The sequence below is a fragment of the Anolis sagrei genome, chromosome 9, assembly GCF_037176765.1.
Source record: "Anolis sagrei isolate rAnoSag1 chromosome 9, rAnoSag1.mat, whole genome shotgun sequence".
Classification (NCBI taxonomy): domain Eukaryota; kingdom Metazoa; phylum Chordata; class Lepidosauria; order Squamata; family Dactyloidae; genus Anolis; species Anolis sagrei.
The window spans coordinates 33,498,037-33,570,125 of NC_090029.1; the positions used below are offsets into that span (position 1 = coordinate 33,498,037).

At 41.9% G+C, this 72,089-nt stretch overlaps 3 protein-coding genes across 6 annotated transcripts in view; 1 reads left to right on the forward strand and 2 right to left on the reverse strand.

The window, feature by feature from the left end:
* Positions 1 to 13,322: 13,322 nt before the first annotated feature.
* TLNRD1 (talin rod domain containing 1) lies at positions 13,323 to 25,211 on the reverse strand. Of its 2 annotated transcripts, none has more exons than XM_060755203.2 (2): positions 24,837 to 25,211; positions 13,323 to 18,851 (listed from the first exon to the last, which is right to left on the reverse strand). In XM_060755203.2, exon 2 carries the CDS (start codon positions 18,455 to 18,457, stop codon positions 17,399 to 17,401), a length of 1,059 nt encoding a protein of 352 aa, XP_060611186.2. In that variant the 5' UTR covers positions 18,458 to 18,851; positions 24,837 to 25,211; the 3' UTR covers positions 13,323 to 17,398. The 2 variants fall into 2 exon arrangements, with proteins under 2 accessions (XP_060611186.2, XP_060611185.2); XM_060755202.2 differs by having other exon boundaries at positions 13,323 to 18,856.
* Positions 25,212 to 32,653: 7,442 nt separating this feature from the next.
* MESD (mesoderm development LRP chaperone) lies at positions 32,654 to 41,368 on the forward strand. The gene is made up of 3 exons (XM_060755201.2): positions 32,654 to 32,865; positions 37,830 to 38,062; positions 40,076 to 41,368. The coding sequence occupies exons 1-3, from the start codon at positions 32,701 to 32,703 to the stop codon at positions 40,338 to 40,340; spliced, it is 663 nt and encodes a 220-aa protein (XP_060611184.2). The 5' UTR covers positions 32,654 to 32,700; the 3' UTR covers positions 40,341 to 41,368.
* Positions 41,369 to 44,163: 2,795 nt separating this feature from the next.
* The window catches only part of CEMIP (cell migration inducing hyaluronidase 1), a 186,321-nt gene continuing 158,395 nt past the window's right edge, over positions 44,164 to 72,089 (reverse strand). For all 3 annotated transcript variants that reach the window (XM_067471438.1, XM_067471440.1, XM_067471439.1), the window contains exons 19-29: positions 67,489 to 67,524; positions 67,241 to 67,396; positions 65,349 to 65,529; positions 63,065 to 63,280; positions 60,236 to 60,447; positions 58,346 to 58,531; positions 54,581 to 54,785; positions 52,912 to 52,995; positions 50,787 to 50,944; positions 49,501 to 49,601; positions 44,164 to 47,597 (exon numbers count right to left, since the gene is read on the reverse strand). In XM_067471438.1, coding sequence (XP_067327539.1) covers positions 47,470 to 47,597; positions 49,501 to 49,601; positions 50,787 to 50,944; positions 52,912 to 52,995; positions 54,581 to 54,785; positions 58,346 to 58,531; positions 60,236 to 60,447; positions 63,065 to 63,280; positions 65,349 to 65,529; positions 67,241 to 67,396; positions 67,489 to 67,524 — 1,663 coding nt within the window. In that variant the 3' untranslated portion in view covers positions 44,164 to 47,469. The remainder of the gene's footprint in view (positions 47,598 to 49,500; positions 49,602 to 50,786; positions 50,945 to 52,911; positions 52,996 to 54,580; positions 54,786 to 58,345; positions 58,532 to 60,235; positions 60,448 to 63,064; positions 63,281 to 65,348; positions 65,530 to 67,240; positions 67,397 to 67,488; positions 67,525 to 72,089) is intronic.

Genomic DNA, 72,089 nt, shown 5'->3' on the forward strand with positions numbered 1-72,089 from the left:
GTTTAACCCAGAGCGCCATTACCTTCCCGACTTATTGATCTACTCACATTTGCATGTTTTCGAACTGCTAGGTTGGCAGAAGCTAGGGCCGACTCTGGGGATTGGTGCTCATCTCCATTTCTAAGCCTAAGAGTCGGCATTGTCCGTAGACACCTCCAAAGTCATGTGGCCAGAATGACTTCATTGAGCACCATTACCTTCCTGCCGGAGTGGTACCTATTGATCTACTCACGTTTGCATGTTTTTGAACTGCTAGGTTGGCAGAAGCTGGGGCTAACAGTGAGAGCTCGCGCCTCTCCCTGTATTCGAACCTGAGCCCTTTCGACCTGCAAGTATATATATCTCTGTATATATACATACATACACAGAGAGAGAGGGATTGTTATGGATTTAAACTCACATGTTTTCGAACTGCTAGGTTGGCAGAAGCTGGGGCTAACAGCAGGAGCTCATGCCGCTCCCCACATTCGAACCTGCATCTTTTCGATCAGCAAGTATATCTATATATACATACAGAGAGAGAGAGATTGGTTTGGACTTAAAGTAATACAAGTTGAGTATTACACAATGCCATAATTAGCAATTTGCAAACTACACATAAACAGCCGTGAAAATGAAAAGAAAGGGAGTAAACAAAAAATTAAAAGAAAAACGAAACGTCAATATCCTTGGAGCTATTGTATGCCTTCATATTTAAATTTTGGAGTTACCTGCCGATGCAGATGACCCAGTGCCTGCTGAATTCTCCAGTCTGGGTTCACAGCCACTGTTTTCTCTTTGCTCCACACCCACTCTCTGTTTTCATTTAATAGTGGAGTTATTTATAGAATGCTTCTTCATGGCAATGTCACGTGAATGGGCTGTCATTACATCAGAGTGAAAGGCGAAGGGAAAATATAGAAATCGTCCACCTTTTAAACATTTGAACTTGACAACAACAAGCTGGGTGTGGAGCCTCTCGAAAATTGCAACTTGTCCAAAGAGAAGAAGGGAAGGGTGGGAAAATATTTTTATCCCTTAACTCCCATCATCTGCTTGATTAGTAACATATCTGATATTGTATTGTCGAAGGCTTTCATGGCTGGAATCACTCAGTTCTTGTGGGGTTTTTTCGGGCTATATGGCCATGTTTTAGAGGCATTTCTCCTGACATTTCGCCTGCATCTATGGCAAGCATCCTCACCTCTGAGGATGCTTGCCATAGATGCAGGCGAAACGTCAGGAGAAATGCCTCTAGAACATGGCCATATAGCCCGAAAAAACCCACAAGAACTGAATATCTGATATTGTTTTGGCTTGCAACAAAATGAAGGTTATCTGATGTTTTGAAATATATGTTTTATTATTATTGTTTTAAAAACCATTTTATTATCCCTGGCTTAGATTTATTCATAGAATCATAGAATCAAAGAGTTGGAAGAGACCTCATGGGCCATCCAGTCCAACCCCATTCTGCCAAGAAGCAGGAATATTGCATTCAAATCACCCCTGACAGATGGCCATCCAGCCTCTGTTTAAAAGCTTCCAAAGAAGGAGCCTCCACCACACTCCGGGGCAGAGAGTTCCACTGCTGAACGGCTCTCACAGTCAGGAAGTTCTTCCTCATGTTCAGATGGAATCTCCTCTCTTGTAGTTTATTTATTTATGTATTTATTTACAGCTTTTATATTCCGCCCTTCTCACCCCCGCAGGGGACTCAGGGCGGATTACAGTGTACACATATATGGCAAACATTCAATGCCAATTGTGACATACAAACATATACAGACATAGACAGAGGCTATTTAACTTTTTCTGGCCGCCAGGGGAGCTGCCACTTTCATCGTCCATCTGCGACGCTGATGAAGCACTTCCACATTCCCCGCATGCTTCCCCGCTGGAATGCTTTGTTGGAGTCTTCTTTATGGCCTCATAAATCAGTTAATTTAGCCTCCCCACACTTTAAGGTGGTACCTAATTTTCCTACTTGACAGATGCAACTGTCTTTCGGGTTGCAAAGGTCGACAACAAGCTACACACAATTGGTTGGAAACCCACTCCAACCTGGGCTGGCTTTGAACTCATGACCTTTTTGGTCAGAGTGATCTTAATGCAGCTGACATTCAGCCAGATGCGCCACAATCCCGGTAGTTTGAAGCAATTGTTTCATGTCCTAGTCTCCAGGGAAGCAGAAAACAAGCTTGCTCCCTCCTTCCTGTGGTTTCCTTTCACATCTTTATACATGGCTATCATATCTCCTCTCAGCCTTCTCTTCTTCAGGTTAAACATGCCCAGCTCCTTAAGCCGCTCCTCATAGGGCTTGTTCTCCATACCCTTCAGTTCTTGAGGGACAGTGAGTGAATTCTGCAGAATGTGTGAAAAGATAATGCTTTCTGATATCTTCAAGAAAAGTTACTGAGATGACTATGATATGGTCGAATAATAATAATAATAATGATAACAACAACAACAACAAAGACTCTGGCACAAGGCAATCAAGGTGGTCCCAGTGGTGATTGGCACACTGGGTGCAGTGCCTAAAGACCTTGGCCTGCACTTAAACACAATCGGCGCTGACAAGATTACCGTCTGCTAGCTGCAGAAGGCCACCTTACTGGGATCTGCACACATTCTTCGCTGATACATCACACAGTCCTGGACACTTGGGAAGTGTCCGACGTGTGATCCAATACAACAGCCAGCAGAGTGTCTGCTGTGGACTCATCTTGTGTTTCAAATAATAATAATAATAATAATAATAATAATAATAATAATAATACACTTTATTTATATTCTGCTCTTCTAGGAAACTCAGAGCAGACTACAGCATTTACATACATAGGCAAACATTCAATGCCTTTGCAATCATATACAAACACAAACACAAACAAAGGCAAAGGCTTCTCCTTTCATTTCCGGCTTCTGGAGGTGGTGCATATCTCTGGCTCTGGGGAGGTGCTTTTCTCCATTTTCAAGCCAAGGAGCCTGGTTTGTCAGCTCCTGGTTGTGTGGCCGGCAAGATCGCTTGGAGTGTCTCTTTGCCTTTCCCGCTGAAGCGGTACCTATTTATCTATTCACATTTGCATGTTTTCAAGCTGCTTGGTTGTCAGGAGCTGGAGCTGACAGACGGGAACTCACCCCATCTCACGGATTTGAACTGCCAACCTTCAGGTCAGCATTTCAGCAGCTCAAGGGTTTAACCCATTGCACCACCATGGCTCCTTGATATCATTATGCTATGTATTCATTGTTTTGAAGTGCAATGTCCTATCAGTCTTTATGAATGAGTCATGCAAGCTGTTGATTACCGTTCCTTTGATCCTATTTAGCAGGGTTTGGTGAATGAAATTCTCTCACGCTAGGACATAGAAGAAGTTGGAAAAAAAAATACTACATCAACATTTTTTGAGTCTCCCAGCCATCCTGTTTCAGGGAGTCATACCTCTGTGTCCAACATTTGAGAAAATAGACTTTATTATTTCATAGAATCAGAGTTTTATGAGAGTCCAAAGGGAAACCAGTCCAACCTCATTCTGCCATGCAGGAAAAGCACAATCAGTCTAGACCAGGTATGGGCAGACTTCGGCCCTCCAGGGGTTTTGGACTGCAACTTCTACAATTCCTAACAGCCGGTAGGCTATTAGGAATTGTGGGAGTTGAAGTCCAAAACACCTGGAGGGCCAAAGTTTGCCCATGCCTGAGCTAGACACTGTACTCCTCTTGATGCAGCCTAAAATCACATAGTCTCTCCCCTCGCCCCCCCCCCCCCCCTGGGGTTGGTGCTCATCTCCATTTCTAAGCTGAAGCGCTAGCATTGTCCGTAGACACCTCCAAGGTCATGTGGCCGGCATCACTGCATGGAGATCCGTTTCCTTCTCGCTGGAGCAGAACCTGTTTATCTACTCACATTTGCATGTTTTTGATAGAAGCTGAGGCTAACAGCAGGAGCTCACATTGCTCCCCGAATTCGAACCTGCGACCTTTCGGTCAGCAAGTTCAGCAGCGCAGCACTTTAACCCACTGCACAATTATAATATATCATAATATAATAATAATAAAATATAGGTAAAGGTAAAGATTTTCCCCTGACACTAAGTCCAGTTGTGTCTGACTCTGGGAGTTGGTGCTCATCTCAATTTCTAAGCTGAAGAGCCGGCGTTGTCCATAGACACCTCCAAGGCCATGTGGCTGGCATGACTGCATGGAGAGCCGTTACCTTCCCACCAGAGCGGTACCTATTGATCTACTCACATTTGCATGTTTTCAAACTGCTAGGGTGGCAGAATCTGGAGCTGGAGCTGAGAGCGAAACCTCATGCCATTCCCCGGATTTGAACCTGAGACCTTTTGGTCAATAAGTTTAGCAGCTCAGTGGTTTAACCCACTGCACCACCAGGGGCTCCAATAATAATAATAATAATAATAATAATAATAATAATAATAATAATAATAAATGTTTTAATATGTGTTTTGTGTCAGTATAATAATATTATATTATGATAATATAATAATAATAATAATAATAATAATAATATATTATTATTATTCTGACACAAAAACACCGTATGACACAGCAAACGAGATATATTGTTTTTATTGTCTCTATTGTTTTTATATGGTTTATATTATATGTTGATGCTTTAATGATATTTTATGTTGTTGGGGGCATTGAATTTTCCTGATTGTAAACCGCCTTGAGTCACCTCCGGGCTGAGAAAGGTGGTATAGAAATATGGTAAATAAATGAATGGTAAATAAATATATATGCTGGATTTCATATCACAAAATCACAAGTCGAACATTTCCCAAGAGTTTAAGACTGTGTGATGTATTTTCGAATGATGCGCACAAGTAAGGTGGCCTTTTGCAGTTGACAGATTGTGATTTTGTCAATATTTATTTTTTTCAAACGCCGACTGAGATTTTTTGCATGACATCCAGTGTGCCGATTACCACTGGGACCACTTGTACTGGTTTATGCTATAGCTTAAGCAGCTGAGGTGGAAAAGGAAAGGGCCTGGAGCTGTTAGGAATGGTGGGATTTGAAGTTCAAAACACCTGGAGGGCCCAAGTTTGCCCATACCTGCTCTAAATGCTGTACTGATGAAAGAAGGATAGGGAAATGAGAATGGCAAATACACTTCCCGGATAATTTTTTTTCATTTAGTAAGTACTAGCTGTCCCCTGCCATGCATTGCTGTGGCCCAGTCTGTTGATCTGGAAAATAAAATAGTGAGAAAGTGTTGGTTTCTAATCTATGTCATGTCTTTCTGCTTGTGGGTAAACATTATTTCTTGCTGTTTCTTTGTGAGTGTTGATGTGGAGAGTGTCTGGTTTGCCTACTCTGGAACATGCAACATATCATTGTCCTTCTTTAAGGGTCCCTTTCAAATCTATGACACTATATCTGTGTATGTGTGAATCATATCTACCTACCTACCTACCTATCTACCTATATACCTATCTATATCTATGGCTGGATAGCTCTGTGTCAGGAGGACTTTGATTACGTTTTCTTGCCCTGGTGAAGGGAGTTGGACAGGATGGAATTAAGTATTTTCTGTTGGTCATGGGGGTTCTGGGTGGGAAGTTTGCCCCAATTCTGTCGTTCGTGGGCTTCAGAATGGTCTTTGATTGTAGGTGAACTTTGAATCCCAGTGACTACTATTCCCAAATGTCAAGGTCTATTTCCCCCAAACGCCATCTGTGTTCATATTTGGGCGTATTGAGTGCTTGTGCCAAGTTTGGTCCAGATCCATCATTGTTTGAGTCCAACAGTGTTCTCTGGATGTAGGTGAACTACAACTCCCAAACTCAAGGTCAATGCCCACCAAACCCTTCCAGTATTTTCTGTTGGTCATGGGAGTCCTGTGTGCCAAGTTTGGTTCAATTCCATCATTAGTAGAATTCAGAATGCTCTTTGATTGTAGGTGAACTATAAATCCCAACAACTACAACTCCCAAATGACAAAATCATAATTTTTTGAGTGATGGTCACTCCTTGTGTTGTGAGACGTTTTGTTGCCAAATTATATGTGATTTCGTTCATTGGTTCTTTTGTTTTGAAGGCACTCATTATGCACAGAGCATTTCTATATAGATAGATTGTCTGAAGGCGGACTTGTATGCAATGGAGAGAAAAACTTGGCTCGCAGACCCTTGTTGTGAGCACGTGGGGCAAAGGGGAAGGATCAGAAACGGCTTTAGAAAACTTCAAACCATGACTTCAGCAGGAAATTAGCGGGAAGAGGAAGGGTGTGGTCTGACCAGCCCACAAAGGCTCCGACTTCTAGGAAAAAGCCCTTTCCAACTTGGAGTCAGAGGCAGTCTTTTTCAAAGGCCTCCTCTTCATTTTGCTTAGGGTCAAGCTGCGTGTTAGGCTGCAGTCGTAAGAATCATGGGATCCCAGTGGTCATTTGTCCACTGCAAAGAAATACAGGCAGTCCCCGAATTAGAAACATCCGACTTACAAACAGCTCCTAGATAAGAACAAGGGAGAAAGAGAGCGAAATCTACCCCTCGGAAGGGAAATTAACTTCTGAAAGAGTTATTATCATGGGGAAAAGGGGTCTCCATTCAAACTTTCTCACCTTGTTTCCACAAAAGTCAAATTTGTCAAAATCCAATTCTCATGGGGACAGAAAGTGTGGTGAAATATTCTGAACGGGGCACAGACAGGAAAACAAACACCTTCAGGGGTGTTAATCCTTCCTATATATATAGGGGGGGGGGGTAAACCCTTGTGCTGGCAGGACTGCTGACCAAAAGGTCGGCAGTTCAAATCTGGGGAGTAGGGTGAGCTCCTGTCTGTTAGCTCCAGCTTCCCAATGCAGGGACATGAGAATAGCCATGTATAAATATGTGAGAGGAATCCACAGGGAGGAGGAGGGAGCAAGCTTGTGTTCTGCTTCCCTAGAGACTAGGACGTGGAACAATGGGTTCAAACTACAAGAGAGGAGATTCCATCTGAACATGAGGAAGAACTTCCTGACTGTGAGAGCCGTTCAGCAGTGGAACTCTCTGCCCCGGAGTGTGGTGGAGGCTCCTTCTTTGGAAGCTTTTAAAAAGAGGCTGGATGGCCATCTGTCAGGGGTGATTTGAATGCAATATTCCTGCTTCTTGGCAGAATGGGGTTGGACTGGATGGCCCATGAGGTCTCTTCCAACTCTTTGATTCTATGATTCTATGAAAAGCCTCCCACAGGATGGTAAAACATCCAGGTATCCTCTGGGCAACATCCTTGCAGACTGCCAATTCTCTCACACCAGAAGCGACTTGCAGTTTCTCAAATTACTCCTGAAACAGGGGGAAAAAATCTATGAGTTGTCTGTAAGTCAGATGTTTGTAAGTCAGGGACTGCCTGTACAAGAACAGCAGAAGGTTAGAGAAGAAAAATCAGTTACGTAGGAGGACACCCAGGTGTTTTCTTTTTTTGGAGGGGGGGTTATATTCTACAGAGATATAAACCGAATTTTCTCAGTTTCCAACAGACCTCACAACCTCTGAGGATGCTTGCTATAGATGTAGGTGAAACGTCAGGAGAGAATGCTTCTAGAACATGACCATATAGCCCAAAAAACCTACAACAACCTAATAATTCCAGCCATGAAAGCCTTCAACAATACAATAAATAACTTGGCCCCCAATGTAGCAGTGAAGGACTTGGGAAATGCAAAAAGTGGCTGCCAACTTCTTCTACAGTATTGGGTTCCTGGTCAGTGAGGGGCTCGAAGCAAATAGACAAATTGATCAAAATGAAATTGAACTCAAACATTGCTCCCAGCTATGTGAGGACACCTTGTTGTCAACCGCAGCCTGAATGGCTTCCCAAGTGAGCATTCATGGTGTCTTTATAAAAAATCACCCTTTGTCTTTGCAATACTTGTGGCCTAGAAAAACCAAGGTGAGCCAGAACACGGCCTCTCAGATTATCTGAAGAGGGAACAGAAAACTGAGAATTGAGGGCTCAATGGCCTTATGGGAATCTCCTCATTTTAGCGCTCTATGATACAGGAAATTACAAACTTCAATAACTTTCTCAATGTCATTATTATAAGACAGATCCCTGGAGCTGGCATGACCCAATATGCAACTTGGGATGGTCAGATTATCAAGGCTCATGGAGACTTCATTCTTCGAGGAAGAACACAACTCACTTTTCCATTTCTCCGGACAACTCTCTTCCGAACTCAATTCAAAGCCCTGGTTTTGACCTATAAAGCCCTATATGGTTCTGGCCCAGCTTACTTGTCCAAACGCATCTCCCTTTATGTCCTGCCTCGCAGTTTAAGGTTATCTGGGGAGGCCTGCTCTTGCTCCCACCAGTGTCGCAAATACGTCTGGTGGGGACGAGAGACAGAGCCTTCTCGGTTGTGGCCCCCCACCCCTGGAACTCGCTTCCCACCGAGGTAAGGTCGGCTTTGTCCCTCCTGTCTTTTAGGTAGAAATTGAAGTCATTGTAGACCAGGCTTTTGGACAGCAGGCATAAATAGCACTGGATATTGAATTTGACTTGAATTGGTGATATGTCTGCTAATACTTTTTAAATTGCTTTAATTAATATTCTGTTTATTGTTTTAATTGTTGTTATATTGCTTTGTTATATGTAGTGGCATCGAACTGTTGCCCAATTTAAGCCGTCCTGAGTCTAACTTTGGAGGTTGAGAAGGAACAGGGTAGAAATACTGGAAATAAATAAATTAAAATTAATTGGGTTGTTGTTGGTTTATTCAGGCTATATGGCCATGGTCTAGAGGCATTCTCTCCTGACGTTTTGCCTGCATCTATGGCCAGCATCCTCAGAGCTACCTCTGAGGATGCTTGCCATAGATGCAGGCAAAACGTCAGGAGAGAATGCCTCTAGACCAGTGGTTCTCAACCTTCCTAATGTCACGACCCCTTAATATGCTTCCTCATGTTGTGGTGACCCCCAACCATAAAATTAGTTTCATTGCTACTTCATAACTGTCATTTTGCTGCTGTTATGAATAGTAATGTAAATATCTGATATGCAGGATGTATGTTCATACACTGGACCAAATTTGGCACAAATACCCGATACACTCAAATTTGAATACTGGTGGGATTGGGGAGGGTATTGATTTTGTCATTTGGGAGTTGTAGTTGCTGGGATTTATAGTTCACCTACAATCAAAGAGCATTCTGAACTCCACCAAACTTGGCACACAGAACTCCCATGACCAACAGAAAATACTGGAAGGGTTTGGTGGGCAGTGACCTTGAATTTTGGGAGTTGTATTTCATCTACATCCAGAGAACACTGTGGACTCAAACAATGATGGATCTGGACCAAACTTGGCATGAAATCTCAATATGCCCAAATGTAAACACTGGTGGAGTTTGGGGAAAATAGAATCTTGACATTTGGGAGTTGTAGTTTCTGGGATTTATAGTTCACTTACAATCAAAGAACATTCTGAACCCTACCAATGATTGAATTGGACCAAACTTTCCACACAGAACTCCCATGACCAACAGAAAATACTATGTTTTCTGATGGTCTTTGGTGACCCCTTTGACACTCCCTTGCGACCCCCACAGGGGTCCCGACCCCCAAGTTGAGAAACACTGGTCTAGAGGCATTCTCTCCTGATGTTTCACCTGCATCTATGGCCAGCATCCTCAGAGGTAGTTGTTATTTATTTATTTACGACATAACTACCTCTGAGGATGGTTGCCATTGATGCAGGCGAAACGTCAGGAAAGAATGCCTCTAGACCATGGCCATATAGCCCGAAAAAACCTACAACAACCCAGTGATTCCGGCCATGAAAACCTTCGGCAATACATTAAAATTAATTACTTGGATATTAAGAAATTCAGAGAAAGAGATCTGAGAAACAATATTTTAATAGATGAAATAAATACTCCAGTACATGCAAGATTAAAAACAAAACTGACACCCAAACAAATAATAATAGGAAAAAAACCCAAATCACGTTCCTGTTAATAGTGTAATATCACCCGCCCCGTTCGAAACACACTCGAAGTAGCTTTCCCCCCTCGTTCGGACATCCGATCCAACCTTCGCTCCTTTCCACACGGCACTTCTAAAGCTAAGACTTGATTCAAAAGAAACCAGACAAAACCACAAACAAAACAAAAAGAAAAGGAAGCTACATCCATCGTTAAATCATTGCTTCTTTCAGGCTATAGGAAAATTGAGGTAACTTTTTTTTTCTTCCTGCACAAGTTAAACAGTAAAATTTAGAAAGGAAATCGTGGAAGACTAAAAGAAACAAAATAGGAAAAAAAATCCTCCCTCAAATGTGTTCAACCGCAACCAGTGCATTTAAGGCATCCCTCGCCCCCAAGATTTCCATCCTCATTTATAAAGACCTTTAAACTGTTGTTTTGTTTGTAAAACTGGACTAAGTTGTTTATTTTTAGGCCACAACTATACAAGGTTGTTTTATTAAGTTTACAAATTAGTTGCTAGACTCAAAAGACATTTACTAGCTTTCCGAGCCCTGTCAGCATTGAGAAAGATAGCTACATGTCAACACAATGGGGCTTTTCTTCTCTAGGAGCCCATCAAACTCTACATACGAGGGTTGAATGAAAAGTAATGCCTCCACCTTCATTACTTGGGGTTGGATGGGAATATTTTAATAAATCAAACGCAGAAATAATCCTCAGAATGTGCTCTTTAACTACCACTATTTACTTTTCCACATTTTTTTTGTCGTGTCAGGAGAGCGACTTGAGAAACTGCAAGTCACTTCTGGTGTGAGAGAATTGGCCATCTGCAAGGACATTGCCCAGCGAACGCCCGGATGATTTGATGTTTTTATCATCCTTGGGAGGCTTTTCTCATGTCTCCGCATGAGGAGCTGATAAAGGGAGCTCATCCGCCTCTCCCTGGATTCGAACCTGCAACCTGTCAGTCTTCAGTCCTACTGGCACAGGGGTTTAACCCACTGCGCCAACTGGGGCTCACTTTTCCACATAATAACCAGAAAATTGGATGCATTTCTGTCAACGATGAACAAGTTATTTGAAGCCGTCACAGAAGAAGGTGATACTCTGTTTCCACAACCCATCATGCACAGATCTTCTGATAGCCGAGCAAAGCAATAATGTGACCCACACATCCTTGTGGAATGCCAATTATGCTTGAAATTCCTCTCAGAGTGATACGACGATCATTCTGAATCAATCTGTCAACCTTTTGCTTGTGAAACTCGGTGGTTGCTGTCACAGGACGTCCAGCTCTTTTGTTTGTCAGGCAAGTTTGTTTGTGAAGCCATCACAGAAGAAGTCAATGCTCTGTTTCTGCAACCAGCGTTCCCACCTCAACATCTTTAAACTTACTCGCCCAGTGATGTACAGTACTCACATCAACACAATCACCATAAACAGCTTGCATTCCCTAATTAATCTCCTTTGGGGTGACACCTTCTGCTGTCAGGAATTCAGTGACTGCACGTTGCTTGAGGCACACTGACTGACCATCTGTTCAGGGTTCCATACTTTGCACTTTAACAACACAACTGTTTAGTGTTAAGGCTTCCCACCAAAATGGAACTGTAGAGGAGAGTCTACTGAACAAGCCAGTCCCTGCTGCATACCAGTACTGCCATCTGTTGAGGCGTTACAAAAGTGGAGGCATTACTTTTCATTCAACCCTCGACGAATGTAAAGCAGGAGAGTCAAACTCATTCTTATTGAGGGGCACATCAGGCTTATGGTTGCTTCCAAAAGAAAAATCTTTGAAAGGAAAATCCATGGACACTATAATTTTATTACATAGTGGTTGGTGCTTTCTAGTTTTCACCCAATTTGGGTCCCTGGCTGTTATTGAAGGACAACTCCCACCACTTTTGATGATCCATCATGCAGACTGGGGATAATGGGGATTGCAAACCAACAGCACCTGTGGCTCTGAGGTTGGGGAAGCGTGAAAGGACATTTTAAAGCCAGGCATCACACCCACAAGCCTTGTCTCTCAATTCGGACCCCATTCTCCTGACTAAACAGAACAAGGATATATAAAATGACATGGCAGACTGGATTCAGCCTGTGGGGCTTAAGTTTGACACATGTGGTCCAAAGCAGTGGCTCTCAACCTGAGGGTCCCCAGGTGTTTTAGCCTACAACTGCCAGAAATCCCAGTTTACCAGCTGTTAGAATTTCTGGGGACTGAGGGCCAAAACATCTGGGGACCCACATGAGAACTACTGGTCTAAAGGAAGATCCAGAACTTTAAAAAGTTGCTTTTTGAACTCAAACTCAGAGGCCTAAATCCTATAATTTAGCCTCTATTACACATGATATCAGTGGGTTTTATCAGTGTAAGAGGTGGGAATAAGTGTGACATTTGGCCCACATACAATCCCCTAGCACAGTGGTTCACAATTTTCCCAATGCCTCGACCCCTTAATACAGTTCCTCATGTTGTGGTGACCCCCAACCATAACATTATTTCTGTTGTTACTTCATAACTGTAATTTTGCTAATGTTATGAATCGTGATGTAAATATCTGAGATGCAGGATGCATTTTCATTCACTGGACCAAATTTGGCACAAATACCTGTTACGCCCAAATTTGAATACTGGTGGGGTTGGGGGAGTTATTTTGTAATTTGGGAGTTGTAGTTGCTGGGATTTATAGTTCACTTACACCACCAATGATAGAATTGAACCAAACTTAGCACACAGAACTCCCAAGACCAACAGAAAATACTAGAAGGGTTTGGTGGGCATTGACCTTGAGTTTTAGAGTTGTAGTTCGCCAACATCCAGAGAGCACTGTGGATTCAAACAATGATGGATCTGGACCAAACTTGGCACGAAATTTCAATATGCCCAAATGTAAACACTGGTGGAGTTTGGGGAAAATAGAATCTTGACATTTGGGAGTTGTAGTTTCTGGGATTTATAGTTCACTTACAATCAAAGAACATTCTAAACCCTACCAACGATTGAATTGGGCCAAACTTCCCACATAGAACCTCCATAGCCAACAGAAAATATTGTGTTTTCTGGTGGTCGTTGGTGACCCCTCTGACACTCCCTTGCGACCCCCACAGGGGTCCCGACCCCCAGGTTGAGAAACACTGGTCTAGAGGCATTCTCTCCTGATGTTTCACCTGCATCTATGGCCAGCATCCTCAGAGGTAGTTGTTTATTTATTTATTTACGACCTCACTACCTCTGAGGATGCTTGCCATAGATGTAGGCAAAACGTCAGGAGAGAATGCCTCTAGACCATGGCCATATAGCCCGAAAAAACCTACAACAACCCAGTGATTCCGGCCATGAAAGCCTTCGACAACACATTAAAATTAATACTTGGATATTAAGAAATTCAGAGAAAGAGATCTGAGAAACAATATTTTAATAGATGAAATAAATACTCCAGTACATGCAAGATTAAAAACAAAACTGACACCCAAACAAATAATAATAGGAAAAAAACCCAAATCACGTTCCTGTTAATAGTGTAATATCACCCGCCCCGTTCGAAACACACTCGAAGTAGCTTTCCCCCCTCGTTCGGACATCCGATCCAACCTTCGCTCCTTTCCACACGGCACTTCTAAAGCTAAGACTTGATTCAAAAGAAACCAGACAAAACCACAAACAAAACAAAAAGAAAAGGAAGCTACATCCATCGTTAAATCATTGCTTCTTTCAGGCTATAGGAAAATTGAGGTAACTTTTTTTTTCTTCCTGCACAAGTTAAAGAGTAAAATTTAGAAAGGAAATCGTGGAAGACTAAAAGAAACAAAATAGGAAAAAAAATCCTCCCTCAAAAGTGTTCAACCGCAACCAGTGCATTTAAGGCATCCCCGCCCCCAAGATTTCCATCCTCATTTATAAAGACCTTTAAACTGTTGTTTTGTTTGTAAAACTGGACTAAGTTGTTTATTTTTAGGCCACAACTATACAAGGTTGTTTTATTAAGTTTACAAATTAGTTGCTAGACTCAAAAGACATTTACTAGCTTTCCGAGCCCTGTCAGCAGTGAGAAAGACAGCTACATGTCAACACGATGGGGCTTTTCTTCTCTAGGAGCCCATCAAACTCTACATATGAGGGTTGAATGAAAAGTAATGCCTCCACCATCATTACTTGGGTTTGGATGGGAATATTTTAATAAATCAAATGCAGAAATAATCCTTAGAATGTGCTCTTTAACTACCACTATTTACTTTTCCACATAATCACCAGACAATTGGATGCATTTCTGCCAACGATGAACAAGTTATTTGAAGCCGTCACAGAAGAAGGTGATACTCTGTTTCCGCAACCCATCGTGTACAGATCTTCCGATAGCCAAGCAAAGCAATAATGTGAAATGCCAATTATGCTTGAAATTTCTCTCTGAGTGATACGACGATCATTCTAAATCAATCTGTCAACCTTTTGCTTGTGAAACTCGGTGGTTGCTGTCACAGGACATCCAACTCTTTGTTTGTCAGGCAAGTTTGTTTGTGAAGCCGTCACAGAAGAAGGTGATACTCTGTTTCCGCAACCCATCATGCTCAGATCTTCCGATAGCCAAGCAAAGCAATAATGTGGAATGCCAATTATGCTTGAAATTTCTCTCTGAGTGATACGACGATCATTCAGAATCAATCTGTCAACCTTTTGCTTGTGAAACTCGGTGGTTGCTGTCACGGGACATCCAACTGTTTCTTTGTCAGGCAAGTTTGTTTGTGAAGCCATCACAGAAGAAGTCAATGCTCTGTGTCTGCAACCAGCTTTCCTGCCTCAACATCTTTAAACTTACTCGCCCAATGACGCACAGTACTCACATCAACACAATCACCATAAACAGCTTGCATTCCCTAATTAATCTCCTTTGGGGTGACACCTTCTGCTGTCAGGAATTCAGTGACTGCACGTTGCTTGAGGCACATTGACCGACCATCTGTTCAGGGTTCCATACTTTGCACTTTAACAACACAACTGTTCAATACTAAGGCTTCCCACCAAAATGGAACTGTAGAGGAGAGTCTACTGAACAAGCCAGTACCTGTTGCATACCAGTACTGCCATCTGTTGAGGCGTTACAAAAGTGGAGGCATTACTTTTCATTCAACCCTCGAAGAATGTAAAGCAGGAGAGTCAAACTCATTCTTGTTGAGGGCCACATCAGGCTTATGGTTGCTTCCAAAAGAAAAGTCTTTGAAGGGAAAATCCATGGATACTATAATTTTATTACATAGTGGTTGGTGCTTTCTAGTTTTCACCCAATTTGGGTCCCTGGCTGTTAATGAAGGAAAACTCCCATCCCTTTTGATGATCCATCATGCAGACTGGGGATAATGGGGATTGCAAACCAACAGCACTTGTGGCTCTGAGGTTGGGAAAGCGTGAAAGGACATTTTAAAGTCAGGCATCACACCCACAAGCCTTGTCTCTCAATTCGGACCCCATTCTCCTGACTAAACAGAACAAGGATATATAAAATGACATGGCAGACTCGATTTGGCCCATGGGGCTTAAGTTTCACACATGTGGTCTAAAGCAGTGGCTCTCAATCGGTGAAGTATTTTGGAAGTTATGAGGTCACTCACAAATGGACATTAACATTTTATTTATATAGACCAGTGGTTCTCAACCTGTGGGTCTCCAGGTGTTTTAGCCTACAAATCCCAGAAATCCCAGTTTACCAGCTGTTAGGATTTCTGGAAATTGAAGGCCAAAACATCTGGGGACCTACATGAGAACCACTGATCTAAAGGAAGATCCAGAACTTTAAAAAGTTGCTTTTTGAACTCAAACTCAGAGGCCTAAATCCTATAATTTAGCCCCTATTACACATTATATCAGTGGGTTTTATCTATGTAAGAGGTGGGATAAGTGTGACATTTGGCCCATATACAATCCCCTAGGACAGTGGTTCACAATTTCCCAATGCCTCTACCCCTTAATACAGTTCCTCATGTTGTGGTGACCCCCAACCATAACATTATTTCTGTTGTTACTTCATAACTGTAATTTTGCTACTGTTATGAATTGTAATGTAAATATCTGATATGCAGGATGTATTTTCATTCACTGGACCAAATTTGGCACAAATACCCAATACGCCTAAATTTGAATACTGGTGGGGTTGGAGGAGTTATTTTGTAATTTGGGAGGTATAGTTGCTGGGATTTATAGTTCACCTGCACCACCAATGATGGAATTGAACCAAACTTGGCACACAGAACTCCCAAGACCAACAGTACATAGTAGAAGGGTTTGGCGGGCATTGACCTTGAGTTTTAGAGTTGTAGTTCACCAACATCCAGAGAGCACTGTGGACTCAAACAATGATAGATCTGGACCAAACTTGGCATGAATATTTAATATGCCCAAATGTAAACACTGGTGGAATTTGGGGAAAATAGATTTTGACATTTGGGAGTTGTAGTTGCTGGGATTTATAGTTCATCTACAACCGAAGAGTATTCTGAACCCCACTAACTATGGAATTGGGCCAAACTTCCCACACAGAACCCTCATTACCAACAGAAAATACTGTGTTTTCTGATGGTCTTTGGTGACCCTTCTGAGTCTCCCTCACAACTCCCCGGTTGAGAAATGCTGCCCTAGGAGAAAAAAAATGTTCCAAAAATAGAGAATATTTCCACTACCTTTAGAGCTTCCCTTGAACCTCCAAGAGCCAAAACATTTGAAAAATATTTCAAAAACATATATTTTTGTCCTCTACAGGCCCAGGAGGCCCCAAACATATAGTGACAATCCTCCAAAGACTGCTACAGGGCTTTGGGAGATGAAACCAATGTGAGTTTGATTCCCCCAGTGCTTTCAGGGAACTAATGTGCCCCCCTAGCCTTCCACAGTTATCCACCCCAATCAATGTATTGATTCAACATTTAACAATAGATTCAATGGTACTACTCTAGCTGGGATTAAGACTCCCTCAACAGCATGGCCAATGGCTGCAGTAACTTGGTAAACTTCTGTTAATAGTCCAAAATGTGCTCTCATCTCCTCTCTCTCCAGGCTTCTCTCTTGCTATTTGGCTCTCAGGCAAGGCCTTGAATTTGCTTAATATCTCCCTGCCTTTCCCACCTCCCCAAAATCAACTACTTGATGAAAAACTGGAGTTTTGCTACCTCATCATGCCAAATAATAGTAAAGGATGATGATGACAATTAGAATAATCTTTGCATTCAAAGGAATGGGCTCATATGCACAACTTCTTTGGTATACACAAAACACAGGGTCAAGGAGGGGATCTAGTTACATTTCCGTTAAGCAGTGACCATGCTTTCTAAGGGCCCTTCTGCACTGCCATATAAAATCCAGATTATCTGCTTTGAACTGGATTATATGGCAGTGTAGACTCATATAATCCAGTTCAAGGTGGATTATCTGCTTTGATAATCTGGATTATATGGCAGTGTAGAAAGGGCCTATATGGGCAAAAAAAGAGTTAATTCACAGAATTGGAGTTTGCTGGCGGTAAAGTCCGAGGTGACGATCTTTCTCTGAGTGCCTGAGATAGCAGGTTGCAGCCATCGGAGACGGCACAAGCCGAGTTCCTCAACCGTTCCCTGCATTCGGTCACCTTAGAGCCACTGTCAGTATGTTGGGCTATATCCCTGAGGCATTGAGTGAGAAGGACGCACGCAGAGACTACGCTCATGGCACCTCCCAAAATGGCCGTCTGCACCACTTTGCCCTCTGGGTTGATGGCGGCCGCTTTGCCCAAGAACTGAGGCTCGGTAGCAAAGCCAACGAGGGCACAGACCGACTGCACCAAGGGCCCGCTGAACAGGACGCACCGACCGCGTGTCAACTCGCTGGGCGAAGTCTTGACCTCCTTGACGCAAGCCAAGAGGGCCGAAGCGCTGGTGCTCATGCACTTGACGCTGAGCTTGAACTGCTCCTTGGCGAACCTATCCTTGGATTTCTCGCTGGCTGCGACACAGGAGTCCGTCAGGAACTTCAAGTTCTTGGACATGTTCTGAGAAACCTCCAGCAGGAGCTGTGGGCTCAGGTCTGCCAAAGGGGTGGTCTTCAAGATGTTGCACCCGTGCTCCACCTCGTGCTTGCATCTAGTCACTTTGTAGCGGTCCACCAGCCCAGGCAGGGCAGGCTGAGCGCCCGGCGTCTCCACGGCCGCCAAGTAAGCCGCGTGGGCCGAGCACTCAGTCAAGGAGACCACCAAATCGGCAATCTCTGTCAGGATGTCCCCCACTTCGGTGAAGCGCCCCATGTTCAGGTGGCTCTGGACATCATGAGTCAGGATCGAGAGGCCCTTTGTCCGGGCGATGATGGTGTCCCGGCACTTCTCAAAGGACTCCCCGAACACGGACAGGCTCTCTGTGTTGACCGGCCGGCTCTCGCTGGACAAGAGGAGCAAATCGGCCACCAGTTGCATCTTGACCTTGCAGTGGTCACAGATGGATGTCAGCTTCTTCCTCTGCAACGCGCTGCCACTGGGAGTTGATACCTCGCTGGTAGACTTGCCAGAGCCACTGCTAGCCATAGTGCCTGGGGAGCAGGAGCATGCCTCGTAGGACCCCGCTTCCACCACCGCTCCCCCTCCGGTTGCCTCCCAAGGAGTCCCTGCTGAGCCCGGCAAGACCTCTCTGCCTTTTCCGCACCATCATTCCATTAATGTCCCCGAGATAAAATTAAAGGCTTGGAAGGCTACAATACTGAGAAAGAAGCCGGCGAAAGCGTGATCCCAGCCAAATCAAGCAAGGTGGCACTTCTGGCACTTCAGTTATCCACTGCCATGAGCTGGGCTTCTTCCTCCAAGATGCTGAATTCCCGAAACATCGGTGGATGTTGCTTCTGCCTCATTGAAACACCAAGTCCCCCTTGATGCCTCAACAACATGATCTAGCTCCTTTCTTCTCTGCGTTGAGTGGATAGATCTTCCCTTGGAGAAACATGAAAAAAAGAAATCACAATTATTTATTATTTATTTATGATTATTTACGGTTTAGCCCTTGCCGTAGGAGTAGGTTGCTGTGAGTTTTCTGGACTGTATGACCAGGTTCCAGAAGGATTCTTTCCTAACCTTTCACCTGCATCTACGGCAGGCATCCTCAGAGATTTAGAGGTCTCTTGGAAACTAGGACAAATGAAGTTTTTTATATATTTACTAGCTGTCCCCCGCCACGCATTGCTGTGGCCCAGTCTGTGTATATGTGTTTTGTATGTTTACGTTATGTGTATATGGGTGTGTGTGATACACATATGTGTTATGTGTATATATGTGTGTATATATCTGTGTATATGTGTATATATGTGGCTTTGCGCATGCATTGTAATGTAGTTTTTGTATTTTTGGCTTTTTAAGTCTCTTCTGCTGCTTTTTTCAGTGTTTTTATGAGTGATGGTCACTCATTGGCCTGATAGGTGTCTTGTGTCCAAATTTGGTGTCAATTCGTCCAGGAGTTTTTGAGTTAAGTTAATCCCACAAACGAACATTACATTTTTATTTACATAGATAGAATGTCCAGGATGGGAGAAATAACTCTTAGCTGCTTGAGGTAGGTGTGAATGTTGCAACTGGCCACCTTGATTAGCATTGAATAGCCTTGCAACTTCAAGGTCTGGCTTCTTACTGCCCAGGGGAATCCTTTGTTGGGAGGTATTAGCTGGTCCTAATAAATATTGCTATTGCTAAAAGTTTCTGACTCAGTTAATGGAACTTAATTCAATCAATGCACAAGCAAGAGCTACAGTGAAGCCCAAATCAAAATGGCCAATTCTATGTTTCTGAGGAAGGACTCTTCCCTTGGCCTAGAAATTATAGTTCTCATGGGGCCCCTGCACAGAAATGATAATAATGCATCTCTGCAATGACATTTCTTTCAATATTGTAGCTGCTTCACATGCATTTGAGGGATGAGACTGAATTTGAAAATGCAACCCAAAGGTCATATTACACACAGTCCTTTCATAAACTCCACAACTAATTTCAATACTAATTTGATTCATCCACAACAGAGAAACATCAAAGCAAGCTGTGGGAAAAAAACTGTACATGATGGAGAAATTCTAAGGATGCTTTTGGACTGAAAACACCAAATGCTTATACAACCAGTATGTACTTTTAAAAGGGTTTGATGACCCTTAATGTTGCAGCACTAGATTGTATCTATAGTTAAACAATACACACACAGAGAGTAGATTCTCAGTTAACCAGCACCCTTAGGGATCGGTTGATGCTGGATAAAGGTAGTTTCTGGTTGCTTGATAGTTACCACTAAAAATAGGCCTAACGAATATTATACTCCATATTATATTATACCATAAATTATCTCCCCCCACCCATACATAGTTGGACTATATACAATCTAGCACTGTATCGATAGCATCACTGTATCTGTAGTTCAATAATACATATATTGAACTATAGATACTATCTAGTGCTGCCACACTGAGTTATAAAAACTTTAAAGAAAACATATGTCTTGTCTCTCTCTACATCTTCTGTTGAGCTACAGGGACAATCTAGCTCTAGGTCAGTCTATCCATACACACTGTATCTATAGTTCAATAATATAATGTACATACACACAGAGAGACATGCAGACATGCACACATACATGAGAGCTAGAGATTCAATCTAGTCTTGCAACAGTGAGAGTTATATAGTTGAGGTTTTAAAAACATATGCCACCCTCTACATATTTCTGTCTGTCTGTCTGTCTGTCTGTCTATCTATCTATCCATAGTTGAGCTATAGATACAATCCAGCCTTGTATCTATAGCTTAGTGTTACACACAGACACACACACAACCATCAATATATATAAACTATAGATACACTCTGAAAAATTGAGGATTATAAACACTTTAAAAACATATGCTCTCTCTACATATACATACATATATAATCTGTTGAGCTATAGATACAATCTAGCTGTGTATCTACCTGTTCTATATACACCGTAACTGTAGTGTGTGTGTGTATGTATATATGTATGTGTATGTGTGTGTGTGTATATATATATGATAGAGAGAGCTATTGATGCAACCCAACCCTGCAACATTAAGAGTGAGAAAAACCTTTTCCAGAACATATATGCTCTCTCTACACACACACATCTATATCTCTTTCTATCTCTCTATCTATACTGTATCTATAGCTCGACTATAATCCATAAGAGAGCTATAGATACAATCCTGATGGTTATAGAAAGTTTTTAAAGCATATGCTTTCTGTCTCTCTGCATATACACACACACACATATATTGTGGAGTTACTGATACAATCTGGCACTATAGCAATCTATCTACCTATATATTTATACAGATAATTCAACTACAGATACGATCGAGCTCTATCAATCTACCTATATACACTCCGTTCATGACTCAACATTATATAAGAGAGCTATGGATACAATATAGTTCTATATTGATCTATGTATATATACTGTATTTATATACATACATATATACACATATAGTTGAACTACAGATGCAGTCTAGTTCTATCAATCTACCTATATACACTCTCTTCATAGCTCAACAATATATTAGAGAGCTACAGATACAATCTAATTCTATATCAATCTATATATACTTGGTATACTTGGAATACAGTGTTTATAGGTATATTGATAGAGCTGGATTGTAATTGGAGTTCAATTCAATATAGAATTGAATTCCAGTTACAGTCCAGCTCTATCAATATACCTATAAACACTGTATTCATAGCTCAACAATAAATTAGAGAGCTACAGATACAATCTAGTTCTAGACCAATGTATATATATTGACTCTATATGGATATAGTATATATCTATCTATATATATAGATATACTGTATCAATATTGAATTGAACTACAGATACAATCTACCTCTATCAATCTACCTATATACACTCCATTCATAACTCAACATTATATAAGAGAGCTATGGATACAATCTAGTTCTATATTGATCTGTGTATATATACTCTATTTATATACATACATATATGCACATATAGTTGACCTACAGATACAGTCTAGCTCTATCAATCTATCTATATACATTCTCTTCATAGCTCAACAATATATTACAGATACAATCTAATTCTATATCAATCTATATATACTGTATCTATCTGGATACAGTATATCTATCTATATAGATGGATAGATATACTGTATCTATATTGAATTGAACTACAGATACAATCTAGCTCTCTTAATCTACCTATATATACTCTCTTCATAGCTCAACAATATATTAGAGAGCTACAGATACAATCTAGTTATAGATCAATCTATATATATTGAATCCATATGGATACAGTCTATCTATATAGATATACAGTATCTATATTGAATTGAACTACAGATACAATCTAGCTCTATCAATCTACCTATATATACTCTGTTCATAGCTCAACAATATTTTAGAGAGCTACAGATGTAATCTAATTCTATATCAATCTATATATATTGAATCTATAAGGATACAATATATCTATATAGATAGATATACTGTATCTATATTGAATTGAACTACAGATACAATCTACCTCTATCTACCTATATATACCATTCATAACTCAACATTATGTAAGAGAGCTACGGATACAATCTAGTTCTATATTGATCTATATGTATGTATATATATATTGTATTTATATACATACATATATACGTCTATAGTTGAACTACAGATACAGTCTAGCTCTATCGATCTACCTATATATATATATACCCTCTTCATAGCCCAACAATATATTAGAGCTACAATCTAATTCTATATCAATCTATATATATATTGAATCTATATGGATACAATATATCTATATAGATAGACTGTATCTATATTGAATTGAGCTACAGATACAATCTACCTCTATATACCATTCATAACTCAACATTATGTAAGAGAGCTACGAATACAATCTAGTTCTATATTGATCTATGTATGTATGTATATGTGTGTGTATATATATACTGTATTTATATACATACATATATACATCTATAGTTGAACTACAGATACAGTCTAGCTCTATCAATCTACCTATATATACTCTCTTCATAGCTAAACAATATATTAGAGAGCTACAGATACAATCTAATTCTATATCAATCTATATATACTGTATGTATATTGAATTGAACTACAGATACAATCTAGCTCTATCAGTCTATCTATATATACTCTCTTCATAGCTTAACAATATATTAGAGACCTCACAACCTCTGAGGATGCTTGCCATAGATGCAGGTGAAACGTCAGGAGAAAATGCCTCTAGGACATGGCCATATAGACCAAAAAAACCTACATCTAATATATTAGAGAGCTACAGATGCAATCTAATTCTATATGAATCTATATATATATTGAATCTATATGGATACAGTATGTCTATATAGATAGATATACTGTATCTATATTGAATTGAACTACAGATACAATCTACCTCTATCTACCTATATATACCATTCATAACTCAACATTATGTAAGAGAGCTACGGATACAATCTAGTTCTATATTGATCTATATGTATGTATATATATATATTGTATTTATATACATACATATATATGTCTATAGTTGAACTACAGATACAGTCTAGCTCTATCGATCTACCTATATATATATACTCTCTTCATAGCCCAACAATATATTAGAGCTACAATCTAATTCTATATCAATCTATATATATTGAACCTATATGGATACAGTATATCTATACAGATATACTGTACCTATATTGAATTGAACTACAGATACAATCTACCTCTATCTACCTATATACACCATTCATAAGTCAACATTATATAAGAGAGCTACGGATACAATCTAGTTCTATATTGAGCTATGTATGTATGGATATGGCTATATATATATATATATATATATATACACACTGTATTTGTATACATACATATATACATCTATAGTTGAACTACAGATATAATCTACCTCTATCTACCTATATACACCATTCATAACTCAACATTATATAAGAGAGCTACTGATACAATCTAGCTCTATATTGATCTATGTATGTATGTATATGTGTGTGTGTGTATATATATATATACATATACATACTGTATTTATATACATACATATATACATAATATATAGTTGAACTACAGATACAGTCTAGCTCTATCAATCTACCTATACACACACACACACACACTATAGATACACTCTCTCTTCATAGCTCAACTATATATTAGAGCTACATATACAATCTAATTCTATATCAATCTCTATATATACTGTATATTGAACTATAGATACATTCTAACTCTATCTACCTATATACACTGTATTCATAGCTCAACAATATATGAGAGCTACAGATGCAATCTAATTCTATATAATTCTATATATACTGCATCTATATTGAACTATAGATACATTCTACCTCTACCTACCTATATACACTGTATTCATAACTCAACAATAATATATGAGAGCTATAGATACAATCTAATTCTATATCGATCTATATATACTGTATCTATATTTAATTGAACTACAGATACATTCTACCTCTACCTACCTATATACACTGTATTCATAGCTCAACAATAATATATGAGAGCTATAGATACAATCTAGCCTTGCAATACTGAGTTAAAGAAACTTTTAAGATCAAACCCAAACATACATATATACAATATGTATATGTGTATGTGTGTATATAAATAGATAGGGATGTGCATGCATTAAAATCCCTGGCCTTCGAAGCTCCAAGGGCAGCCAAGCATCCCTCTCTCTCTCTCTTTCTATTCCTTCTTTCCTTTCTTTTTCTCCTTCTCTCTCTCTTTCTCTTTGGGCCTTTCCCAAAGAGGAGGAGGAGGAGGAGGGTGTGGTCCGCCTTGTATGGCTTGGCTGTACCGGGATCGCCCCCAAAGTGTGGACGCCACTCACCTCCGGGTGGTAGGTTGGTCCCAATGCCTTCTCTTCCTTCTTCTCTTCCTTCTTTCCTTCCTCAAGGATCAGGGCCCCGGAAAAGGCGGAGGGAGAGAAAGAGAGAGGGAGGGAAGGAAGGAAGGAAGGGAAGAGGGAAGGGAAGGAGGAGGGAGGGCGGCCTCTTGCGCCCAGATTAGGCGTCTCCGGCCTCCAGCATCCTCTTCTCTCTCTCTTTCTCTCTCTTTCTTTCTTTCTCTCTCAACTTTTCCTTTCTTTCTTTGCAAAGGAAGGCTCCTCCATTGCCTTGCTTGGCCCAGGCGGCTGCTGCTTCTGCTGCATGGCCGGGAAGGGCGGGCCCCTGCCTGGCTTCCCTTCTTCCTCCCTCCCTTCTTCCCTTCTCCGCCCCGCCTTCCTTCCTCCCTCCCGCCTCCACAATCCAAGCCCTCCCGACAGATGGACATGCCGCCTCCAGAGGAGGAGGAGGCTCCACTAAACGACCAGGCTGCACATCCCACTCCTGAACAGTTCTTACCATCAAGATGTTCTTCCTAATGTTTCAGTGGAATGCTGCACAGAAAGGCACAACCAAAACCCTCCCAATAGATGGCCATGCTGCCTCTTCATGGAAAAACTCAACCAGATACTCAGGCTCCATATTCTATTGCCAAACCGTTTTCACCATCATAAAGTCCTTCCTGATGTTTCAGTGGAGTGGCATACAGAAAGACACAATCAAATCCCTTCCAACAGATGGTCATGCTGCCTCTGCATGAAAAACCCCACCAGATACTGAGGCCGCGTATTCCATTGCCAAACAGTCCTTACCATCAAGATGTCCCTCCTAATGTTTCACCAGGGTGCCATAGAGAAAGATACAATCAAAGCCCTTCCAACAGATGACCATGCCACCTCTGAATGAAAAACTCCATTAGTCTCTGAGGCCGCATATTCCACTGCCAAACAGACATCACCATCAAGAAGTCCTTCCTAATCTTTCAGTGGAGTGCCATACAGAAAGACACAATCAAATCCCTCCTGAGAGATGGCCATGCCACCAGAGAAAGAGACTCCACCAAACACTGAGGCCACATATTCTATTGCTGAACAGCTCTATCTATCAAGTAGCTCTTCCTAATGTTTCAGTGGAATGTTTTACAGAAAGACACAATCAAAGCCCTCCCTAAAGATGGCCATGCTGCCTGCATGCAAACTCTCCAGAGATGGTGACTCCACCAAACACTGAGGCCGCATATTCCATTGCTGAACAGCTTTTGCTGGAAGGGTTTGGTGGACATTGACCTTGAGTTTAGGAATTATAGTTCACCCACATCCAGAGAGCACTGTGGACTCAAACAATGATGGATCTGGACCAAGGAGTTCTTCCTGTTGTTTTGGTAGAGTGTCATACAGAAAGACACAAGCAAAGCCCTCCTGACAGATGGACATGCCACCTCTGCGCATATTCCATTGCCAAACACTTCTTACCATCAAGAAGCCCTTCCTAATGTTTCAGTGGAATGCCATCTGTCAGAAAGTCACAATCAAAGCCCTTCCGACAGATGGCCATACTGCCTTCATGGAAAAAACCTCCAGAGAAGGCAACTCCACCAAACGCTGAGGCCGCATATTCCATTGCTGCACAGCTCTTGCTATGAAAAAGCCCTTCCTAATATTTCAGTAGAATGTTTTACAGTAAGATAGAACCAAAGCCATCCCGACAGATGGCCATGCCCCCTCTGTATGAACATTTTGTTGTGAGCTGTCCTGATTTCCTTTGGGGAGATAGGGCGGGCTATAAATAAAGTTTCATTCATTCCCTCAACCTCCAGAGGAGGAGACTCTGCCAAACCCTGAGGCCACATATTCCATTGCCGAACAGTGGAATCTATTTTTTTTCTTATCTTGCAATTGGAATCCATTGCATGACATCCTTTTCAAGCATGGCTCTCATGTGGCCTACTTTCCTCCAAACCAAACATCCCCAAACTCTTTAAGCTGTTCATTCATGTGTTTCCAAACCTTTGGGTCATTCCTTTGCGTTAAAGTGTCTTTATTGTATTTTAATTTTTTTTTTACCACAGTTACTATTTGTTTTTTAACTTTTGTATTGCACTTTTTAAACTTGAAGAAGTGTGGGTTTGTTAGCTGCCTTGAGTCTCCATGGGGAGAAAGGCGGGGTATAAACACAGATAATAATGATAATGATAATGATATAATTGTCGATGTTGCAATCCCAGACGACAGTAGGATTGAAGAGAAACAACTGGAAAAGTTGACATGATATGACGATTTAAAGATTGAACTGCAAAGACTCTGGCACAAGCCAGTCAAGGTGGTCCCAGTGGTGATCGGTACACTGGGTGAAGTGCCTAAAGACCTTGGCCTGCACTTAAACACAATCGGTACTGTTAAAAAACAAAGTATGGGTTGTTGATGTCGCAACCCCAGGTGACAGCAGGATTGAAGAGAAAAAACTGGAAAAGTTGACACGATATGAGGATTTAAAGATTGAACTGCAAAGACTCTGGCACAAGCCAGTCAAGGAGGTCCCAGTGGTGATCGGTACACTGGGTGAAGTGCCTAAAGACCTTGGCCTGTACTTAAACACAATCGGTACTGTTAAAAAACAAAGTATGGGTTGTTGATGTTGCAATCCCAGGTGACAGCAGGATAGAAGGGAAACAACTGGAAAAGTTGACACGATATGAGGATTTAAAAATCGAACTGCAAAGACTCTGGCACAAGCCAGTCAAGGTGGTCCCAGTGGTGATTGGTACACTGGGTGCAGTGCCTAAAGACCTTGGCCTGTACTTAAACACAATCGGTACTGTTAAAAAACAAAGTATGGGTTGTTGATGTTGCAATCCCAGGTGACAGCAGGATTGAAGAGAAACAACTGGAAAAGCTGACACAATACGAGGATTTAAAGATCGAACTGCAAAGACTCTGGCACAAGCAAGTCAAGATGGTCCCAGTGGTGATTGGCACACTGGGTGCAGTGCCTAAAGACCTTGGCCTGCACTTAAATACAATCGGCACTGTTAAAAAACAAAGTATGGGTTGTCGATGTTGCAATCCCAGGTGACAGCAGGATTGAAGAGAAACAACTGGAAAAGTTGACATGATATGAGGATTTAAAGATTGAACTGCAAAGACTCTGGCACAAGCCAGTCAAGGTGGTCCCAGTGGTGATCGGTACACTGGGTTAAGTGCCTAAAGACCTTGGCCTGTACTTAAACACAATCAGTACTGTTAAAAAACAAAGTATGGGTTGTTGATGTTGCAATCCCAGGTGACAGCAGGATAGAAGGGAAACAACTGGAAAAGCTGACATGATATGAGGATTTAAAGATCGAACTGCAAAGACTCTGGCACAAGCCAGTCAAGGTGGTCCCAGTGGTGATCGGTACACTGGGTTAAGTGCCTAAAGACCTTGGCCTGTACTTAAACACAATCAGTACTGTTAAAAAACAAAGTATGGGTTGTTGATGTTGCAATCCCAGGTGACAGCAGGATAGAAGGGAAACAACTGGAAAAGCTGACATGATATGAGGATTTAAAGATCGAACTGCAAAGACTCTGGCACAAGCCAGTCAAGGTGGTCCCAGTGGTGATCGGTACACTGGGTTAAGTGCCTAAAGACCTTGGCCTGTACTTAAACACAATCAGTACTGTTAAAAAACAAAGTATGGGTTGTTGATGTTGCAATCCCAGGTGACAGCAGGATAGAAGGGAAACAACTGGAAAAGCTGACATGATATGAGGATTTAAAGATCGAACTGCAAAGACTCTGGCACAAGCCAGTCAAGGTGGTCCCAGTGGTGATTGGCACACTGGGTGCAGTGCCTAAAGACCTTGGCCTGCACTTAAATACAATCGGCACTGTTAAAAAACAAAGTATGGGTTGTCGATGTTGCAATCCCAGGTGACAGCAGGATTGAAGAGAAACAACTGGAAAAGCTGACATTATATGAGGATTTAAAAATCGAACTGCAAAGACTCTGGCACAAGCCAGACAAGGTGGTCCCAGTGATGATCGGCACACTGGGTGCAGTGCCTAAAGACCTTGGCCTGCACTTAAAAACAATCAGCGCCGCAGAACTTGGACTGCACTTAAACACAATTGGCACTGTTAAAAAACAAAGTATGGGTTGTCGATGTTGCAATACCAGGTGACAGCAGGATTGAAGAGAAACAACTGGAAAAGCTGACACGATACGATACAAAAAAACTGATTTTGTCATTTGGGAATTGTCATTGCTGGGATTTATAGTTTACCTACAATCAAAGAGCATTCTGAATTCCATCAATGATGGAATTGGGCCAAACTTAGCACACAGGGCTCCCATGACCAACAGAAAAAACTGGAAGGGTTTGGTGGACATTGACCTTGAGATTGGGAATTATAGTTCACCCACATCCAGAGAGCACTGTGGACTAAAACAATGATGGATCTGGACAAAACTTGGCACGAATATTCCATATGCCCAAATATGAACACAGATGGAGTTTAAGGGAAATAGACCTTGACATTTGGGAGTTGTAGTTGCTGGGATTTATAGCTCACCTACAATCAAAGGGCATTCTGAACTCCACCAATGATGGAATTAAACCAAACATGGCATGCAGGACTTCCATGACCAACAGAACACACTGGAAGGGTTTGGTGGGCATTGACCTTGAGTTTGGGAGTTTTAGTTCACCTATATCCAGAGAGCACTGTGGACTCAAACAATGATGGATCTGGACCAAACTTGGCACAAATATTCCATGTGCCCAAATATGAACACAGATGGAGTTTGGAGGAAATAGACCTTGACATTTGGGATTTGTAGTTACTGGGATTTATAGTTCACTACAATTAAAGAGCATTCTGAAACCCACAAACGACAGAAATGGGGCAAACTTCCCACACAGAACCCCCATGAGCAACAGAAAATACTTAAGGCCATCCAGTCCAACTCTCTTCACCAGGGCAAGAAAACGTAATCAAAGCCCTCCTGACAAAGAGCCATCCAGCCATATCTATATGATTCACACACAGAGAGATATAGTATCATAGATTTGAAAGAGACCCTTAAAGAAGGACTATGATATGTTGCATATTCCAGAGTAGGCAAACCAGACACTCTCCACATCAACACTGACAAAGAAACAACAAGAAATACTCAGTTCTTGTGGGGTTTTTCGGGCTATATGGCCATGTTCTAGAGGCATTTCTCCTGAGAAATACTGTTTACTCACAAGAAGAAAGGAATTACATATATTGGAAACCAACACTTTCTCATTACTTTATTTTCCAGATCAACAGACTGGGCCACAGCAACGCCTGGCAGGGGACGGCTAGTTAATAATAATAATAATAATAATAATAATAATATTCCAGCATTTCCAACTCAGCCAATGTTTTTGTTTTCTGAAGATGAGTTTTTTAAAATGAACATTATGGAAATAATAGAGCTAAAACTGCATTATATGGCATAGATGGAGTATCTGAATGATATTGTCAAAGGCTTTCATGGCTGGAATCACTAGGTTCTTGTGGGTTTTTTCGGGCTATAGGGCCATGTTCTAGAGGCATTTCTCCTGACGTTTCGCCTGCATCTATGGCAAGCATCCTCAAAGGTAGTGAGGTCTGTTGGAATTAGGACAATGGGTATATATATCTGTGGAATGACTAGGGTGGGGCAAAGAGCTCTTCTCTTCTGGAGCTAGGTGTGAATGTTTCAGCTGACCACCTTCATTAGCATTTGAAGGCCTGGCTGAGTCCGGGGAAAATGTTCTGTTGAGAGGTGTTAAGATGTGCCTGGTTGTTTCCTCTCTGCTGTTTTGCTGTTGTAATTTTAGAGTTTTTTAATACTGGTAGCCAGATTTTGTTCATTTTCATGGTCTCCTCCTTTCTGTTGAAATTGTCCACCTGCTTCCTGTGGATTTCAATGGCACTGCAGACTACTTCCACCAGAGAAGTCAGCCATAGCAGAGCACCTGATGAACCAGCCTGGACACAGCAGATTATTTGAGAACACAGAAATGCTGGACCACACCAACAACCACGTCAGGCAGGGCCGTAGCCAGAAAAAAAATTCGGGGATGGTTGACAATTTGGAGGGGTTTTTTTTTAAATTTTCCGGGGGGGGGGGGGGTGTTGAAACCTGCCTCCTAGCTCACACTGAAGCAAAGAGCACAGCAGGGGGCAGAGCAACCTTCAATAGACTGCAGCTCCACCCCTGTCAACCACCTCCACCAAGTCTGGCCTCCTTAATGTGAGCATTCAACACACACATACCCAACTTGGTTGCTTCGCTACATCGACTACTGCTGCAAGTAATGACAGTGTGAATAAATTGTCAATATTTGCTTGAGATAGTGCTTACAGTTCTGGAGGCACTCTTAATTTTTTGCATCTCATAGACTTAGCATGGGGATTTGGTTAACCAGTTAAAATTCATGCGTAAACCAGGTTTTTTTAAAAAAATCTGAAACATTTTGGGGGGGGGGTTGAACCCCTAAAACCACCCCCTCGCTACAGGCCTGATGTCAGGCTACACAGAGAAGCCATTGAAATCCACAAGAATGTGGACAATTTCAACAGAAAGGAAAAGATCATGAAAATGAACAAAATCTGGCTACCAGTATTAAAAAACTCTAAAATGACTACAGCAAAACAGCAGAGAGGAAACAACCAGGCACATCTTAACACCTCTCAGCAAGAGATTTTCCCAGGATCAGCCAGGCCTTCAAATGCTAATGAAGGTGGTCAGTTGAAACATTCACACCTAGCTCCAGCAGAGAAGAGTCCTTTGTCTCACCCTGGTCATTCCACAGATATATAAACCCATTTTCCTAGTTCCAACAGACCTCACTACCTCTGAGGATGCTTGCCATAGATGCAGGCGAAACGTCAGGAGAGAATTCCTCTAGACCATGGCCATATAGCACGAAAAAACCTACAAGAACCCAGACATCTATTCACCTCTCAACAAAAGATTGCCCCAGGCACTGCCAGGCCTTCCAATGCTAATCAAGGTGGTCAGTTGAAACATTCATACCTAGCTCCAGCAGACAAGAGTCCTTTGCCCCACCCTGGTCATTCCACAGAGATATAAACCCTTTCCCCTAGTTCCAACAGATTTCACTACCTCTGAGGATGCTTGCCATAGATGCAGGCGAAACGTCAGCAGAGAATGCCTCTAGACCACGGCCATATAGCTCGAAAAAACCTACAAGAACCCAGACATCTATTCACCTCTCAACAAAAGATCGCCCCAGGCACTGCCAGGCCTTCAAATGCTAATCAAGGTGGTCAGCTGAAACATTCACACCTAACTCCAGCAGACAAGAGTCCTTTGCCCCACCCTGATCATTCCACAGAGATATAAACCCTTTTTCCTAGTTCCAACAGACCTCACTACCTCTGAGGATGCTTGCCATAGATGCAGGCAAAACATCAGGAGAGAATGCCACTAGAAAATGGCCATATAGCCCCCAAAAAACCTAATAATAATAATAATAATAATAATAATAATAATCCAGCATTTCCAACTCAGCCAATGTTTTTGTTTTCTGAAGATGAGTTTTTTTTTAAAGAACATTATGGAAATAATAGAGCTAAGACTGCATTATATGGCATAGATGGGATATTTGAATGATAGGCTGAGAGTGACAATGAGACCAGCCTAGTCTCTTGGCTGAGTTTCTAAATTGGTTTCTCGCGCCCGCCCGCGCCGCATTGCCCTCTCCCCGCGCCTGCGCACACGGGAGCCGCTGCCAATGAGAAGGGGAGTTTTCGGAAGTCGCTTGTGGTGACGCCGCGCCTGCGCACGGGCCGAGGGAGGCCTCTTCCGCGCATGCGCACGCGCGGCTGGCCGAAGGAGGCGACAAGATGGCGGCCGCCGGCGCTTTTTGGGGCCTAGTCGTGGCGCTGTGCGTCCTGGCCGCCTCTTTCGCCTCCGAGGAGCCCAAGAAGCCCCCCTCCAAGCCCGCGAAGAAGAAGGACATTCGGGACTACAACGACGCCGACATGGCGCGGCTGCTGGAGCAGTGGGAGGTCGGTAGGAGGGCTTTCCCATCAGGCATGGGCCAACTTGGGCCCTCCCTCCTGGTGTTTTGGACTTCAACTCCCACCATTCCCAACAGCCTCAGGCCCCTTCCTTTCCCCCCTCAGCCGCTTAAGCGGCTGAGGAGGGAAAGGAAAGGGCCTGAGGCTGTTGGGAATGGTGGGAGTTGAAGTCCAAAACACCAGGAGGGAGGGCCCAAGTTGGCCCATGCCTGCATTAGAGCCTTACATCGCCTTCATGTGGGTCTCCCACATCTCAATTATAAGTCCTATTTTCATTAGATTTTTGTAGTTTGGAGAGTTCGCTTTCCATACTAATAGTTTCAAAAACTGTTATTTATTTATTTACTTTATTTGTATTTATTTACTTTATTTGTATATATTTACTTTATTTGTATATTTCTCAGGCCTCGGGCAACTCAGAGCGGTTTACAACAGTTTAGGTATACAGGATACAAAATCATTATGCATTTAAAATACAGAAGCATCACAAGTCATTAACATCATAACATAGGCATCAAAACATCAATACATCAATATAACAAATCCATCCGGTCTAGTCAGTGAAATCAGAATCCAAAACTCGTTGTCCGTTACTCCGTGTTCCAATAATCAGTTAATCAATCACACTGCTTAGTCAAATGCCTGTTCAAACATCCAGGTCTTTACTTTCCTCCGGAATGCCAGCAAGGAAGGGGCCGATCTAATGTCTGCGGGAAGGGCGTTCCACAGCCGAGGGGCCACCACTGGGAAGGCCCTGTCTCTCGTCCCCGCCAAGCGTGCTTGTGAGGCTGGCGGGATCAAGAGCAGGGCCTCCCCGGACAATCTTAATGTCCTAACTGGTTCATAGGAGGAGATGCGTTCAGACAGGTAGGTCGGGCAAGAACCGTTTAGGGCTTTAAAGGCTAAAGCCAGCACTTTGAATTGTGCCCGGTAGCAAATTGGCAGCCAGTGGAGCTGGCGCAACAGAGGAGAGGTATGCTCCCTGAGTGCCGCTCCTGTTAGCAACCTGGCTGCTGATTGTTGGACCATTTGAAGCTTCCGAGCAGTCTTCAGAGGCAACCCCACGTAGAGAGTGTTGCAGTAGTCTAAACGGGATGTGACTAGAGCATGGACTACCGTGTCCAGGTCAGGCTTCCCAAGGTATGGGCGCAGCTGGCGCACTAGTTTTAATTGTGCGAATGCTCCCCTGGTCACCGCTGAGACCTGGGGTTCCAGGCTCAGTGACGAGTCCAAGATCACACCCAAGCTGCGAACGTGCGTCTTCAAGGGGAGTGCGACCCCATCCAACACAGGTTCTAACCCTATACCCTGTTCAGCCTTGCGACTGACCAGGAGTACCTCTGTCTTGTCTGGATTCAATTTCAATTTGTTCGCCCTCATCCAGACTACACTACATTTATCCTTCTATATTTTGCATAGCGACTGGTAGATATAAAAATGCATATATAAACAACGTTTCTGAAACACAGACTAAATACTTGAAATGTCCTTTAGAAAATAACATCCACAATTTATTTATTTTATTTCCAGCATTTTTACCCCGTCCTTCTCAACCTTCAAAGGGGGACTCAGGGCAGTTTACATTTGGCACAATTTGATGCCATTAAATATAACAAAGCAGTATAACAATTTATTTATTTATTTATTTCGAGGTTTTATATACCGACCCTCTCACCTTCAAAGAGGGATTTGGACCGGTTCACAACATGTGTTAACATACAAACAATATACAGTAACAACACAATGCCACTTCATAACACGATTAAAATATCAGCACCATACACATTAAAACATTATCATCACAGTTAAAAGAGCCAAATCGTCCAACACCATCACAATCCCATTCATCATCCTCCTTTCATGTGGGCAAAGAATTAAATCAGTTGTCAAATGCCGCGTTCCACAACCAGGTCTTTGTTAGTTTCCTGAACGTCATGAGGGAGGGGGCAGTTCTATTTATTAAAACAATAAATAGAACATTAATGAAAACAATAAAAACACCCTTCCAGTGTGTTCTGTTGGTCATGGAAGTCCTGTATGCCATGTTTAGTTGAATTCCATCATTGGTGGAGTTCAGAATGCTCTTTGGTTGTAGGTGAACTATAAATCCCAGCAACTACAACTCCCAAATGTCAAGGTCGATTTTCCCCAAACTCCACCAGTGTTCATATTTGGGCATATGGAATATTCGTGCCAAGTTTGGTCCAGATCCATCATTGTTTGAGTCCACAGTGCTCTCTGGATGTGTGTGAACTATTAGTATGGAAACCGCCGTATCCCCATTCTAGTCAAATTCCATATCCAAAGCGCTATTTATGCCTGCTGTCCAATAGTCTGGTCCCAGAACCACGACTTCAGTTTCTTCCTAAATGACAGGAGGGATGAAGTCGATCTTATCTCGTTGGGAAGCGAGTGCCGCAGGTGGGGGGCTACAGCTGAGAAGGCCCTGTCTCTCGTCCCCACCAGACATATTTGCGACGCTGGCGGGAGTGAGCAAGGTCTCCCCGCATGATCTTGAACTACAAGGCGGGATGTAGTGTGAGATGCATTCGGACAAGTAAGCTTGGCCAGAACTGTATAGAGCTTTGTACGTCAAAACCAGCATGTTGAATTGAGTTCGGAAGTGGATCGGCAGCCAGTGGAGCTGATGCAACAAGGGGGTGGTGTGCTCCCTGTATGGCGCTCCAGTTAGTATGTTGCAGTAATCTATTCAGGATGTAACAAGAGCGAGAGCAGGGTCTCACCGGATGATCTTAAACTGCAAGACGGGACGTAGTGGGAGGTGCATTTGGACAAGTAAGCAGGGCCAGAACCGTATAGATTACATGCATGTTATCACTTTTCTGTGCTCCTGCACTTTCTCCTTAATTCTATGCTTTCCACTCCTTTCTCTTTGTCAGTGGCTTTTATTTATTTATTTTGTACATTTGTACTTCATCCTTCTCACCCCTGGGGGTGGACTCAGGGCAGCTTCACAACAAGCACTCATTCGAGTGCTAACCACAATCATAAAACACATTGAACAGTTCATTAAAATACATTACATTAATAAACATTTGATTAAAACCACACCGCTTTAAAATCAGTGTCTGGGACAGTCCATTATCATACATATCACATCTTATTCCCGATTGCTGCTTCTACTGTTCAAATGCTTGGTGCCATAACCAGGTTTTGAGTTTCTTTCTAAATGACAGGAGGGAGATAGCCAATCTGATGTCACTGGGGAGAGAGTTCCACAGGCAAGGGGCTACCACTGAGAAGGCCCTGTTTCTTGTTTCCATCAGTTACATTTGCGATGGTGGTGGGCTCGAGAGCAAGGCCCTTCCAGCTGATCTTAAACTTTGTGATGGTTTGTAATGGGAGATATGTTTGGACAGGTAATCTGGGCCAGAACCATTCATGGCTTTAAAGGTTAAGACCAGCACTTCGAATTGTGCTCGGTAGCAAATTGGCAGCCAGTGGAGCTGGTGTAACAGAGGGGTTGTATGCTCTCTTTATGCCACTCCGGTGAGTAGCCTGGCTGCCGACTGTTGGAGTAGTTGGCGTTTCTGGGCAATCTTCAAAGACAAACCTGCGTGTGTATTGCAGTAGTCTATTCGGGATGTAACAAGACCTTGGACCACCATGGCCAAGTCAGACTTCCCAAGATATTGGCTTCCCCTCTCCATTGGCACCAACTGTACATTCTGACTTTAATTTTAAAAGGTGTATGTCACAATATAGATTTATATCCTGTATATGAGGCCCCTAGAGCCATAAGAAATGCAAAAAAGTCACTGTTAATAACTCATTCTTGAGTTGCCTCTTTTCAAAATGAAATTGCCCTCCTCTGGGGCCTGTGCTTATGTTGGGAACCAGAGCTTTAAATGATCTTTATGTAGTCACACTTCTGCTTTTAATGTCACTTCTCTTTCATACATCTCACAATCGACAACTGCTCCAGTCATTACCACAGATTAATAAACCAAATCCCAGTCTTTAACATTTCCCCTTAGTCTTACACTTAATTTCAAATTTATTATTTATATAGTGATACTTGAAAAGAAGATTGCTATTTCCCAATAAAAGGCTATGGTTTCTTTCAGGCTCTTTATATTGTGGATGCCAGTTACATTACAATACAAAACTTTATTATGGTCACTGACCAGCACAAAGCAGAGCACAAGCCCCCTGGGAAGGGGAAGCTCGCCAGTGAAGCAGTCATTAAAAAATAGAATAGAAAACAGTTTAAAATCAAGGATGCAAGTCGGTTTTAACTATGAATTTTAAAATCACATTACAGGTTTATTGTGCTGTAATTTTTGTTTCATGTATTTTAATATGGATGTATTTTAACCATGTTGTGCCCTAACTTGATCCATAAAAAGAGGTGGGTAATAAATCAAAATATTAAATCCAGTTGTTCATTGTAGTTAAAGAAGAGCCATTCAGTCAATAAGAACTTGGCGAATTGACAGTTATATACGTTTAATTGGTTCTATTTTGGAATTGTGATTTTAGGGATACATGTCCACAGCGAGGCAGATAAATGGAGTATGTAGTGGCCATTTCTCTCTTTTTCCATTGTGTGTGTGATTGGACTTAATCCTGTGTGTTTATTCCCTTTATCCATAACTGTTCTCCCCTGATGCACAGTCTTAGATATTGAGGCCCAATGTACACTGCAATTATAATCTAGATTGGTCTGAATTGTATGGCAGTGTAGATGCATATAATCCAGTTCAGTTGATTTCATTCTGCATTATAAGAGTCTCCACTGATAATATAATCATATTCAAACTGCATTATATGGCAGTGTAGACGAGACCTGAAATAATAGCAGTGTAGAACCTTTTATACCAGGAAATGCTTGTATATTAGAAATGCCTATAGTTGTACTTGGAGATTACTGAAGCATTTCTTCATTTCCAAGGCATTCTTATCCATTCTCATGTTTGTTTTCCAAATAGAAAGATGATGATATAGAAGAAGGGGATCTTCCAGAGCATAAGCGCCCGCCTGCACCGATAGATTTCTCTAAGATTGACCCCAGCAAGCCTGAGAACATTTTGAAAATGACAAAGAAAGGGAAGACTATTATGATGTTTGCCACAGTGTCTGGGGAACCTACTGAAAAAGAGACAGAAGAAATTACAAATCTGTGGCAGGGGAGTCTTTTCAATGCCAACTATGATGTACAGAGGTAAGCATTTTCTTTAGAATCCCAAAACTCTTTGCTGTTCGATTTAATTCTAATTCTGAAAAAGTAGGTATTCGAACTAACTGACTTTACCTCTAAGAATATATCTAGTAGACAGGTGTTTATGTTAATCTGTTGTACCCAAATAAAGAAAAGGGGGAGGCTCACAAAGATTTTGTGGGTGATGTTTTTTACTCTAATAATATTGCAAAAGTAAAAATATAGGCTTGTTGCATGGAGTGTTTCCTGTGCATGTAATTTCGGAGTGAGTTGTATGTGGCCTCCTAGATGTAGATTCCTCTCAGTCTTTGGCAGCACAGATAGTGCTGAGGAATGGTTACAGGTAGTCCCCAAGTTACAGATAAGATAAGTTCTGAAATTAAATTTGTATGCAAGTTAGAACAGGTACATTTTTACGTGTCACTCCAGCCAAATATGCATATACAATATAAATTTGGAACAGCACAGGAATGGGCTAACACCCCTGTAGAGTTTGTTTTTGCTGTCTGTGGCTCTCTTCAGAAGATTTCAACTCACTTTCTGTCATTGTAAAAATTGGATTTTGGCTTGTGGAAACAAGGATTGGTGATACTTCAATGGAGACACTTTGAGTCTTTCAGGAGTGAGCTTCCCTTCTGAGGGGTAGGTTTCTCTCAATTCCTGTTGTCTCAATCCCGTTCTTAACTATGAATTGTTTGTAAGTTGGATGCCTGTAACTTGGGGACTCCCTATATTCCCCTTTACTGGTGATGGTTTCCTTTGTCTCAGCCCAATTTTAAAGTTCCTAAATATGGGTATTTTGCATATTCAGTACAAATTTCTGAGAAAATTGCTATAACTGCAGAGGGGCTGATTTCTAAGTAAATCTAACATTTTTTAAACTTGAACAAATGTGGGAAAATCTTTGACTTCCAGATGTTTTGGGCAGTCACATCTCCATTTTGGACATGGTACATGATCCTTTCTGAAATCCAATACATCAGAAAGGCAAAAGATTTTCCACTTCTGAAGTAGCGGCTGGGTTGTCAGTTTGTGTCCTCAGTCACAATAGATTTTAACCTGAAAGCTGTCTGTTAATAATTGGTAGTATTTATCTAGCACTATTTCCATTTTTCCTTTATATTATTATCTGTACACATTTATTTTTCACCTCTTTTGAATCAATGGCATCTGTACAGAAAAAAGAAAAACCTGCAGAGAAACCACTGTGGAGGTGAACAGGGTTTCACCCAAAAATAATTGTCACAGAAAAGTATTGCAGTCTTTTTCAAAAACCTGCATTTGGTGCCGGGCAGTTGCCTAGCTTGTTTTGAGATTGGGTTGCTGTGAGTTTTTCCGGAGCTGTATGGTCATGTTCCAGAAGCATTCTCTACTGACGTTTCACCCACATCTATGGCAGGCATCCTCAGAAGTGAGGTTCTGGAACATGGCCATGCAGTCCAGAAAACTCACAGCAACCCAGTGATTCCGACCATGAAATCCTTCGACAACACATTGTTTTGAGATTATTTGTTATGATCATGTTCTGTACAGTATAACGTAAATAAGCCAGTATTTCATTAAAAATACTATGTGCATATGTGAACCCGAATTTTGATGTCATAGAGAGAGATAATTTTTTGTTATTTCTATACTACTGTCAAATACTACTGTCATCATGTGTCAGATAACATTCAGCACTCAGTGGCTGTACTATCCTATAGTTCTTACAAATTAATTTTCACAGTTGCACCTATAACTATTTTAATAAATAAGCAAGTTTTGGAACTGCTTCCTTCTCTTATGGTGTGTCAGTTTTAAAAAATGGGTTTATTGCCTGTATTTTGAAAAGGAGGTAAATTGCAATAATGTTACATTTGTAATAACATTGCAGTTTTTATGTGTTCTGAGAGGAGCAGAACTCATACATATGCCAATGTGCCACATAATATTTGGGTTATTTCTGACTAGGAGTCACTTGGAAATGTAAAACTTCAGAGGCCTTTCAATAATCAAAGCTCTTTTGAAAAATTCCAGGTTTATTGTTGGCTCAAATCGCGCCATCTTCATGCTTCGTGATGGAAGCTATGCATGGGAGATCAAAGACTTCCTGATAAATCAAGAGAGGTGTGCCGATGTGACTCTGGAAGGTCAGGTATACCCTGGCAAAGGAGCCAAGGAGAAAGAGAAAGAAAAAAATAAGTCTAGTCCTGAAAAAGCCAAAAAGAAAAAAGTGACTGAAAAGAAATCTGAAACACCAAAAGACAATAATCACGCAAGCAAACCAAAAGAAGATCTATGATGCCAAATAAACTGCACTGAATATTAGGAGGAGAAGTTTTGGAGAGAAGAACAGCGTTGGAATGGGTTTCAGGGTGGAGATGATCAAGGCGACAGTTTACTTATTAATGTGAAGCGTATATTTAGTAACAACAAAGTTAATGGTTAATATCTGGGGACTGCCTGGTGAGTGGTGGCTCATCTACTCTCAGTTAATTGTTTAACTGTAAAATTGGAAAGTATGTATAATTTCAGTATTAGGGACTTTACCCTACGGAGAGGAAGAAGACCTTTCTCCTTTGAAGTCCTATTTAGGAAGTTTCAAGGAATCAGCAATGTGAATGATTCAAGGGTGATGAAGAAATAGACAAAAAAGTTACCTACATTTCTTGAAGTTCCTACATTTTTTCCAGTATTTTAATTAGTTCAGGTAATTAGTATACTTTCAGAACCATTGGGTCTCAAAATACTACCGAAAGAACAAAATACTAGAAGCACAGTTCTGAGAGACACAAGTATTTTGCCTGTTCTCCTTATTCCAGATAATAGCAGTCAAATCCTGCTAAAATGGAACTTTTTCTGTTGAATTAACAGGAATAAAGGTATGAGCTGCCTTGAGTCAAGCTGGGAGAGAGGCAGAATATAAAGTAAATAAAGGGACCATTTCAGTTACTGCCTTGCTCTCTTATAGGTCATTTGATTGAAATAAAGCAGTTGAAAGGAGAAGAGAAAAGGGTACGATTAATTCTGAAGCCACCTGGAAATATGTTTCAGGGCTTATTTTTGTTTTTGTGATTGTGTTTGTTCAAGGATGTTAAACATAAAGAACATCCTCGAGCAGGCACCTATTCCAAGTTAGGGATTGAATGCAGTTAAGCCACACTTCATTATTTTGTTACTTTGCCAGAAAAGCCCACTTAAGATACTTAAAATATCCTCTTTGGAGATTTATTTCAAAGGGTTTAAAAAAAAAAGAATGCTCAAGGACTTCTTGTCAACATGAATAGTCCTTGCAGAATGCCAATAAATTTATATGCCTTTCAAAGCAGATTGCTGTTTCACCTACTATGTGTTCCTCCTACAATGCCTCGTTGCACCTTTGATCATCTCAGAATGAAAGTGGAGTGATATTTGCAACTGCAACTTGTTTTGAATTGTTTTACACTTGTACATCAAAACTAACTGAAAATTTGGGCTAAACTAATAGATATATGTGGTGTTTATATAGATATGTGTATTGGGTGTTACTTAAGAGAAATTGTATAGGTGGATCTTATGACTGTGCTGCAAGTAAGAATGGCTTGAGGAAGAAAGAGGCTCTTGGGGTAAGTTTACTTCGTGAAATCGAAGTAAACCTCTGAGGATGCCTGCCATAGATGCAGGTGAAACATCAGGAGATAATGCTTCTGGGACATGGCTGTATAGCCCGAAAAACTTAGAGCAACCCAGTGCTTCTGGCCATGAAAGCCTTCGATAATACAATATTGACATTTTCTTTTCTGAGCATACCTTTAAGGTTGGGGCAACTGCCAGAAGTATTGCAGACAGCTGCAGAGCTTGAAAGCAATTAATAACAAATAACAATTTCTTTGTTGTAGATATATTTTTGAAGCACCGAGGCTTGTTTCTTCATCGCTTGCTTTCAGCTTTAATTTTAACATCCCCAATTATTATTAGTAATAGTAATATTGATCTTACTTGCAGAACTGTTATTGTAATTCTTACAATAGGAATGGGAGAGCACTGGACTCCCAGATATTTTGGTTTGCAAAACATCTATCATGCCCCTCCACTATGTCCAATGATAGCAGACTATAAGAGTTGGTCTAGAAAACATCTTGGGGACCAAATATTCCTCACCCTGATTTATAAGACGATTTATAAGGAGTACTATTGCAATTACTTTTTTGTAATTAATCTTAGTAAAAGGTAAAGTTTTCCCCTTGACATTAAGTCTAGTCATGTCCGACTCTGGAGGTGGGTGTTCATCTCCATTTCTAAGCTGAAGAGCTGGCATTGTTTGTAGATGCCTCCTAGGTCATGTGGCCAGCATGACTTCATGGAGTGCCATTACCTTCCCGCCAAAGCGGTACCTATTGATCTACACACATTTGCATGTTTTCGAACTGCTAGGTTGGCAGAAGATGGGGCTCACCCCACTCCCTGGATTTGAACTGCTGACCAGCAAGTTCAGCAGCTCAGTGGTGTAATCAATAGTAATTTGAAGTTACAGGAAAGTAGTATTCAACCGAACATTAGACGGAACTTCTTGACAGTTGAGATAACTTCACCAATATATTGTCTAGAGAGGTTCTTCTTCCCTGGATATCTTCAGAAAGAGTATAGACAGCTATCTGCTGGGGATGCTTTAGCTGGAGATCCTGCACTGAGCGGGGGGGGGGGGGGGGGTGGACTTTATGGCCCATAAAGCCCGTTCCAACTGGTCACTTTCTTTTGGAAACCACATGCAATTTTGTTTCCAGAAATATTAATTTAAACTGACCTAGAGAGTGGAAATCAAAAGTCATTGTAAGTGTTGGGAGCTTCCTGGGAATGTTTCAGAATGTCTCTCCTCCATTCCCCCGAAACCTGGAAAGGACATGAAAATAAACAGGAACTTCCCAGTTATTCCAGTCCAGCCAGATGGGCCTACAAAGCTTCATTGAATTATTCCTTTGAGCCACTAAGAGATGTACCATTAACATTTGTGTTCTGGAAAATATCCCTCTTTCATCTCTGAATTCTACTTTCCCTCATGCTCAGGAAAGGATTCTGTCTTTCGTCAGCTGCATCTATCAAAGCCATTGGAGCAAGACTAGCCTGTACCAGATACCAGAAGAGCCATAAAGTTTAACCTTAGGTCTTTAGGCTCTGTTTTGGTGTCGTCGTGCGCCTTCAAGTCATTGCTGACTTACGGTGACCTTAAGGCAAACATATGGGCCCCCCAGTGGTGCAGCAGGTTAAACCACTGAGCTGCTGAACTTGCTGACTGAAAGGCCAGTGGTTTGAATCCAGGGAGTGGGGTGATCGCCTCCTGTCAGCCCCAGCTTCTGCCAACCTAGCAGTTTGAAATCATGCAAATGTGAGTAGATCAATAGGTACCGCTTCTGCAGGAAGGTGATGGAGCTCCATGCAGTCTTGCTGACCACGTGACCTTGGAAGTGTCTACGGACAACGCAGGCTCTTCAACTTAGAAATGGAGATGAGCACCACCCCCCAGAGTCGGACATGACTCTACTTAATGTCAGGGGAAACCTTTGCCTTTACCTTTAGGCAAACTTATCAGTATAGAATTTTCCATAAATTCGGGTTTGTGGGACATGCTTAGGAATGCACTTTTACACAGAAGGCGACAGCACACCACTAGTTAAATGTAAGGAAAATATGTAAAGTAGGTTACCCAGCATGAGATACAGCAACTTAAAAATAGTTAGCCCTGTATCTATTTTTGCTGTTGAAATATGAGGATTATAGGAGCCTCAGTACATTTACTTTCTCTGAAATCAGGACATTTGGCTCTAACCCAAATTCATAGGGTCTTCCAAGGCAGTATTTATTTCTTTAGGCCCTTAGGCTGTGAAGTTGTTGTTTTATTGAAGTCATATTGCTTCTAGGCTAAGCTTAAAATATCACAGAGGATTTAAAATGTTTTAAATGCTTTTACAGTAGAAAAATTCTTCTAACTGGGACAGATTTACACCAGGTCAAACTCCCCAGTGTAGATGAGCCCTACATGTATTTCATACACAGTTATAGAAAGGATAATTGTGTTACTTTTCCAAAATTGCATGTATGCCGGCAGTTCATCACAAGGAAGTAATCAAACACAAACCATGACAAAAGTGTTCAAAGATTGCATCAAAACTTTTAATCCAGTAAATGGTGTGTTCCAAATAGCTGGGTGTTAAATTGTAAGCAAATACATTTGGAAGTAACGTCGCAATTTTTAAAAAATCATTACAAAAACTGGATGCCAAGAGAGGACCACATTCTGTGGCCATAAGAAATTTTTCAAGTGCAAAGCTGACAATCTGAGGAGAAGTGTTTCCAAACCCTTGTTCCATCCTAGCTTTGCTCTCTTCAGATATAATCCTTTTTTTTTAGTGCCTTTGCAATAAATAAATAGAAAATATATCTCTTTATTTGGACAGGAACTTTTAAGAAAATATACAAAACACTATACATCTAGTTCCGAAAAAGGACCAGCTATTTCGGGTAAACTGGCATGTGCACACCAAAACCCCCCACAAAGGGTCAAAGAATGATGTCCGTGGGGTGAAGGTTCAAGGGAAGCAATTTGCTACATTACAGCCTTTGAAAAGCAGTGATTCACAAGTTGTGAATGGTCAGTTCTTGTAATAACTATTATACATCCTAACATCAGTTGGTCATGTAACTATGAAAGAAACAGTTTGGCGATACTGATATGACCAAATAATAACTGGTTGATGGCTGCTGAGATTTGGCTTTCTAATCCAAGTAAGGGAAATTTACATATATTAATTTAGATGCCAAAGCACTGGATCAACATTCTATGCTGACATCCCATGGATATTTCCAATTATTATATGTAACACGGCCCAATGGAAAATAATTATCTTAGTGTCTTGGTTTTTAGCCTCTTCCTGGGGTTCTTTGGGGCACTGATTCAGAAAATTGCATAATTGAGAGACTTCACCAACTAGTTTTTTAGATACAGTTATTACGATTTTCTGTGGACGAGCCGAGGAAAGCGGGTATATGGCATATGTTCTGTATCTCAAAAACTAGAGCTGATAGGGGGAAACTCGTGCCATTTTTTGGAATCAACAAGTCAGATATACCCAGAAACAGTTCTAACATTTGAGGCACCAAAATGTGTATTGTTCAGTGTAAAGCATTTCTAATCACCATTATCTAGGACTTTTTCATCCAGCAAATCTCAAGATTTTGTGAAGACTACCAAACAATCTCTTGTACATGTTGTGAATTGTCAAGTTGTTGTACTAGTTGTTTTACTTTCTGGGTTATTGTGACTTTTTTGGGCTGTATGGTCATATTCAGAAGTCTTCTCTCCTGATGTTTTGCCTGCCATAGATGTCAGAGGTTGTGAGGTCTGTTGGAAACTAGGAAAATTGGACATATTTATTTATTTTATTTATTTACTGTATTTGTATACTGCCCTTCTCAGCCCTCAGGTGACTCAGGGCGGTATCTGTGGAATGTCCAGGGTGGGAGAAAGAACACTTGTCTGTTCGAAGTAGGTGTGAATGTTTCAATTGGCCACCTTGATTAGCATTTAATGGCCCAGCAGTTTCAAAGGCTGGCTTCTTACTGCTTGGGAGAATCCTTTGTTGGGAGGTGTTTAGCCGGACTTGTCAAACAGACAAGAGTTCTTTCTCCTACTTTGGACATTCCACAGATATATACAAGCCATTTTCCTAGTTTCCAACCTACCTCACCACCTCTGAGGATGCCTGCCATAGATACAGGCTAAACATCAAGAGAGAATATTTCTGGAACGTGGTCATACAGCCCGGAAAATACACAACATCCCAGTGATTCCGGCCATGAAAGCCTTCGACAATATATTTTCTTTTCTTTTGTAAGACATTCTAAATTACCAAAGTGCCAGTGATAGTAGTTTGCTTCTATTTCTCCACAGTCATTAAACAGATGTTTGGCCTCACTTGTAGGGTTGTCTGTGCTGGCCCTTTACACTGATTTCAACCACAAGTTGTTCCTGGATGTCCAAGACAACATCAAGGGACTTTTGGTTGGTAATGCAGGGTAAAACCAGTTAACCTGGAGCCCTTCCGCACAGCCATATAACCCAGAATATCAAGGCAGAAAATTCCACAGTATCTGCTTTGAACTGGATCATCTGAGTCCACTCTGCCATATACCCTAGTTCAAAACAGATAATGTAGGATTTTATTCAGCTGTATGGAAGAGACCCCAGTTCTTGCCATTGCTATGAGGGTTGAATGAAAAGTAATGCCTCCACCTTCGTAACTCCTCAACAGATGGCAGTACTGGTATGCGGCAGGTACTGGCTTATTCAGTAGACTCTCCTCTACAGTTCCATTTTGGTAGGAAGCCTTAGCATGGAACAGTTGTGTTGTTAAAGTGCAAAGTATGGAACCCTGTGCAGATGGTTGGTCAATGCGACTTAAGCAATGTGCAGTCATTGAATTCTTGACAGCAGAAAGTGTCACCCCAAAGGAGATTCATCAGAGAATGCAAGCTGTTTATGGTGATTGTGTTGGTGTGAGTACTGTGCATCATTGGGTGAGTAAGTTTAAAGATGTTAAGGTGACATCTTCTTTCTTAACAGTCGATAGGCTCTTGCAATCTGTTTAGGAGTTACGAAGGTGGAGGCATTACTTTTCATTCAACCCTCGTATAACTTGGAACAGAACATGTAAACCGCTCAGCTGAATCCAAAGCCGGTCCAAAATAGTAGTGCTCTGGATTATGATGTACCTGTTTACGAGCCCTGTGACCCATTTAACACTTAAACCCCCCTTTTGTGTTCAATGTACACAGTGTCCCTTCAAGTGGCCCAACATTCCAGAAAGTTGTGGGGTTCCAACCAATTTTTTGCTTGCCATTTAGTACAGACTTTAGATTATACTTTTATATTTACATAGCCAGTAGCTCCAATTAGAAGTACGACTTTTTCCTGAGTAGTTGTTTTGAAAATGAGTATTTGAAGGCTACAATAGGAGAAGAAGCACTGTGTACCTGAGACCCCTGTGCACAAACATGAGAAAGGCTGTAGTTGTGCTACAGTGAGTGTGAAATTAAAGATTAGGAACCTAATAGTACCTAACCAAGGACCCATCTCTTCCAGTATTCTGTTCACACAGTGGCAAACCCAATGCCTTTCCAAAAGGACATGGCTACGAAGGATGAACTTCTCCTTGCCTTCATATTTGTCTGCGAGAAGAGGACAGTTGACCCATTCTTCGTAAGCAGATCAATGAACTTGACTTGCAGTGGTTCAGGAATGCTGGTGGGCCGATGCGGCCCCCTTAATTCATTTATAATAAGATTTCTTTTATGTACATCAACAAAATATATTACATCTTTTAAGGGCCACGGGCACGGCTGTCCTCAATGTCTTCTCTGTTGTTGAGAAAAGCAGAAAGGTGACATACGCAACTTCCTCACAATTTCATTTTCTTCACCACTGGAACTGGCAACGCTTGGAAGATCCTCACTGCCTCCTCGTCTGTTTTCAGCTTTACCCAGTATGGACGGAAGCTGCCCTTGTATCCAACAAAAGCAAATTTATCTGTTTGAAGAAAAAAGGTAAGAACGGTGGATGAGAAGAAGGATCTTTGAAGCAACAAGTAACTCTGCAAAACATTATCTTTGTGTTAATGCCAAGGGGGGAAAGTTTCTGCCAATCATGAACTGGAAGACGAGTTGAGCCAAATCAGTTTACAGTGGAGTTCAGTTATAATTATTGGTATTTTCTCCAGTTTCTAAATGCAAATACTGAGCAAACACATTGTTTATTTATTTCGTATAAAAAGCATTGCATAAATTAGTATAAAACCAATAAAAATAGAAGGAGCGCAGGTAGCTAAATATCTTTTGACCAAAAACGGGAACAGCAAAGTCTTGGTTGTTGTAGGTTTTTTCGGGCTATATGGCCATGTTCTAGAGGCATTTTCTCCTGACGTTTCGCCTGCATCTATGACAAGCATCCTCAGAGGTAGTGAGGACTGTTGGAACTAGGAAACTGAGTTTATATATCTGTGGAATGACCAGGGTGGAACAAAGGACTCTTGTCTGTTGGAGCTAGGTGTGAATGTTTCAACTGACCACCTTGATTAGCATATAATGGCCTGACAGTGCCTGGGGCAATCTTTTGTTTAAATAACCTTAAATAACTAGGTTCTTGTGGGTTTTTTTGGGCTATAGAGCCATGTTCTAGAGGCATTTCTCCTGACGTTTCGCCTGCATCTATGGCAGCAGGCGAAACGTCAGGAGAAATGCCTCTAGAACATGGCTCTATAGCCCGAAAAAACCCACAAGAACCTAGTGATTCCAGCCATGAAAGCCTTCGACTAAACCTTAAATAACCTTTTAGCTTCAAAGCCTGGCTGTCAACTACCCTATCAGACTACACAGAGAAGCCACTGAAATCCACAAGCATGTGGACAATTTCAGCAGAAAGGAGGAAACCATGAAAGTTAACAAAATCTGGCTACCAGTATTTAAAAAAAACTAAAGACAGTAAATTCCAGACAATCCGGGCAAGCTAACACCTCCAAACAAAGGATTCCTCCAGGCAGTAATCAGCCAGGCTTTGAAGCCGAAAGGCCATTAAATGCCAATCAAGATGTTCAATTGCAACAATCACACCTGCCTCAAGCGGACAAGAGTTCTTTCTCCCATGCTGGACGTTCCACAAATATATAAACCTCCCTTGCCTAGTTTCAAACAGACATCACAACCTCTGAGAATGCCTGCCATAGATGTGGGCCAAACGTCAGGAGAGAATGCTTCTGGAACATGGCCATACAGCCCAGAAAACTCACAGCAACCCACCCTCCAGAGGAGGAGTCTATATGTTTACTTGGACTGAACCTACACTGCCAAATAATTCCGTTTGAACTGCACAACATAGTGTAGCTCCATCTAATGCATTGCATTATATGGGACTATGCTGACTATATTATGCAATTCAAACTGCATCATTTGGCAGTGCAGATCCAGCCTATGGCTCCATCTATACAGGCACTATAATCCGGTTTGAAGTTATTTCAGGCTCTGGAAAGATCCCGACAAGCAATGCCATATTGTTCTACACTTTTTGATCATTTATTGAGTATTGATGGAAGGAAAAACAGGAGCCCACTGAACTTTAAAATTACCAGGAAGCATATAAATTCACAACATCAAAATGGAGCTCCTGGTGGTGCAATGGGTTAAACCCTTGTGTTGGCAGGACTGCTGACTGAAAAGTTGGTGGTTCAAATCTAGGGAGCGGGGTGAGCTCCCATCTGTCAGATCCAGCTTCCCATGGGATGGTAAAACATCCAGGCATCCCCTGCGCAATGTCCTTGCAGACGGTCAGTTCTCTTACACCAGAAGCAACTTGCAGTTTCTCAAGTCGTTCCTCAAAAACACACACACACACACAAAATCAAATATTTTAATGTAAGGTTCTTAAAAATTATTTTTACCTTTTAATTTAAAGCCTGTCTCTGCTCCAAGCCTATCCAGGATTTTAGTCCATGGGCTTTTTGAATTTAATTTTCCTTTGGATGTCATCACCACTATGGAACTAGAGGAGGAAAAAAAGTGCATTAGCCCATTGAGACATTTATCAATTGAAAGTGCTGCTGGAGTGCTCTAAATGAGACTTACTATGCAAATGGCCTGCATTAGTTTTGCAAATTTATTACGGAGTCGGATGACAACGTTGCCGCTGCCTTCATCTTAAAATGCCCACTCTGCCAATGTTTTCCAATGGCTTTCATATGTTTCTTTTCCAGAAAATGCACTGCAGTAAATAGCTACACACTGGGTTGCTTTGCATTTTTCGGGGCTGTATGGCCATGTTCTAGAAGCATTCTCTCCTGATGTTTTGCCCACATTTATTTATTTATTTACTTACTTTATTTATATACCGCTTTTCTCAGCCCTCAGGCGACTTAAAGCGGTGAAACACATCAATACAAAACATCACGAGACAAGTATAGGGCATCTATGGCAGGCATCCTCAGAGGTTGAGGAGTCTGTTGGAAACTAAGTAAGTGGGGTTTATATATCTGTGGAAGGTCCAGGGTGGGAGAAAGAACTATTGTCTTTGAGGCAAGTGTGAATGGTGCAATTGGCCAGCTTGATAGCCTAGCAGGTTCAAAGCCTGGCTGCTTCCTGCCAGGGGAATTCTTTGTTGGAGGTGTTACATGGCCACCTTGATGAGCATTCCACATATATATAAACCCCAATTACTCCTCAATCTCTGAAGATGCCTGCCACAGACGTCAGGAGAGAATGCTTCTGGAACATGGCCATACAGCCCGAAAAAATGCACAGCAACCCAGTGATTCTGGCCACTGTTTTCTGAGCAAGACCGTTGTATTAGTGTCTGACGTGTGATCCAATACAACAGCCAGCAGGGTGACCTTGTTTGCTGTGTACTCATCTTGTGCTAATAATAATAATAATAATAATAATAATAATAATAATAATAATAATAATAATAGCAACAACAGCAACAACCTCTTCAAAGGCCAAAAATGCAAGCATGAGAAAACTTGGGTCCTCTGGGTGTTTTGGACTTCAACTCCCACCATTCCTAACAGCCTCAGGCCCTTTCCTTAAGCAGCTGAAGGGAAAAAGGAATGAGCCTGAGACAGTTAGGAATGGTGGGAGTTGAAGTCCAAAACACCCGGAGGGCCCAAGTTTGCCCATGCCTGTGCTACATCCAGATGCCGGATACGTATGCCATTTCCCTTTCACTTACTTGGCCCGGATGTTATTGACATAGTTTTCTATCTGTGCTGGAATTCCTTGCAGAATGGAGTTTTTGAAGCTCGTCTGATCCACGATTTTTCCATTGTACCCATCAATCACCACTACTTGGATCCCGTCTTCAGAAAGATAAAACTTTTTTCCTTCAACCTACAGAGTGCAAATAAAGGGAAAAAATCCATATTAAAACCAGTTAAAAGTTGGAACTTTATAACCTTGGATTCCTAGAGACACGTAGTCTTTTTTCTGTACCCAAACACAGATTTTGATGTTCCCCAAAAGAAAAGAAAAAAGGGCATGTTTCAAAAAGCCGGCTCTTTTCTTGCTTGATAGAGAGTTAAATGATTGAATACAATAAACCAGAATTCATATTTATTAATTTTATTTATTTATTTATGACATTTATATGCTGCCCTTCTCACCCCGAAAGGGACTCAGAGCGGCTTACAAGTAATATGTAAATACAATATACTATATTATTACTAGGCATGTGCAATCCATGGTTCTAAATGGTTCTAAAATACTTACAAAACTAAAGTTCTGGTTGTGAAAACTAGGGGGCGCTGGTGCTTTGCTTCTACAGTGTTGCTAAAGTTCTGGTGGTGAAAATTTCAGAACTCTAACAAAACTTTCAAAATTTCATTATTATTTCATTATTGGTGATTTTTATGACAGAACCTATTAGGAACTGCCATTTATAATTAAATTCTGAAAGTTGTGTTAGAGTTCTGAAAGTTTCACCACCAAAACTTTAGCAACACTGTAAAAGCAAAGTATCAGCATCCACTAGTTTTCACCACCAGAACTTTAGTTTTGTAAGTACTTTAGAACCATTTAGAACCATGGATTGCACATACTTAATTATTACCATAACACAATATTAGTATTATATATTACTATATTGTGTTGTTGTTCATTCGTTCAGTCGTCTCCGACTCTTCGTGACCTCATGGACCAGCCCACACCAGAGCTCCCTGTCGGCCGTCATCACCCCCAGCTCCTTCAAGGTCAGTCCAGTCACTTCAAGGATGCCATCTATCCATCTTGCCCTTGGTCGGCCCCTCTTCCTTTTGCCTTCCACTTTCCCCAGCATCATTGTCTTCTCCAGGCTTTGCTGTCTCCTCATGATGTGGCCAAAGTACTTCAACTTTGTCTCTAGTCTCCTTCCCTCCAGTGAGCAGTCGGGCTTTATTTCCTGGAGGATGGACTGGTTGGATCTTCTCGCAGTCCAAGGCACTCTCAGAACTTTCCTCCAACACCACAGCTCAAAAGCATCTCTCTTCCTTCGCTCAGCCTTCCCGAAGGTCCAGCTCTCACATCCGTAGGTGACTACAGGGAAGACCATGGCTTTGACTAGGCGGATCTTTGTTGCCAGTCTGATGTCTCTACTCTTGACTATTTTATCGAGACTGGACATTGCTCTCCTCCCAAGAAGGAAGCGTCTTCTGATTTCCTCGCTACAGTCTGCATCTGCACTCATCTTTGCACCTAGAAATACAAAGTCTGTCATGGCCTCCACGTTTTCTCCCTCTATTTCCCAGTTGTCAATCATTCTTGTTGCCATAATCTTGGTTTTTTTGACGTTTAGCTGCAACCCGGCTTTTGCGCTTTCTTCTTTCACCTTGATTAGAAGGCTCCTCAGCTCCTCCTCGCTTTTGCCCATCAGAGTGGTGTCATCTGCATATCTGAGGTTGTGAATGTTTCTTCCAGCAATTTTCACCCCAGCCTTGCATTCATCAAGCCCCGCACATCGCATGATATTGTACTATACCATTATACTGTAATATTATTAATACATACATGTTGCATTTTCATCTATCATATCCTCTTGGAATTGATCTTAAACCAACTGCTTATGTACTCGTCCTGAGTTAAGAAATGAATCACTTTGGCAACACATATACTAAAGTTGGATTCAACTTGTTATTCTTAAGGTAAAGGTAGTCCCCTGACATTAAGTCCAGTCATGTCTGACTCTGGGGTGTGGTGCTCATCTCCATTTCTAAGCCGAAGAGCCGGCATTGTCCGTAGACACTTTCCTTGATTTCTTTCCTTTACGCTTATTTGTTTTTGTTTGTTTTTAAATCACCAAACAGCCCTATACAAAAAATACTTACGGAAATATATGCAAAGTCATCCCGGAGGTGGAAATATCTAGTCTTGTGGCTGTCTATCTTCACTTCCACAAAGTGGTCCCTCTTCTATTGAGAAGAAAGGAAAAGAAAATGGTGTCGATCTTTGTATTATCCTTCCAAAACATTTTCTCACTAAATGTTATATTATTAACAATATTAGTATTATATATTACTATATTGTACTATAACACTATAGGTAAAGGTTTTCCCCTGACATTAAGTCCAGTTGTGTCCAACTCGGGGGGTTGGTGCTCATCTCCATTTCTAAGAGCTGGCATTGTCCATAGACTCCTCCAAGGTTATCACTGGACCAAATTTGGCACAATATACCCACATTTGAACACTGGTGGGTTGGGTGGGGGGGGGGGATGATTTTGTCATTTGGGAGTTGTAGTTGCTGGGATTTATAGTTCACCTACAATCAAAGAGCATTCTGAACTCCACCAAGAATGGAATTGAACCAAGCTTGGTCCACAGAAAATACTGGAAGGGTTTGGTGGGTATGGACCTTGAGTTTTGGAGATGTAGTTCACCTACATCCAGAGAGCACTGTAGACGCAAACAATGATGGATCTAGACTAAACTTGGCACAAATACTTAGTATGCGCAAATGTAAATACTGGTAGAGTCTAGGGAAAATAGACCTTAACATTTGGAAGTTGTAATTGCTGGAATTTATCATTCACCTACAATCAAAGAGCATTCTGAACTCCACCAACGATGGGATTGAACCAGTCTTGGTCCACCGAACTCCCATCACAGACAGAAAATACTTGAAGGGTTTAGTGGGTATGGACCTTGAGTTTTGGAATTGTAGTTCACCTACATCCAGAGAGCACTGTGGACTCAAACAATGATGGATCTGGACCACACTTGGCACGAATATTCCGTATGACCATATATGAAAGCAGATGAAATTTGGGGGAAATAGACCCTGACATTTGGGAGTTGTAGTGCTTGGATTTATAGTTCACCTACAGTATAGAGCTCCTTCAACCCGACCAGTGATAGAATTGAGCCAAACTTCCCACAAAGAACCCCATGCCTTGCAGGGACTCGCTGGCATGAGCCTCCCTCCAGCCTCACACGGATGATTTGATGTTTTTATCATCCTTTGTGGGAGGCTTCTCTCATGTCCCTGCATGAGGAGCTGGAGCTGCTAGAGGGAGCTCATCCGCCTCTCCCTGGATTTGAACCTGCGACCTGTTGGTCTTCAGTCCTGCCGGCACAGGGTTTAACCCACTGCGCCACTGGAGGCTCCGTAGTTTTAGATGAGACATCAGAAACTGGATGCTTCAGAGAACCAACATGGTGCAGTGGTTTGACTGTTGGCCAAGGACTACAGGAAAGCAAGGTTCAAACCCCTGTTCAATTATGGAAACCTCCTTGGGCAGGTTATATGCTCTTGGACTTGGAGAAAAGCCATAGAAAATCCCCTCTGAATAAATATTGCCAAGAAAACCCCAGGAGAGGATCCCTATAAGCCAGAGTTGGCTTGAAGGTTCACAACAACATGTGCAAGTTAATGAACATGCGACGCCAAAAAGAAACCCAGCTTCGTTTAACAATCTCTATGCATTCTAATAGAACCAAATCAACAACTGAAAAAATTATCCAGAATCGGTTCATTAAGTAAACCAGGTGTTCTTACTGAAATTGAGCTAGGAAGCTTCTTGGGCATTGGCACTTCTATAGATGGCTTTTCGGAATATTTTGGGTAGGCTTTAGCTTCACAGTCACTGCTCTCTGGGTTCCTGGGGATGTTGGCTTTGATTCGGATTCGTTCACAGCCTTTGATGGAGCAGAAGGCAAAGGGCTCTTTCTCATGCTGAGCTCTTAGTTTGAGAAACAACAACCTGCAAAACAGATGAAATCAAGAATAACTCCATGGATTGTTGTAGGTTTTTTCAGGCTATATGGCCATGGTCTAGAGGCATTCTTTCCTGATGTTTCTCAGAGGTAGTGAGGTGACTCAATGGTAACATGGAGAAGGTAGGAAGTGTAGTGCCACAGAAAAGCAGTTATTTCACAGCCAGGTAAACATCAACTCTAGATATGGCACAAACATGCCGGATCCGAGGCAGCTCTGGGACATTTATAGATCGGGTTAAACTATCTGGTGTAGATGAGCCCTAGAAGCCAAAAAATGATATATGGCATTGCTTTAATGACTGAAAGACTTGCAGAAGATGGAGTTTAGGGAAGCTGTGTTCCTTCAGATATTCTCAGACTCCAATTCACATTAGCCTTAGCAGCCTGGGAAATGGTAAAGAAGTATTGCATAAAAGATCTTCTGTTACACAAATTACACATATTTACACAAATGACCAGCCACTGCCAAAAGGGACAGAGAGCTTAATCTATGCTGACGATCGTGCCATCACCGCTTATGCAGAGAGCTTTGAAATGATTGAACAGAAGTTCTCAGAAGCTTTAGGTGCTCTTACTGCCTATTACAGGGAAAACTAGCTGATTCCTAATCCATCTAAAATGCAGGTATGTGCTTTTCATCTTAAGAACAGACAAGCATCTCGAGCTCTGAGGATTACCTGGGAAGGAATCCTGCTAGAGCATTGCAGCACACCCACATACCTGGTGTGCTGCAATGGACCTTGCTGGACCTTGCTCTGACTCATAAAAAGCACTGCTTGACTATCAAGCAAAAGCTGACTGGCACAACCTGGGGATTACAACCGCAGTGAAGACATCTATCCTTGTGCTTTGCTACTCTGAATGCGTTTTCTTTGCTCAATACGCATGCCCAGTGTGGAATACATCTCACCACATTAAAACAGTGGATGTGGCTCTTAATGAGACATGCCACATTATCACAGGATGTCTATGCCCTACACCGTGGAAAAATTATACTGTTTAGCTGGTATCACACCACCTGACATCCATCAGGAAGTAGCAGCCTGTAGTGAAAGAACCAAGGCATTGACATCTCCGGCCCAGCTCTGTTCGGATATCAGCCAGCAAGCCAATGTCTTAAATCAAGAAATAACTTCTTATGATCGACAGACATACTCACAGGAACACCTCAGCAAGCAAGAGTCCAAAAGTGGCAGACTAAAACCCAGAACCTCAATCAGTGACTGGTACCAGATGAGAAACTCCCTCCTGGGCACAGAGAAGACTGGGCAACTTGGAAGGTGCTGAACAGACTGTGATCTGGCACCATCAGATATAGAGCCAATCTTAAGATATGGGGCTACAAAGTGGAGTCTGTGACATGCGAGTGTGGAGAAGAGCAAACCAGAGACTACTACAAGTAGGTGAAGAGAGAGGGGGCCAGGGGACAGTTCCATCTTGTCTCCTGCATATGTCATCAGTTGGGGACCCTTCTCCCCCAGCACCAATTGCTGCTCTGGGCCAGAGTGAAGAGAGAGGCGGGGTGGGGGGTGGGGTGGGCGTAGACAGTTACACCTTGTCTCCTGTGCTATGTTAATAATATAACATAATATAATATATTGTATATACATATAATATTTATAATTTTATAATGTAATGCAATATAATACTACTAATAATATATTATAATTATATATTTATATTACGAATAATATTACAACATAATGGTATAATACAATGTAGTAATAATTTAATACTGATATTACTATGCTATATATATATATATATCTTGTAAACTGCTCTGCGTCCCCTTCGGGGTGAGAAGGGCGGCATATAAATGTTGTAAATAAATAAATACTACAATGCAACCTGGGCCCTGCCACATGCACAATGGAGGACCCTCTCACAGCGACACCAGAGGCACTCCAAGTGGCCAGCTTCTGGTCAAAGGACATTTAGCATAATGCCAAGTTTTAAACTTTCTTTGTGCTTTTTTAAATACATTATAACTACCCTCATTTCACTTCTGACACAATAAATAAAAAAATAATATCTGGAAGACTATAGGTTTTTTCAGCACAGATTTTTTTTTGTCGTGTCAGGAGCAACTTGAGAAACTGCAAGTCGCTTCTGGTGTGAGAGAATTGGCTGTCTGCAAGGACGTTGCCCAGGGGACACCCGGATGTTTTGATGTTTTATCATCCTTGTGGGAGGCTTCTCTCATGTCCCCGCATGAGGAGCTGGAGCTGATAGAGGGAGCTCATCCACGCTCTCCCCAGATTCGAACCTGCGACCTGTCAGTCTTCAGTCCTACCGGCACAGGGATTTAACCCACTGCGCCAACTGGGGCTTCAGCACAGATGAAAAGTCTTCCCTTGACTCCACGGTGCTGAACAATTACAGACCGATCTCCAACCTCCCTTTTTGTGGGTAAGGTGCTGGAGCGGGTGGTCGCCTCCCAGCTCCAGGGCTTTTTGGATGACATCAACTACCTAGATCAGTCACAGTCTGGTTTCAGGCCTGGTCATGGCACTGAGACAGCCTTGGTCGCCTTGGTGGATGACCTCCGTAGAGGACTGGACAGGGGGAGTGTGACCCTACTGGTTCTCTTGGACATCTCAGCGGCTTTCGATACCATCAATCATGGTATCCTTCTGGGTCGTCTCTCTGGGATGGGCCTTGGGGGCACGGTTCTGTCGTGGCTCCGGTCCTTCCTGGAGGGACGAACCCAGATGGTGAAGCTGGGAGACGCCTGCTCGGACCCCTGGCCTTTGACCTGTGGGGTCCCGCAAGGCTCTATTCTGTCTCCCATGCTTTTTAACATCTACATGAAACTGCTGGGAGAGGTCATCCGAAGTTTTGGAGTTGGGTGCCATCTCTACGCAGATGACACACAACTCTACTACTTGAGACAGGGCCTTTTCTGTGGTGGCCCCCCGACTCTGGAACGCCCTCCCAAAAGATCTTAGACAGGCCCCTACACTGGCAGTCTTCAGAAAGAACTTGAAGACTTGGCTGTTCCGATGTGCCTTCTCAGATTAGGAATCTCCAATACCAAGTCCTAGAAGCACTTTAGTAGAACTAAGATTGTTGCACACCGCACATTGCACTTACTTATAATCCTGCATACCTCCTGCCACATCAGCACTTTGAATCTTGTACCCATTACTCTGGCCCGGCCCAGTTTTATAGTGTCTTGATGTATTGTTTATTGTTTGTTTTATTCTGCTTAACTGTTTTGAATTTGCTTTAGGTATTGTATTGTTGTATGGTGTTTTGAGGCCTTGGCCTTTGTAAGCCACATCAAGTCCTGCGGGAGATGCTAGCGGGGTACAAATAAAATAATAATAATAATAATAATAATAATAATAATAATAATAATAATAATAATGGAAGCTCCCTTGTGACCAAATTTTAAAGATTGTATTGTCGGGTTATTGTTCTGTCATGCATAATACTTCTATGTCCAGAAAGGACACAATAACAACACACTGCTTCTCTATCGAAAGTTATACCACCCATCAGACAGCTCTACAATACTCGGACAATTTTGCAGTGTTCTTACCCAGTCTCTTCATCCCAATAGTAGTACCCTTTGGTAGGGTTTCGATACTCAAGTTTGTCCATTTGAAGAGCTGGGTAAAATGTACCAGTTTTGCTTGTTTTCTTCGTAAGCCGATCGTGGATATCCGAGAGAATGGAGAATGTTGTCCCTTTAGGATAACAAAGCCCGACTGCGATCCAATCATTCCTAAATTAAAATGGGAGAATCAACATCTGTTAAACCCGTGACAAACACACCAAGCCTATGCTCTAAGCCAAGATACAAGTAAAATTTAATTACGAGGATTGAATGAAAAGTAATGCCTCCACCTTCGTTACTTGGGTTTGGATGGGAATATTTTAATAAATCAAACTCAGAAATAATCCTTAGAACGTGCTCTTTAACTACCACTATTCACTTTTTCACATAATCACCAGACAATTGGATACATTTCTGCCAACGATGCACAAGTTTTCTGAAGCTGTCACAGAAGAAGTCGACACTCTGTTTCCGCAACCAGTGTCTCACAGTTCTCTCAACGTACCCATCGTGCACAGATCTTCCGATAGCCAAGCAAAGCAATAATGTGACCCACACATTCTTGTGAAATGCTGATTATGCTTGACTGATACCACAATCATCCTGAATCAATCTGTCAACCTTTTGCTTGTGAAACTCGGTGGTTGCTGTCACAGGACGTCCAACTCTCACAACCATCATGTCAGACTACACAGAGAAGCCATTGAAATCCACAAGCATGTGGACAATTTCAACAGAAAGGAGGAAACATGAAAATGAACAAAATCTGGCTACCAGTATTAAAAAACTCTAAAATTACAACAGCACAACAACAGAGAGGAAACAAACAAGGACATCTAATCACCCCTCAACAAAAGTTTGCTCTAGGCACTGTCAGGCCATTATATGCTAATCAAGGTGGTCAGTTGAAACATTCACACCTAGCTCCAGCAGACAAGAGTCCTTTGCCTCACCCTGGTCATTCCACAGATATATAAACCCCTTTTCCTAGTTCCAACAGACCTCACTACCTCTGAGGATGCTTGCCATAGATGCAGGTGAAACGTCAGGAGAGAATGCCTCTAGACCATGGCCATATAGCTCGGAAAAACCTACAACAACCCAGTGATTCCGGCCATGAAACCTTTCGACAATATGTCAAACTCTTTGTTTGTCACGTAAGTCAGATGTTCCCACCTCAACATCTTTAAACTTTCTCATTCAACGATGCACAGTACTCACATCAACACAATCACCATAAACAGCTTGCATTCTCTGATTAATCTTCTTTGAGGTGACACCTTATGCTATCTAGAATTCAATGACTGCACGTTGCTTAAGTCACATTGACCGACCATCTGCGCAAGGTCCCATACTTTGCACTTTAACAACACAACTGTTCAATGCTAAAGCTTCCTGCCACAATGGAACTGTAGAGAAGAGTCTACTGAACAAGCCAGTACCTGCCGCATACCAGTACTGCCATCTATTGAGGAGTTACGAAAGTGGAGGCAATACTTTTCATTCAACCCTCGTATTTCCAAGATAGTCAGAGGTCTCTCTCTCTCTATATATACGCTGGAGTAGACAGAACCCACTTCCAAAGTAATTATATTTGCTATAATTTAGTAGCATGTATAAACCAATTCTCTGAAAGTGGGTCACCAACTCTTGCGATTCAGGGACTATTTTGGCCCACGTATTCTCTCAGATATTTATATCTCATGTTTTCACATCTATTCTAGATGGACTTGAAATATTTAGGTGAGAACACAGTCAAATGTGTGTGGGCTTATTGGAACCATGTTCTAAGATATGCATGAATTCTTTTCTGTAGCAGCTTGAAACTACATTACTGGACTCTGGAGTGTTGTCTGTATGGGCCACACTCACTTATTGAAATTAATAAGCCAGATGGCCAGTTCCTCCGGAGCAGTCTTGTCCCAATGGATGGTGTAGCCTTTCTGCAGAGTGATCACAGGCTGATATTGCTGGTAGTGGGTGCTTTTACTTAGAGCCCCTTCCAAGTATAATGGATGGGTGTAGTAGTCATTTTTTATGATTTTCATCCTCGAGTTGGCTGATTTGTAGGCTTGGATGTATACCTGGAATAGAAAGAAAATCCATTTGTTCAACAACATGGAATACCATAGACCTAACCTGTTTTGAAAATTATTATTATTAATTTATTATTATTATTATTTGAAACACAACAAGATGAGTCAACAGAAAACACTCTGCTGGTTGTTGTATTGGATCACAAGTCGGACACTTCCCAAATGTCTAGGACTGTGTGATGTATCGACGAATAACGCGTGCAGATCCCAGTAAGGTGGCCTTCTGCAGCTGGCAGATGGTAAATTTGTCAGAGCCAATTGTGTTTAAGTGCAGGCCAAGGTATTTAGGCACTGCACCCAGTGTGCCGATCACCACTGGGACCACCTTGACTGGCTTGTGCCAGAGTCTTTGCAGTTTGATCTTTAAATTCTCACATCATGTCGGCTTTTCCAGTTGTTTCTCTGCAATCCTGCTGTCACCTGGGATTGCAACATCCACAATCCATACTTTGTTTTTTAACATGATCATGAGGTTAGGAGTCTTGTGCTCCAAAACTCTGTCTGTCTGAATTCAGAAGTCCCAGAGTAGCTTGACGTGTTCATTCTCTGTAACCTTTTCCAGCCTGTGATCCCACCAGTTCTTTGTTGCAGGCAGATGGTATTTGTGGCACAGGTTCCAATTTATCATCTGAGCAACAGTGTTGTGCCTCTGCTTGTAGCTTGTCTGCATGATCTTCTTGCAGCAGCTGGGGATGTGATCTATTGTTTCATCTGCTTCCTTGCAGAGTCTACATTTGGGATCTGTTGCTTCTCCTTCTCCTTCTTCTCCTTCTTCTCCTTCTCCTCCTTCTCCCCCTCCTCCTCCCCCTCCCCCCTCCCCCTCCCCCTCCCCCTCCTCCTCCTCCTCCTCCTCCGCCTTTCCAAGAAAAAGGCTCTAAAATCATCAGTTTGTTGATCTATGTTAAATTTTTGATGTGTAGCTCTATGTTGCAATGTGGCAGAATTGGCTCAAATAGGGTAGCAACAGTAGAGGCAAGATTAATTTGCATACATGCAGCCGATTGGTCGTATGCAGATGAGTATAGGCCAGGATTTGAAAAGGCCACTGAGCCAGAATGGCAGTTGGGGGAAGAGAGCTGAACATTTCAAAAGGGGAGGAGTTAAGTTTTAAAAAGTAGGCAGTTAGAGAGTCAGAAAAGATCAGTTAGGGATTCCTGTTTGTGAGGTACAGTTAGGAAATTCTGTGAGAGAAAAGCAGTTAGGAAAATGGAGCTCAAGTTTTAAGGAAAACAAAGAAGTGCTAGTGTTGTTTGAGGCAGAATATAGTTCTGTCAAGAGTGTATGAAAAAGTAACATACTTGTTGATGTGAAACAGTTGAAATTTGATAGGAAAGGTTAATCAAGTGGATGATATTGAATGTAAGACTCAAGACTGTAACAGAACACACAAATGTAACCATAAGCGTTGGAGCCAGAAGTTACAAATAAACTTTGTTACTTCGTTTATTACAAGAGTGTTTCAAGCCTGTGATATAAAGCCTCATGGTAAAAGCTCACAAGAAAGCCCCAGCCAATTGTAAAGGGAAACTGTTTCAGTACAAGGCAGTAAAAAGAAAATATTAAGCCCCCACATCGTCACACATAAAAAGGCACCTATGAAAGGACTGAAGTAGTGAAACGTCATCCCACCAAGCCTTTTGATTAAAAAAGGAGAATAATAATAATAATAATAATAATAATAATAATAATAATAACTTTATTTTTATACCCCGTCAACCATCTCCCCTAGGGGACTCGGGGCAGCTTACAAGGGTCAAGCCCAAGATTACAATTAAAACACACAAGTAAAACACTTTAACCAACTAAAACATCAGGTAAAACAATTGAAATCAATATAAAAACAATATGGCTGAAAGAAACATAGCTGAGGTACAGATTCAATGAGTGCAATACATTTTTACAGGAGTGCAGGAAAGTGCAACAATACAGTAAACTGGGCAGGAAATACTGTCATAACACATGTTGACATAGATCATATGCCGGTGTAAAGTGCGGAACTTCAAGTAGGGACAGGAAAGTTACTGGTGAGCTGCTTAATCAAAAGCACATCGGAACATCCAGGTTTTTAGTTGACTCTGAAAGGAGGATAAGGTGGGAACCTGTCTGATCTCCCTAGGGAGGGAGTTCCAGAGCTGGGGGGGGGGGGGGGCACCAAGAAGGCTCTCTCCCTCGTCCCCACCAACCGTGCACGAGACAGTGGTATGCTTAGTCTGGAGTAGAGAAAACTGAGAGGTGGCATGATTTTTTTTGTTGTTTATTCATTTAGTCGCTTCCAACTGTTTGTGAGCTCATGGACCAGCCCATGCTAGAGCTCCCTGTAGGCCATCGCCACCCCCAGCTCCTTCAAGGTCAAGCCAGTCACTTCAAGGATACCATCCATCCATGATAACCAATGCAAGATGTATGGAGTCCTGTTGGCATGGCTGGCTAGGAAGAAGAGAGGCTTTATTTAGCTAAAAACTAGACTGCAGCTGATATCTCAGAGAGAATGGGAAGCTTGTGTCTCTGTAGCCTCATGGCACAGTAAGTCCACAATTATGTCCAGTCTGCTTCTATTTGAAGGCTTCCTCTACTGGACTGCTCTCCCACGGCCACGCATTCTTACCTGGGCGTATTGTCCACTACAGATAGAGCCCCTCCAATCTGGGACATCAATGCAGTCTGAATGCCGAATCAGCCAGTTATCTTCTTTGATCAGGTACGATCCAGGATATTCAGATACAGAGCCGTCTACATCATGGAAAACAGAGGTTTTGTCTCCATCCATATCCAGCCCATTGAACCAAGGTCCTGGCTCTCCAAAGAATACTCTAGAAGTTATCTAAATTGAAAGACAAAACATACCCGCATGTATTGATTCTGAACTGCTTAGTAACTTAATCTGATTGCTCCCCACCACCCTTTGCCACCAATATAGTGCTGTACAGGATGACACTAGGTACCCCATTTGGACCAGCTAGTGAAGTGGTTCTCAATCTGTGGGTCCCTAAGTGTTTTGTCCTACAACCTGTTTACCAGCTGTCTTTGCAGTTCAATCTTTAAATCCTCATATCGTGTCAGCTTTTCCAGTTGTTTCTCTTCAATTCTGCTGTCACCTGGGATTGCAACATCGACGATCCACACTCTGTTTTTTAACACAATTGTGAGGTCAGGAATATTGCGCTCCACAACTCTGTGTCTGAATTGGAAAGTTTGACGAGTTCATTTTCTGTAACTTTTTCAGGCTTGTGATCTCACCGGTTTTTTGTCGCAGACAGATGGCTTTTGGTTGTTGTTGTTGTTATTATTATTATTATTATTATTATTATTATTATTATTATTATTATGTTGCAATCCCAGGCAATGGCAGGATTGAAGAGAAGCAACTGGAAAAGCTTACGCGATATGAGGATTCGAAGATCGAACTGCAAAGACTCTGGCACAAGCCAGTCAAGGTGGTCCCAGTGGTGATTGGCACACTGGGTACAGTGCCTAAAGACCTTGGGCTGCACTTCAACACAATCGGTGCTAACAAAATCACCACCCTATTGGGATCTGCACACATTATTCCCTGATACATCACACAGTCCTAGACACTTGGGAAGTGTCCGACGTGTGATCCAATACAAAAGACAGCAGAGTGTCTGCTGTGGACTCATCTTGTTGTGCATCTAATAATCATCATCATCATCATCATACATTTCAAATAACAACAACAACATAATTTGAAAACAATAAGCATTGACAAAATCACGATCTGTCAACTGCAAAAATCCACCTTACTTTGATCTGCGCACATCATTCGAAAATACATCACACAATCCTGAACACTTGGGAAGTTTTCGGCTTGTGATTTTGTGATACGAAATCAAGCATATAGATCTCATTTGCTGTGTCATACTGTGTTTTTGAGTCAGTAAAATAATATAATGATCATTGCAATGATGAACAGGGGTGACAGTGAGTCATCATTGCAATTATTATTATTATTATTCAGTCCTGTGCTCCACAAAATGACAGTTATGAAGTATCAACCGAAATAATGTTATGTTTGGGGGTCACCACAACAGGAGGAATTGTATTAAGGGGTCACGGCATTAGGAAGGTTGAGAACCCCTGTGCTAGGCAGATATCAGGCTGGTTTTGCTCTTGGAGCCCTTTGTCTTGTCAGTAACACATTTCCTGCTTGTTTTCTCAACCACAGTTAGACAGGATTCAGTATCAAAGACTTGTGTGACCCGAAGCACGTTGTAAGGTACACGTAAAGGTTGTCCCCTGACATTAAGTCCAACTTTGGGGGTTGGTGCTTATCTCCATTTCTAAGCCAAAGAGCCGGCGTTGTTCATAGACACCTCCAAGGTCATGTGGCCAGCATGACTGCTTGGAGGGCCATTACCTTCATGCCGAAGCAGTACCTATTGGTCTACTTACATTTGCATGTTTTCGAACTGCTAGGTTGGCAGAAGCTGGGGCTGACAGCAGAATCATAGAATCATAGAATCCTAGAGTTGGAAGAGACCTCACGGGCCACCCAGTCCAACCCCATTCTGCCAAGAAGCAGGAATATTGCATTCAAATCACCCCTGACAGATGGCCATCCAGCCTCTGTTTAAAAGCTTCCAAAGAAGGAGCGTCCACCACACTCCAGGGCAGAAAGTTCCACTGCTGAACGGCTCTCACAGTCAGGAAGTTCTTCCTCATGTTCAGATGGAATCTCCTCTCTTGTAGTTTGAACATGAGGAAGAACTTGAGGAAGAAGCTCACCCCGCTCCCCGGATTCGAACCTGCGACCTTTCGGTCAACAAGCTCAGCAGATCAGCGGTTTAACCCACTGTGCCACTGGTTGCCCAAAAGGATGTTGCACCACCTCCAAAATAGCATATGCTGGTTCCCTGCAAAAGTCAACTCACGGGGACGTCTTCGAAGAAGATGTTGGTGACATTGTTGTTTGGGCAGCTCTGCCAGGCATTGTTCAGGCGGAAGGCCAGGGCACTGGTGTGGCGGCCTTCCAGGGCAGCAAATTTCCGGAACGTGCAATTCTGGACGTTGATGGGTCCATCATAAAACTGAATCCCTCTAATTGGAAAATTCCTGGAACACAATGGGGGCAGAGAGAAGAAGCAGGTGAGCAGTCTTGTTGTAATGAGTAACTAAAAGCGTGATATATATGGCAAAGAGGTAGCAGCAAAGAGAGTCAATACTTTCACAGTGAGGGGGAAAAGGAAGGGACTTGAGGCTGTCAGGAATGGTGGGAGTTGGAGTCCAAAACCCAAAGTTTGGCCATGCCTGATATAGACACTGAAACAAACCCTGAAGTAATGTAAATAATATGTTCTAATGGCTGCCTTCCCTTCAGCACTAGTAAAGATGCAGGAAATCCTATTAACATTTCATCCCAATCCCCATCCAATTAAGGATTAAGGGCAGGTTGGCATCTGTTAGAAGGGAACCCCAAGAGTTCGGAAAATTTAGTTTTTAGCCCAATCTCCCCCAATCCCAAACCTTGTATGAAGACCTGGAACCTGCTCATGAGAAGGCACTCTAAAGTGTAGTCCTTCACACAGCTATGTATCACACAAAAAGCGAAGCAAACTGTCATTGACTTTGAACAAAATGGAAAAGGTTGAAAATAAAGCTCTAGTTCAGTGTTTCTCAACCTTCCCAATGCCGCAACCCCTGAATACAGTCCCTCATGTTGTGGTGACCCCTAACCATAACATCATTTTTGTTGCTACTTCATAACTGTAAGTTTGCTACTGTTAAGAATCGTAATGTAAATATCTGATTTGCAGGATATATTTTCATTCACTGGACCAAATTTGGCACCAATGCCCAATACGCCCAAATTTGAATACTGGTGGGGTTGGGGGAGGGATTGATTTTGTCATTTGGGAGTTGTAGTTGGTGGGATTTATAGTTCACCTACAATCGATGAACATTGTGAACTCCACCAATGATGGAATTGAACCAAACTTGGCACACAGAACTCCCGTGATCAACAGAAAATACTGGAAGGGTTTGGTGGACTTTGACCTTGAATTTGGGAGTTGTACGAGAGTTAACTGAAAAGTAATGCCTCCACCTTCGTAACTCCTCAACAGATGGCATTACTGGTATGCGGCAGTTACTGGCATGTTCAGTAGACTCTCCTCTACAGTTCCATTTTGGCGGAAAGCCTTAGCATTGAATGGTTGTGTTGATAAAGTGCAAAGTATGGAACCCAAATTTGAATACTGGTGGGGTTGGGTTGATTTTGACATTTGGGAGTTGTAGTTGCTGGGATTTACAGTTCACCTAAAATCAAAGAGCATTTTGAACTCCAGCAACAATGGAATTGAACCAAACTTGGCACACAGAACTTCCATGACCAACAGAGAGGGTTTGGTGGGCATTGACCTTGAGTTTTTGAGTTGTGGTTCACCTTCATCCAGAGAGGTCTCTGGACTCAAACAATGATGGATCTGGACCACCTGTGGTACAAATGCTAATATGTGTACAAATGCTAATACTTGGTACAAATGCTAATATGTGAATACTGGTGGAGCCTTGGGAAAATAGACCTTGATATTTGGGAGTTGCAATTGGTGGGATTTACAGTTCACCTACAATCAAAGAGCATTCCGAACTCCACCAATGACAGAACTGGGCCAACTTCCCACACAGAATCCCCAAAACCAACAGAAAATACTGTGTTTTCTGATGGTCTTTGGCAACCCCCCCCCCCCCCCCCCGACACCTCCTTGTGACCGCCCTAGGGGTCCTGACCCCCAGGTAGAGAAACACTGCTCTAGGTGAAACATACTGGCCAATGGGAAGCGTCCGTCCGCTGTGGTCCAAGCCTCCAGGGCCCCAGACATGGTTATCCATCATTTCGGTCCCCGTATTTCCACTTTCGCCAACAAAGAGGCTGTTTTTGATTTCTTGTTTTGATCCGTCGTCATGAGGAAAGGTGCCTCCACTAGGAGAGATCAAATTGTATTTCAGCACAACTGTTTTCGGACCAAATTTTCATGGCTAGTGTTAAATACAAAAGCATAACACAGACTTTACCTTGCCAACGTGAGGCCAATGCCATTGTCAGCAAATCTGTAAGAAAGAAATAGAGAACATTAGAACATCAGAATGGTGGTATATGTGTGTGTGTTCAATTCAGCTTTGTGTTATGGTGTTACTAATCCAGCTAGGTGCATTTTAATAATTGACACGTCTCAGGTAAGGTTATTTAGTTGCCTTATGTTATGTGTTGTCAAAGGCTTTAATGGCTTGATGTGATGAACCAACTTAGACACAGCATATTATTGGAGAAGACCGAAATGCTGAACCGGCTGTGATCAGCTGGTTCAGCTGGAGGTCAGCTGTGACCAGCAGTGCTGTAGAATTTGAAGAGGCACGAATGGAGGGCGAAAGAGAGAAATGTGCCAAGAGGAAGGTGCATTAAGCCAACCCCGACTGGGACTACCTTCCACCTGGAAACCAATGCCCTCACTGCGGGAGAAGATGCAGATCAAGAATAGGACTCCACAGTCACTTACGCACACTGCACACTGACCCTGGAGGACTATCCTACTCAGACAATGAGGGATCGGCTTAGTAAGTAGGTAAGCTGAACCACTCTCAGAACCACCATGTCAGACTACACAGAGAAGCCATTGAAATCCACAAGAAGCATGTGGACAATTTCAACAGAAAGGAGGAGACTATGAAAATGAACAAAATCTGGCTACCAATATTTAAAAAGACTTTAAAATCAGGACAGTAAATAAAGAGCAACACACAGAAAACAAGGGAATTCCAACAGGAAACAATAAGAGCCAGCTAACACCTCCCAACAAAGGATTCCCCCAGGCAAGAAGCAGCCAGGCTTTGAAGCTGCAAGTCCATTCAATGCTAATCAAGCTGGCCAATTGCAAAATTCACACCTGCCTCAAACAGACATGAGTTTTCTTCCACCCTAGACACTCCACTTGCCTAGTTTGCAGAGACAGATAAACCCTGCTTGCACTAGCCTTGGCTTGGCCTTTTAAATCGCCTTGAATAGGCAGGATAACTTTTAATATATATGTGTTACTGTGACAATTATATACTTATATTGTTTTGTTAATTTTATGTTTATGTTGTTTACTCTGTATGTATTGACAGAAACCAATCTGAGTCCCCTCAGGGAGATAGAGCAATATATAAATAAAAGTTTTGTAGTAGTAGTAGTAGTTTCCAACAAACTTCACAACCTCTGACGATGCCTGCTATAGATGTGGGTGAAACGTCAGGAGAGAATGCTTCTGGAACATGGCCAGACAACCAGAAAACACACAGCAACCCAGTGCCTTGTATTATATATTTAATTCATATATATTTACCAAAAGGTGGCTCCATATTTCAAAACTATGGCTCGAGCTTACAGCTTGCTTTCAAAATGGCTTTCATAGAGTTTTCTTAGGCTTATAAGTAGGGTTTTTTTTAGTCAATTCCTCTAAGACAGGGTTCTCAAACTTTTTAAACAGAGGGCCAGGTCACATTCCCTCAAATTGTTGGAGGGCCGGAATATAATTTGAAACATGAATGAATTCCTATGCACACTGCACATATCTTATTTGTAGTGCAAAAAAACCCCCCACTTAAATCAATACAATAATTAAAATGAAGAACAATTTTAATAAATATAAACTTATTAGTATTTTAATGGGAAGTGTTGGTCTGCTTTTGGCTGATAAGATAGGATTGTTGTTGTTGTTGTTATTGTGTGCTTTCAGATTTAGGTTGATCCTGAGCGAGGGCCGGGTAAATGACCTTGGAGGGCCGTATCCGGCCCCTGGGCCTTAGTTTGAGGACCCCTGCTCTAAGTGAGAGCACCTAGCATTGTTGATCAATCCAAGTACTAACCAGGGATCACCATGCTTAGTTTCCCACATAAGCCAGGATCTGGTGCCTTTAGTATGCTAAAGCCTTGCAGACATATCATAGACAAACTTTGCGTATGAGCTCTTTGCTTTTGTTTCCTTGCTGTCCATGATGAATGTATATTCAAGGTCCGGAGAACAAGCCCTATGAGGAGTGGCTTAAAGAGCTGGGCATGTTTAGCCTGAAGAAGAGAAGGCTGAGAGGAGATATGATAGCCATGTATAAATATGTGAGAGGAAGCCACAGGGAGGAGGAGGGAGCAAGCTTGTTTTCTGCTTCCCTGGAGACTAGGACGCAATGGAACAATGGCTTCAAACTACAAGAGAGGAGATTCCATCTGAACATGAGGAAGAACTTCCTGACTGTGAGAGCTGTTCAGCAGTGGAACTCTCTGCCCCGGAGTGTGGTGGAGGCTCCTTTTTTGGAGGCTTTTAAACAGAGGATGGATGGCAATCTGTCAGGGGTGATTTGAATGCAATATTCCTGCTTCTTGGAAGAATGAGGTTGGATTGATACATAGATACATAGATGCATGGATGGATGGATGGATGGATGGATAGATAGATAGATAGATAGATAGATAGATAGATAGATAGATACATAGCTGGCTTGATGGATAGATAGGTACATAGATGAATGGATGGATGGATACATAAATGCATGCATGCATGAATGGATGGATACATAGATGCATGGATGGATGGATGGATACATAGATAGATAGATAGATAGATAGATAGATAGATAGATAGATCTATAGATACATAGATACATAGATAGATGGATGGCTGGATGGCTGGATGGATAGATAGATAGGTACATAGATGAATGGATGGATGGATACATAGATGCATGGATGGATGGATGGATGGATGGATGGATGGATGGATGGATAGATGGATAGATAGATAGATAGATAGATAGATAGATAGATAGATAGATGGATGGATGGCTGGATGGATAGATAGGTACATAGATGAATTGATGGATGGATGGATGGATGGATGGATGGATGGATGGATGGATGGATGGATGGATAGATAGATAGATAGATAGATAGATAGATAGATAGATAGACCAATAGACCAATAGATACATAGATGGATGGCTGGATGGATACATAGGTACATAGCTGAATGGATGGATGGATACATACATAGATACATGGATGAATGGATACATACATAGGTACATAGATGGATGAATGGATAGATGGATAGATAGACAGATAGATAAATGGATGGATGGATAGATACATAGATACATAAATAGAATGGATGGATAGGTGGATAGGTGGATTGATCCTGAGATACATAGATGGATGGATAGACAGACACACTCTATGATTCTATGATTTGTGACACACTACTTGCGCATGAAAACTTCTGAGAGAGCCATTGTGGTGTGAGTTTGAAGAATTGCTCAAATGTATGTATTATGCCACAAGAGGGCAGGCACGTTCCATTGCCAGTTTTTAACAACTGGTTCCTACAGTTTCCAGTATTGTTTATGATGTGCTGAAAGATATATTCACTGTGATTCACATTAGTATGTACTATACAGTAACAGATCTTAAGATGGCTAGATCTCTGTTGTTATATAAGAAAGCAAAGTAATGAGAGCCGGAGGCCAAAAAGCTAGGACACTGCCAACAACTTCAGATGGAAAATAGCTCTGCGTTCTGCACAATGGCTCAAAATATTGGTGTAACCCCCTAGATGGGGAAAGGCAGAGAAGGCAAATCAACATCCCAAACCATGGCCATATTCTATACACAATTCTATGTGTATTGGAATTGTAAAGATGGTTTTTGGATGCTACAACTTGCTCCATCCACATCGGCACATCGATACATGCAAGGGATGAGGATTGTAACCAATGCAATGGAGTTGAAAACCTTTGGTCCTGTGGATGTGTTGAATCACAGTTGCCACAACTCCTTCACATGATCCCTGGGGATTCTGGGAGTTGAAGTCCAAAACATCTGGAGGGACAGAGTATCTCTAAGGCTTCACTGAATGAGGAAAGAGAGGGAAGGAGACCGTCAACACAGTCATGGGCAAACTGTGGCTCTCCAGGTGTTCTGGACTACAACTCCCACAACTCCCATGACCAACAGAAAATACTGGAGGAGTTTGGTGGGCACTGACCTTGAGTTTTGGAGTTGTAGTTCACCTACATCAAGAAAGCACTGTGGACTCAAGCAATGATGGATCCAGACCAAACTTGGCAGGAATACTCAATATGCCCAAATGTAAACACTGGTGGAGGCTGGGGAAAATAGACCTTAACATTTGGGAGTTGTAGTTTCTGGGATTTATAGTTCACCTACAACCAAAGAGAGTACTGTGGACTCAAACAACGATGGATCCGGACCAAACTTGGCATGAATGCTCAATATGCCCTAAAGTAAACACTGGTGGAGTTTGGGGAAAATAGACCTTGACATTTGGGAGATATAATTTCTGGGATTTATAGTTCACCTACAACCAAAGAGAGTACTGTGGACTCAAACAATGATGGATCCAGACCAAATTTGGCATGAATACTCAATATGCCCAAATGTGAACACTGGTGGAGTTTGGGGAGAATAGAGCTTGACATTTGGGAGTTGTAGTTAGAATCATAGAATCATAGAGTTGGAAGAGACCTCATGGACTATCCAGTCTGACCGCCTACCAAGAAGCAGGAAAATTGCATTCAAAGCACCTCCAACAGATGGCCATCCAGCCTCTGTTTAAAAGTGAAGGAGC

Coding starts and splice junctions, on each gene's coding strand:
- TLNRD1 (XM_060755203.2), bottom strand. CDS start 18,457: ATGGCTAGCAGTGGCTCTGGCAAGTCTACCAGCGAGGTATCAACTCCC.
- MESD (XM_060755201.2), top strand. CDS start 32,701: ATGGCGGCCGCCGGCGCTTTTTGGGGCCTAGTCGTGGCGCTGTGCGTC. Junction 32,866..37,829: donor GGCTGCTGGAGCAGTGGGAG/GTCGGTAGGAGG, acceptor TTTTCCAAATAG/AAAGATGATGATATAGAAGA. Junction 38,063..40,075: donor GCCAACTATGATGTACAGAG/GTAAGCATTTTC, acceptor GAAAAATTCCAG/GTTTATTGTTGGCTCAAATC.